This window comes from Aulonocara stuartgranti, assembly GCF_965226115.1.
Source record: "Aulonocara stuartgranti genome assembly, chromosome: 19".
In the NCBI taxonomy this organism is placed as follows: domain Eukaryota; kingdom Metazoa; phylum Chordata; class Actinopteri; order Cichliformes; family Cichlidae; genus Aulonocara; species Aulonocara stuartgranti.
Window position 1 is genome coordinate 27,338,837 of NC_138955.1, and position 60,948 is coordinate 27,399,784.

General features: G+C 39.0%; 1 protein-coding gene across 1 annotated transcript; it reads right to left on the minus strand.

Moving 5' to 3' along the window:
* Positions 1 to 16,331: 16,331 nt before the first annotated feature.
* Positions 16,332 to 58,398, minus strand: foxg1a (forkhead box G1a). Its single transcript, XM_082517394.1, has 2 exons — positions 56,512 to 58,398; positions 16,332 to 16,364 (listed from the first exon to the last, which is right to left on the minus strand). The coding sequence occupies exon 1, from the start codon at positions 58,111 to 58,113 to the stop codon at positions 56,788 to 56,790; it is 1,326 nt and encodes a 441-aa protein (XP_082373520.1). The 5' UTR covers positions 58,114 to 58,398; the 3' UTR covers positions 16,332 to 16,364; positions 56,512 to 56,787.
* Positions 58,399 to 60,948: the final 2,550 nt, after the last annotated feature.

A 60,948-nucleotide genomic window follows, 5' to 3' on the forward strand; every position in this document is an offset into this window, starting at 1 on the left:
TCACTCAGCTTTTTCCTCTTCATCCCACCACAGCTGTTACTGTTTCTGTGTCCCTTCAACAGACATCTAAGTGTACAAGGTGCACTCAGTTGAAGTTAAGTTAATGTATTTTTTAACTGATTATAAAGCAACAGCTCTAATAATTGTCTAATTTCAAATTTGTGTGCCTTTAAGTTGCTAATAAAGCCCACTTCACTCTGTCAGACACGTTCTAATTAAGTGATTTCTTGATTCAATAGGTCTGGCGGTAATCAGGTCTGGGTGTGGCTTGAGAAATTTAACTCAGCTTTCCAACAAATATGTTTAATCACATCATACATAAAGAGCACAAGGGCGCACACACACACACACACACACACAAACTCTCTGACATGCAGTGGCCTTGTTTTCCAAGGGAGGCATTGTGTTAATATTTTCTAGTTTATATTCAGGACATTTGTGGTCAATTGTATTCCTTTCTTTGTGACTCAATTAACTAAGAGGCTCATGGCCTGAGACTGAGAGGCAAAGTATCTGAACACACCTTTGTTGTTAGCTGTAACAGTTCATCATCCTCCTAATTGTTGAGTTTGTACACTGTGACACAGCTCCTTTTGCAAATATTGTGCAAATTTGACCCGAGACAGTTTTGTGTGAAATGTAAATTAGTGTTTCTACAAATGAATGCAATGTGAATATTCCCAAGGGAACTTGAAAAACTATGTCAAGTGTTGAAGTTATGTCATGATTGTGAATTTGTTTTGATTTTTGCCTTCATAGTAGCTCAAAGCTGTGAGACCTCTGTTTATTTGAGAATTTCTACACATGATCTTCTTACTATTTGGATTTCCTATGAAACAGGGAAGAAATCTGAGCGCAGGCATTTCTAGCCACACAGTGACAGTTCGTTGTAACTCTGCAAGTCACTGAGTAGGTCAACTGCTCAACAGCTTTGGCCCACATGGAAAACGTAAAAAAAAAAAAATTACGTTACACACGTTACACTGTTCTGAGCCGAGTAAGAAGTTGCAAGGAACAAGTGCCCATTCTGGGTGGCGGGACAAGTTGCTGCCCCGAGTGGAGGGTTTTAAGTAGCTCAAGTCTTTCTACAAGGGGAGATTGACATTTGGATTGTGGGCGTGTCTGCATTAGTACGTAGTGGTGAAGAGAGAGCTGAGTGTAAAAACAAAGCTGTCAATTTGCGAGTCATCAGCTAAAAGAATGAAATTTCAGATACAAGCAGCAGAAATCAGGTTTCTCTGAAGGGTGGCTGGCCTCTCTTTTATTTATTTTTTTAATTTATTTTTTTTTTTAACCCTTTATTTCATTTTTAATGAAAATCACAGAAAACATATTTATAAACCACACCGTGATAATGTCACATAGGGATGCAAACACAAAAAGCTAGGTTTATATGTTACCGTTTGTTCCCATCATTACTAAAAAATAAAGAGTTTTATTTTTTATTTTTTTCACAAACAAACAAAAAAAAACAAAAAACTCAATCCCCCCCCCCCCCCCCCCCCCGAAAAAAAAAACAATCCAAAACTAACAAAGATACTACGCTCTAACAGTAACATAATGGCACAGTGAACCACACAGATCTACTCGGCCTGGGGGAGCTCCCCTCCACCTCTTTACAGGTCCCATGCCGTTAGGTTTTTACTACTGTCCAGTCAGCACTTTACAGTCCATCCCTGATCATATATGGAGGGGTAAACTACCTTTAAAAAAAAGAAAAAGAAAAAGAAATAAAGAACATGTCTTTAACGGACCTTCCTTCTTACAGTAGTTGCGTGAATAGCCTCATGTAAATGTTGAACTGGAACACAAAGCTTTGTTGTTGGTAATATTTTTGTTGTTCATTTTTTTCCAGTTCTTTTTCATGCTCTTTGTGTCTTTTGTTTTTCATGTCCTTCATGTTGTTGTTTTTCTAGCACTTATTCGTGTATTTTCTCCTATTTTTCTAAGAAACACTGTTTTGTCAGTGATATGACAGCGTATTATTAAACTTTAACACGTTACACCAAGCTGGTACACAATCTGCGAGAAAGGAAAAATATGGTTTTAGTCTGGACAAAGGAACAAACAGTAAGGAGAAAAAAATGTTGTTTTACAATGATCCTATCCTGCTTCTTCTGATTCTGTCTTCAGCAGATCTTTGGACTCATTAGCGCTCAACTGAACAATCGTGACTTTCACTTCAGATCAGACAGAACCTTTTTTTCTGTCACTGTAAGCACTCATACATATATCTCCTTCAAAACATAGCCACTTAACTCACCCTGACAGTCGGCCCCTCCCATCCCCGATGCTGTTGCTATTGTCCTAATACTCACAAGCCAATTTCAGCAAACCCAGTTAACAGCCTGCAGAACTTAGCCAAGCTGATAGACTGACAGTTCTCCGACAAAAGCCACACAGGAGAAATTCCCCTGCTGCTAATATCTGCTGTCAGCCCGGACGCATCTAAAATGCAGCTAATGCATCGCCCCTCTGCCGCTGCGCCTCCCCCAAGCACCGCCACCTCCCCACCTCACTACAGCTGACAGAGAGAGAAAAAGGGAGAGTGATATGAATACTTTGAGAATAACAATGCTAAAAAAGAAAAAAGAAGAAGAAGCTGCTCTCTAATGGTGCCGGCAAATAGCGAAGCATATTCAGCCTGACAAAAGGGGCTTCTGTGTGAAGGATGTTCAATCTTCCCAGGTGTCAGTGCCTTCACACAGGAGGGGAAATGGGTGCCAGACAGAGAAACATCCAAATCCCCACAAGTGCATCCTAAGTAGGCATCATGTTGCAGAGAGCTGAGTGATAGTGATAGCAGCATGATGATGATGATGGCGATGATGATGATGATGATGCTGATGATGATAGTGCAGCTATTTGGACTTGATGGGACGCCGATTTTGCCTCCACACAAACAGTTTGTGTCGCTGCTTTCACTGTTTGAGAGCAAAGCTGGGAAAACAAAAAGGGAGCTTCATAATGGCGGGATTGTGTCAGAGTAGGAAAGGCCTGGAGCTTATTTTTGCTGTTTAATGTCAGTTTTACTGGCAGAAGGGTATGATCGCGCGCAGTTTCTCCAGAATGTTCAGCTGACAGCCTCAGAGTGCTAATCTGGAAGGTCAAAATGCCCCAGAGATGGTTACGCTGTCACGATAAAGTAAGATTTTTATCTGTTTGAGAAAGTTCATTTCACCTTGACTTCACAACACGATATGAAGAAATAGACACAATAACATGTTTGTAAGAATACAAGGATTTACCAGCAGTACCAGTGACCATTTCTAATTGTGTCAATCTTGAGACACAGAATGACCTCAAAGGCACATAGAATCGCTATAATGACAGATGCAGTGACGATATGTAGTAGAAAAAGTACCCACAAAGGTTTAAAATCTGCCCACAAGAGCGTGGTCCTCAAACTGCACACACAGAAATGCAGCCCTGAATTTAGCCCTCATTAGAACCAGTCTTGTGTCAGACTCTCAGCACATTCACTGGCTTTTTAACTTGGTTTAATTTCCCCTTAATTCCTGCAATATTCTTTTTAGATTTATTTCATAGTCATTACACCCACTTGGGGTCATAAATATCCATCAGCAAATTACCCATGTCCAAATACAGATACAATTTCAATTCAATTCAATTCAGTTTTATTTATACACCGCCAAGTCACAGCAACAGTCGCCTCAAGGCGCTTTATATTGCAAGGTAGACCCTACAATAATACATTCAGAGAAAAAACAACAACAATCATATGACCCCCTATAAGCAAGCACTTTGACGACAGTGGGAAGGAAAAACTCTTTTAACAGGAAGAAACCTCCGCAGAACCAGGCTCAGGGAGGGGTGGGGTGAGAGAAGGAAGACAGGATAGAAGACATGCTGTGCAAGAGACAGAGATTAGCCAAACATCTAACTTGGAGGAAAAACACCTGTTGATTTCATTTATTAGTTATATTAGTTACTAAGTAATTATATTATTATATTAGTTTTACAGATCTGCCACCATCATCTTTTGGCAGGATTATTGTTTTTACTTGGAAAGAGACGAAAAAAACGGTGTTATTACTGGAGCAGCACTAGTTTGAAAGTGTGCGGCAGTTATTAATTGAAGTTCCCTGCCTGTCCTGCATCTGTACTGCATTAGCATTACCGCAGCATAGCAGTAACCATGGTAACCAGCCTCCATCAGGCATCCTGCGTCTTTACCTACATATCTACCTGAACAAAACACACGAGCAAATGCATACACACTGCTCACAGCACATCCATCAGCTGGTTTCCTCTCCACCAAGTCTTAACAGTGTGTGAGCACACACATGTGTGTATCTGTGTGTGTGTGTGTGTGTGTGTGTGTGTGTGTGTGTGTGTGTGTGTGTGTGTGCGTGTGCGTGCGTGTGCGTGCGTGTGTGTGTGTGTGTGTGTGTGTGTGTCAGAGCTGACAGCCTTTTCTTTGTTTAGTTGAAGTGACAGAAACAGCTTTTCCCTGTCTACTAGAGTAAGACATCAAACACAGACACACAAACACAAATACACAGAAAGATATACACACTAATAACCAGGCAGTGAGTGTGGAGAGACAGTGTGTGTCAGAGTGTGTTTGTGTATATTGTAGGGGAGGTGTGTGCGTGAGAAAGAGAGAGTTTATTTTCAAGACCCAGTTCACATATTTGTTTATTTTTTCATGTGTGTGTCATAGTGTCTAATTGCAAGTGCTGGTTTAAAGTACTGTAAATGTACATAAATTTAGGTAATTTAAAGGATGAGTTGCATGCTAACATATACATCTCTTTCCATTTATGCCGGTATGTCATTGGTCATCATACTGTTTGCTGTTTTACTGTGTGTTTGTTCACACATGTTCATCCATTTGTACTCGTGTATGAGAGACAGAGAGAGAGAGAGAAAAACCTGCATCCCTTAGCTGTCGTAGGCCTGGAGATGGTTACCTTGGAAACCAAGGGCAGTAAAGATGGAGGGGGAAGAGACATGAGTTGATTGGCATTCCCCCCCTCCCCTGCTGTTTAATAATCTCCATTTACTGCTGAGACGGATTGATCTGGCAGATAAAAACAGAGAAGTTCCGTCTCCCTTACCTTCCCTGGAGCATCTATCTATCTATCTATCTATCTATCTATCTATCTATCTATCTATCTATCTATCTATCTATCTATCTATCTATCTATCTATCTATCTATCTATCTATCTATCTATCTATCTATCTATCTATACACACACATAGATAGATGGATAGATTTAGATAAATAGATATATAGATATATAAATATATAGATTTAATAATATATGATAACAAAACAATTGTTTTGTTGATATAAATATATACGTACTTTATAGAAAATATACAATATTAAATTAAAATTCAATATTTCAAAGTTAAAACACCATGTAGAGTATACGCAAGATATTGAAAATAGTCCGGGTGTCAAAAGGAGGATTTATAAAGTCTGATCACCTGAGGTAGGAATGATTTCCCGTGGCGTTCCATGGTGCATCGTGGTTGAATGAGTCTTGCTGAAGACTGGCTCCTGTGGCCATCTGGCACAATATGGAGAGGGCGTGAATGATTGTCCAGTACTGCCCCTAACTTGAACAGCATCTTTCTTTCTAAACCCACTGTCAGAGAGTCAAGCTCCACACCCACAATTTTACTTGTGGATCAGCTTATTGAAACTGTTACCCACTGTGCTGCCCCAGTACAGTGAGTATAGTGAGGACACAGAAGACAAAAACTAGCCACTACAGACTCATTAAGCATCCGGAGTATCATCCAGCAGATGTTAAAGACCTTAAATGTCTCAGAAATGAAGTTTCTAATGAATTCAAATTTAATGCATAGTGTTGTATAATGCTGTTTCAACTCTCTGTCCAGTGTTGTCTAATTTCTTCAGCCTAATTTGGTTTAGTGTTCTCTGGTGCTTTCATGTGTTTAAGCCCTCCTTTGGACCATTATTCATTGTGGTTTTACCACAGGCTTGGCCTGTTATTCTCTGGTATCTCTTTAATTCTGGTTCATTCTCTGTTGGTAAATATTTTTTTTGTTGCTCCAGCTTTAAGTTAAACCATCATTCACATTTCCTAAGTCCTGATTTGGTCAATGGCTATCTAGTACTTTAGTCTGGATCATACAGAGTGTTTCCAGTACTTTAAACCCTGGTTTAGTACATTGGTGTAGTGTAACTGAGCTGTAAAGAATTAAAAAACCTGCATGTTACAAAGCCATAAATTGGACAGGCTTTTCATGCATTTCTTTGTCTTTCTGTCTCTTTTCCCATTGTTCTAGTTGCTCCTGATGGGTTGTCAATCAGTGGCCAAACGCACACAAAATGCCCACAAACATACACATATATGATCTCTCCCACTGCATTAAAACTGTCTTGTCCGAGTCTTTGTGTGAAAATCTCTCTGTATAACAATAGCTTGTTGTCTAAACATACACACAGCCATGGTGTGTGTTTGTATCTGTTGTTGTTGTCGACGATATTTCCCAAGGCATCATGAGAAAACAACACAGACAAAAAGGAGGAACGGAGGATGAGTGATGGACGATGAGAGAGCAAGAAAAAAAATGAGCTCATGGGGGGAAATGGCAGTCTGTGAAAATTCGCACACATACGAATGACACAAACACACTCACAAATACACAAACACAAACAACAGTGGCAAGATTTAATACGGAGTTGAGGGTATTGAGGGTTTGGAGGTGTGATTTGGGAGGAGTGGGAAACGCCGCGCCTGCCTCCTCTGGTGAATTGGATCATCAACCACATCCCAGGATGCTCACACACACACAGGCGCACACACACACACAGGCGCACACGACACTTATTAGGTGGAGCAGGTACAGCTGGGGCTTGGATTTAAAGACAACACCACCTGGCCTGATGGTAGTCTGACAGTGATTAACACACACGCTCATCACACAAAGACACAGATGCATTTATACACTGCTACTTCACATGCACTAGATGATACACTGAATGCAGATATCACACGTAAAACATACAACATGTTATTTTTCTCCTGTGATGGCACAGATGGTGTTTTATTCTTTGTTTTGACATGTTTTTATGTCCATTTGTGAGTCATAAATGTGACGGACACTAGGATCAGTTCAAAATTGTGTCAGAGCCTCTTGTTCACTGTCACTGTGAAAGCATAGGACATAAAATAGCATGAATTTAAAGAAGCAACAAGCGTGCATACACAAGTAGAAGTATATAGGAATATATATATCCAATTATTGCAGGCCAACACACCAACATCAGGCTTTATGAAAATATAAGTTGTCTCCTAATATTCAGCAGTACTTTTAAACATGATTTGTATGCATGAAATAAAAATTTTCATGTCCAATTTGGTTTACGTATAAATAGCGGCGCTATCCTCAAATGCTGTAAAAAGTTTTTACATTTTCTGTAACATCTCTGATACATAAATGTTGCCCAGAGCCCAAACTGAGCTCATCACATTATTCTCTTTATTTCACCAACAATACAAAACAGACACCGTTTCAGGGGGTGTTGGGTAGTGTTTAGCAGCTCAGTTTAGTATTTTCACATGTTTTTAACCTGGTTTTGTCCATTTCTTTTATTCATGACGCTCACTGTTTCTTTGAATACTGTCACATGGTTTAATATGCTCTGCTGATTCAGCTCCAGTTTGGTCCAGTGTTCACCATTTGAAGGTAGGGGCAGTGGAGTATTTGATTGAAGTGTTTTTGCTAGAAACGCAAGAGCCAACAGAGCTTACAGAACTGATCCATGTCAGTTAAGTAAATGTAAACGTTAAGTTCCCACATGAGTGAAACCTTGCTTGGTTTTGTTGCATTTATACGGAATCACTCATCGCCTTTTACTCAACAGCAAAACTGGAACTCAAACACAGAGTAACGTAATATTACAGCTACAGTCTGCATACTGATGTCTTTGTTCACTAGAGTAACTGGTTAGTGAGGAAGTCATGTCTGTCTTTGGGCCATTCAAAAGCTCTTGTTAAACAGCTTTTCACACTGTTCCGGTAGTTTTACATGGGGGATTGTTTTGACACTTAGACATTCATATTGTTTAACAGTGTAACAAAAGATTTTCAACCAGGTTCATCTTAAGCATGTAACCTCAAAAACCACTCCATTAGTTTGAGCACATTGAGTACATTTTACTAAGACGCACTCCAGGTCTCTGTACTAAAGCTAATGAAAGTTTGTGTTGGGAAAAGTAAATATACACATACACAAAAATGCCAAGTCAATGCTATTTCCTGGGAAAATGCAGAGTCTGGAGCATTAGATACAGGAAAACATGTTGGGTTTGAGCTTGATAAATTGTTATACACCAGAGCATAAATGGCTTATTAATAAGATGCTTAATAAGAAAAAAAAACAGCAGCATCCTTGTTTTATTAATTTTGCTAAATATGTTACCTGTACATGCAGATATATGAAGTTTTTTCTCTGTAGCAGAAACAGCTAAAGTAGGAACCATAAGTAGGAATAAGTACATTTAGCAGACGTATTCTTTAAGCTGAGGGGAACATTATTATTGGATATTTTAAAGGGAAAGATAGGTGTCAAAGAAAATGATAAAAACGAATGGAGGAAGTCAACAAAGAGACATAGACATAAACAGTGACAGACTGTTGGAGAGTTGCTGAATTCCCCTGATTACCGTCACACAAACACAAAGTTGACACACAAAGAAACAGTGATATGCTGTCTAATGTGAGTAACACACACACACACACACATACACACACACACAGAGAGATAAACCCCAGAGACAAGAGAAGCTGAGGGGATTTGTTGCAAAAGTCTTTGTGTCTGTAAACTCAGTGAGGCTGTTGGGAAAACAGAAAGCCCAGAGCTCAGGCTGGCAAACACATACACAGAGTGAGAAAGAGTGTAAAAAAAAAGACTTGGAAAGACAAAATAGAAATACATATGACGAGAATCATAAACCATGCCTTCCAGAACTTTTTTGCTGTTTGTGCTATTTTTTGCCATTATTAGCCTAATTAGCCTATTAGCCAAATTAGCCATTAGCCTAATGCTACATTGCGTTATATTGCAATGGAATGATACAGCATACTGTATTCATACTGCATACAATTAGATCACATGGTACGGTGTCTCAAGTTACTGTACATTTTGTATATTTTGTTTGGTCACATTGTTTTTGTTTGTGTTACATCTTACTAAAAGCAAGTTGCATCACATGATGGAAATATAATGACACACAGTCCATCAAGAAATCAGGCCACTTGACATTCCTTTTGATAATACTTCTGGGCAGTTATTTGGGGCTGATGAGACTAAGCTCCTTTAAATGAATGACAACAAAGCCACAACCTTAATTTTGGTGGTAATAAAAATATCATTTGTCATCAATCAAATCTGATCATCCATGCATTTTCCGAACACTTTATTGATCCTGTGGTCACAGGGGAACTGGAGCAGTTCCCAACTGACACAGCGGAAAAGGAAAGGATTGCTCTGGACAGGTCATCAGGGCCAATACCTGGAAGAAACCCAGGGTGAAAGTTTCCTGCTAACCAGGATGTTCCAACCTAGAACCTTCTTTCTATGCGGCAGCATTCTAAACACTGTGCCTACATATTCTTCCCAGAAATGCACATTAAAAGTTGAGTGAGTTTGTACTAACATAAGGTTTAGAAAGTTGCAAGTTTCAGAACATTTTTCTCCCAACATTTGCCAACAGTTTTTACTACTGCTTTTAAAGCAGGTGATTGGCTCTTTAAAAAGAGAGAGGGGTAGAATAACTCCAAACTGGATTACTGTTTTCCCATAGAGTTTTATTGTCATTGCTTCATATCACAGCGTATTATATTTAAAGTTCCTGCGACCATTTGCTTCGCACTGTGTCACACCACTAGTTGCAATGTTTTTAATGATGAACAGTATTATGTCACTTAATCAAGCCGCAAAATGTTATCAAAGTAGCATGAATTTAACATAATGTCATGCTTTTCTTAACCCATGAAGCATTTTTCTCCCAAACCAAAACCCATAAGAATTTCTCAGTCACAGTGAAAACTTTCTCAATTGACTTTATGATCCATTGGAAGCTCCTTAGCATAAGGCTGGTTCTACGGGCAGTCTCCAAACTAAGCCCAACCTTTATTGGATAAACAAAGGCGGATGAATGAAAACAATAATATTGATTTGAGGAAAGATGTCAGCTCTGAGCGTGATGCTGACAGTGATGCTGCTCTGTTTGTTTCAGCGGAACAAAGCAGAGAGCAGCAGCATCAGCTGGCTGATTAGCATGGAAAACAAAAGCACACACGCTCCAGTCATTCTCTTTATTAACGCACTGTTGTCTTGTTGTAATGACACCTAGATGCAAACAGGAGGACGCTTTCTCACACTGTGACAATGACAGACAGCTACACATACACACACACAGGATTCCACTGATATATGGGGCCAATAACAGGTTTTTGGTTCAGTGAAAGATATCTCAAGAACCTGGCTCACATGAAAGTTAATACCTGAATTCATTTGCTCCAGAGGATGTTTCTTAATGATCTGAACATTTCCATAGTGAGAGAGTGTTGATGCAGGACTTCTTTTGTTTAGTTTTGGTGTGTTTTGGATTTCTAGAACCAACTCTTCAGTCTGGCTTATCCAATGAATCGGAATTTACTCACCCAGGAAGTGACATTTAATGATGTTGTTGTCAGATGCCTCTTACCTAGATAACAGAGAGTCAACATTAGGAGGTTGGTGGGGTGGTAGCGGCAAAAAAAGTTTGTCAGTAAGCTGATGCCTTGATGCACTGGGTTATTGCAAGTGATCTCTAAGTGCACTAAAGGACATGCTGTGGTATAAACGAGCTACTCAAGTTCAAATCTGGAACTTTATGTCATATCTTTTTGTAAAACTCTTTGTTCAGACCAACATGTTAAATTGCATGAAGTACAGCAGGGGCTTTAGATTAAGCTGATGAAGGTTTCTGGTCTTTAAAAAAATTGAGTATATAAAGACAGTTAAAAATGCTTAATGTTCTAGACAGTGAACAAGTGTTTTCTTCTAGTCATCACTTTTCAGAGACTCCCGCTGAGGGCGTGTGTGTGTTTGTGAATGTAGATGACATAGCACCTCCACAACATAAAGACACAACACTTGCACAGACTTTGATTACTGTAGTAAATACACAGCATGGGTGAGGCAATTCACCGCAGTGTGTGTGTGTGTGTGTGTGTGTGTGTGTGTGTGTGTGTGTGTGTGTGTGTGTGTGTGTGTGTGTGTGTGTGTGTGCTTTAACTGAAGGAATGAACAAAGACAAATCTAGCTAAGGGTCTATCAGAGGGATTGTTTGAGTGGATCAGGGCTTTGTGGGTAAACACACTGCTGCTGTTGGAAGTTAAACATATTGTTAAACTCACCATCAGAGCCACTGCTGCAGTCTTCAGTAGCAGACCAGCATAGTCTGTGGTTTTTTTACCCTGCCAACAGCAATTTCATATTACAACCGTGCTGCATTCACTTGCCTTGAAAAGATTGTGCATTTTCCTTTCCGTTCCTTTTCCAGCAAACAATTTCATTGTATTGTCTTTTTAGTGTCTTCTCAGGGCAGCTTCTGTCATTTCCTTTTTTTTTTCTTTTTTTTTTTTTTTGCGAATTCCGTCTGTCATTTCCATTCAGGAACACAAAGTAAGGTTGTAGCAATTTGGAGGTACACAAACTGTTGGATCTATACAACAGATGCTAAAACAATTTAGACATACTGTAATATAGTACAGAGACATTTCAGGGAGTTTTTAAACTGGGGTTTGGGAGTGGAGGTGGGGTTTAAAGGTGAGCTAAAGAAGTTCAAGAAGTTCTTGTTCTTGAAGAACAAACCAGGGAAGAGGCGGGGGTGTGGTTGGGGGAGTGGCTCTAATACGATAATGATAATGATAAAGTAGTGGAAGTTATGTTTTAAATCTGTAAAATAGTAACAGAAGATTACTGGTGACATATGGCTGCAAAGGTTCACTGGTGTAGGTGGGTGCTTCACCATGCAGAGCCCTATGTGAGAAACTTTAACAGAAAAACTGAGATTGTATTTAAATTTAACATTGTCGATAGAAAAAAACGTCACTTATTATGGTTTTGTTTAGCTCTAAGTGTTGTGGGTATATCTGCTCTCTGTCGGCGGGGTCGTGTCGAGGTGTTAATGAATGCAGTTGTAAGAGATAATGTTTCTCTGTTTTTTTTTTCTTTTGTGTATTTATGGTTTTATAGGAGCACAGATGTGAAAATGCCATCACATCATAATAATGACTTTATGTTAATATGGTCCTCTGCTGAGATGTGATACATGTAACTAAAACCAGCAGCAGAAGCTGCAGCATGTATTCTTCCTGACATCTTCTCACACCGTTCAAGGACTTCTCTCTCCATTTGATCACAGATGTGAAGAATCTGACGGGACATATTCATCTATATTTCATACATCTGTTTGTTTTTAAGGATATTAAATTGATAATTTCAAAATAATGAAAGCTATTCCTTTCACAGAAGTAAATAAAGATAAATAAAAATATGAAAACATAAGAAATGCTTTACTGATAGCAGGAATGCATTTTTAAGTATTTTTATTTAACAAAAATAAATAAAATGAAAATAGAAGATATAAAACAGTACAAGGTGAATAGCAAAAATGTGATTTTAATAATTTACTAAACATTTGCCTCTCATCAACAATCATGTACTCTTTTGTTAAAATAACCCAATAAAGAGATAGTTTAAATATTTATCAAATATTCTTGTTATTTAAAGGGGGAAAAAATCATGAAAAACAACAATAAAATTAAAACCTGATTTTACCAGAAATATTATAATTAGTGTGCATTTAATAAATTACATCACTTATGCAAAATTACATATTTACATATTAAATTATATGACTTCCTATGTCTTTCTAGTAGCAAGCCTTGCCAGCTGCTTTTGAGCATTTATTTCGGCAGTTATTTGGGGGTACACATTAAAGCTGTATCTATGGAATCGAACGAAATAGAAGGTCCTCTGTACAACTTACAGTATACTACTGCAATTTAAAATGTTTGAGGGCATCTTACAGGACCTACCTTGAAAATCTTTCCTAAATATTTCATCAGAGAAAATGTTTTACAAGTAAAAATACAAATTTTTTCAAGGAATTTGCATTCAAAAGAAAGATGTTTTTGTGTTTTCCGAGTGCTTCTCTGTCCTGTATTTCTTCCTCCCACATGCCCCCCTCCCCGCCTCCTTTCTGTGCTTCTCACCCAGATGAAAAGCTGGAGACAACAACAGCGATGGCAGTACGACACGTTCCCTTGCTGAGCAATAAATCTCTCAGCTGTGTAACACAATTCCTGCAGCGTGATACCTGCTCTGACTAAAATACCTGTTGTTGAGATGAAGACGAAAACAGGAATAATTGGTCCGGACAGCGAAGGGTCATAAGACGGCAAACTGCTGTCGGTGTTTGTGTGAAATTGTTGGCCTGACAAAGCGTTGCTTTAAACGAGGGAGAAAAGTAAGACAAATTATCCGCCACACATTTCACATGAATCAGAGGATAGTTGCAGATTCAGATAATGAAGTCAGTGTTCACTATATCAGGTAGACAAGAACAAGACACAGACAGGAAGCAGATCTGTATTTGGATGCATTGTGTATTTATGGCGGTTTTGTTCCTCTTTGTAGTCATTTTTGTTGCTGTATTGTTTTATTTATATAGTCTTGCCTTTCTTTGAGATACTTTTGAAATCATTGTAGCTGTTTTGGATTTCTTTGTGGATGTTTTGCATCTCATTGTAATCTTTTGCTTCTCTTTCTTTTCCCAATTTCTGCCTCTCTGGTCATTTCAATTTTTTGTAACCAATTTCTATCTCTTTCAAGATCTTTGTGAGGCTGTTTTTCTGTTTGTTGTGTTGTGGGTTTGTCTCTTTGTATTGAATTTGTGTCCCTTTGTACATGTTTTGCATCTCCTTATAGTCTTACAATTCTCCTTGTACTGATTTTGTTAGTTTGTCTTTCATTCTTTGTGCCTTTGTAGTTTTTTGTATCACTTTATTGGTCATTTTGTGTGTCTTTGTATCAGGTTCAGTTCTCTATTTTTCCTTTTTTTTTTAGTTTATACGTCTTTTTAGTTATTTTATCGCGCCAGTAATTTTGCAGTATTTGTCCCCTTTACTGACTGTGATTCTCAGCGGTTGTTTACTTATTAAAAAAACCTATTTAAATCACATCCAACAGCGTCTTTCTAATCTGTTGGGTTGTATGCTTTGAAGAATGCGACAGAATAGCAGAACAAGTTGTCATAAAATATTTATAATACATTCATAACTGGTTAATAAGACCCTTAAACTGACCTGTTGCCCAATTTTGCATTCTTGATTCTCTGTTTAATGCTTAGTAACTACTCATGTTAATCTCACAGAATAAGAATGTACTGACAAGGTCAGTAATGCCACAGAGGACAACTAAAGCGGATGAATCCTTTCATTGGTTAAGAAATTCAAAGCATACCACATTATCTGTTAAATATGGTGGAGACAATGGTATGGCATGTGTGGTTGCCAATGGAACTGGAGGACTAGTCCCATGGATGATGTGACTGCTGCTAGAATTGGCGGGATGAAATCTGAAGTGTACGGGACTATACTGTGCCATGACTGAAAGGATTGTGCAAAATCAACAAGTTTGTCAAGCTAAAGACAAAGTAGGTGAAGCTAGCAAAGCATGCTTTTAACAGAAACAAAACTAAGAGAGAAGACAAAGGCTCACAAAAAGCATTAACTGAAGACAGCCGCAGTAAAGGCCTGGCAGAGCATCCCATAGGAAGAATCACAGCATTTAGTTTTGGATTGCAAAACTCCAAATATTAAACACAATCTCTTGAGTCTCTGTGGCAGTGTCCACATGCCAAAGCATGCACTGGAGATGTTCACATTAAAAACATCGGTGCATTTGCGTTCTCGGCGATCTGTCAGATAGGGAACAGGACTTGAACTAGTCAAAGAGACATCTTCTTAATCGTGATCTCTTTAGCAGAAAGAGCAGCTAGCTGCTAATGCTAATGCCAGGTGAGTAGGACGGATTTTTAAAAAAGTCTTTCGGAGAACAGAAATGAGAAAAGTAAGAAATGGATTATTTCATTCTTTTCTGTTAACTTCACCACACATAAAACCTGTAACCATGACAACCAAACAAAAACGCATATACTCAACCTCAAAATGTTTATAAGATGTAACAAAAATAAAGCAATCTTTTTTTAAAGGAGAAAACTCGATTAAAGTAACCTACAGGTACCACAGAAATAACAATACTAGTAAAAGGTTAAAGGTACTTGCTAATATTTATGCGTGTGTGTGTGTGTGTGTGTGTGTGTGTGTGTGTGTGTGTGTGTGTGTGTGTGTGTGTGTGTGTGTGTGTGAGAGATAATATGTGTGTGGTGTTTGCAGGCTACAGTCATCCAGCAGGGCTAGTTGAAACTAATCTTGATATGTTGAACAAGCAAAGCTGCAACAGCAGCAGCAATCCTCTCTCCACCTCCCTCTCCTTCCTCCTCACCCCTCCCTCACCTACTCTGATAAATAATAAACGACCGTTGAGTGGCTCCAATTTATGAGCCGGTGAGAGCGGGGGCCCGATAATGGACTAATTAGTTGTATCTCACATTAACTGATATCGGACACTCGGCTCCTCAATGCTAACTTTTATGTCTGGGATCTGCCCCAGGGGCCCTGATTTGGGACACCCAAAATGGTGGGGGAGGAGGAGGTGGGAGAAGGGTAAATGGGGTAATTTTCTGTTCCGGTGAGACCAGGGGGTAGGGCGAGGAAGTAAGAGGAGGTATTTGGGAAAAGGATCGCCAACTACTAACAGGTATTTCTGTGTATCAAAGCCTCCACAATCCCCAACGGAAACAAAACCAGAGAGGAAAACGCACAAACTGACAAAGTGGAGGTTTTCAGACTCTGGTCATGCAGCCGCGGCGGTGGAGGTGGTGGTGGTGGAGGAGGAACAAGGTAGGGTGGTGAAAACAGGTGAGGCTTTGTTTGGCTGAGATTCTGAGGTAGATCCATATCAGGAATCCTCTCCCACCTTGCCTTGCACTCTCTCTGAGGTGGATCAGTTTACGGTGTGGAGACTTGCTGTCGCCTCTCTGTCGGTTGACAGACAAGCAGGACGGAAAGGAGGAAGGCATAAAAGAGAAGAGGAAAATAAGGAGAAGAAGATTCTCAGTCATGAAACAACTCCCAAAAAGAAGAAGAATTCAGATGAGATTAGAACAAAGTTTTATGATCCCTCGGGGAAAACTGGGATCACCCAACAGCAGCACCAGAGAACTGGATACTGATAAGACCTAAGAAAAGAGCAAACAGACAGTGGTGAAGATAATACAGTGTGCACAAACAATAATAAACATTATGAAAATAGAGCACGAGCAACAAAAGACCTGCATAAGAATACAAACATGAAACCGGAGATAATGTGGCCCAGAGATTATAAATAAAGCTGCTTCATGACAGAGGAAGATTAATGAATGTCATCAAGGTTTCTGTTCTGCTTTCTGTAATCTGACAACAGTTTAAAGTTCCCATAAGGTCCTGCAAGATTTCCATGAAAAGTTTGCATGAGTTTACTCACACTGGGAATATTTAAAAGCATTTCTTTTTTCCCTTTATTTCAAATAAATGAGGACATAAGAAACCAAACACACTAATCTGAGTTTTTAAGTACACATGAGATCAAAGATGAACAAAAGCAAAAATGTGACCAACGGGGAGCTTTTTAAAATATTTCATTGTTTTCTGCCCTACCAGTCAGAATTCTAGGTCTCACAGTTTGACTGTGAGCCACACTGTAATCAGTCAATTGATCATTCTCTCACCCCAACCGGTTGCAGCAGACGGCCGCCACTTCCTGAGCCTGGTTCTGCCGGAGGTTTCTTCCTGTTAAAAGAGAGTTTTTCCTTCCCACTGTCGTCAAAGTGCTTGCTCATGGGGGTCGTGTGATTGTTGGGTGTTTCTCTCTATGTATTATTGTAGGGTCTACCGGACAATATAAAGCGCTTTGAGGCAACTGTTGTGGTGATTTGGCGCTATATAAATATATATAAATAAACAGAATCATTCAATTACAGATACTCCTGATTACAACTCATGTGTATAAAGCACACCTGTCCACAGAATCAGATCGTCCACCACAGTCAAGATCAAAGAGCTGTCAAAGGGCATCAGGACCAAGATTTTAGAGCTGCACACGATTGGAGTGAGCTACAAGACCATCAGCAGGAAGCTTGGTAAGAAGGTGACAATTGTTAGTAAAATTATTTAAGTATTATTTACCGCTGTGTTCTGTTTCACCACAGTACTAAGACATGTTTTCCTCAGTGATATTCAAATCATCATCAAAACTTTTATGTAATGTGAGTTTTTTTGTCTCTCTCTATTAAAATTACTACCATAAAAATTAGAGACTGCTCATTTCTTTAGAAGAGAGCAACCAGTCCTATACAAATCAAAGAACTTTAAATGTGACCATCTCTCGTTCCAGCTCATCTCCATCTCAGCAATGTTATGATGACTTTGAACATGACCCAAAATTCATTTAAAGAATCATGCAAGTGATAAGAGCTGGGTCTAAAGCTAGGACTGTGCAATTTTCAGTCAAAGAATCCATGGTTTCCATTCCCAAAGGCAGTGTGTCAGGTAACAAGATTGGGAGCACGCTTGGTCATTCTTACTTTTTAACATTCAAGGGTTCAGCACTATGGATTTTTCCCACAGGGTGAGACTGTAAATGGGTTTTAGGTGTCTGGTGAAAGCACTAAGTTGACTCAGTCTAAACTGTCTGTGTATGTTCAAAACACTGACTCCTAGGTGAGGTGTTTCAGGCATGTCCAACTGGGAGGAGACCCCAGAACGCATCCAGGACACGCTGGCGAGATTGTATCTCTGCTGGCTTGGGAAGGCCAGTGTCCTCCCCAATAGAGGTAGTGTCTTTTCTGCTGCCCTGTACCTGGATAAGCAGTAGAAAATGGGTGAATGGATGGACTTTTTTTTAAACTATTTTAATCACATCATTGTGTTCTCTTGTCTACAGACTGGAGAACGGGCAATGAAGTTAATATTGACTTAACCAGGCTTTAATTTGCATTTTCTTTGAAGAACATCTGCAGAACATTGAATAAAAACACAGGACACACAGAAAAAAGCTGGTATTTGATGTGCAGTTGAACCCCAACATGTTACCTGATTTCTGCCCTGACAGTGAAAGCATGCCACTGCACCATACAAAGAGAGGAGAGAAAAACCGAACAGCAAGTGAGAGGTAAAACAGGTTTGGATAATTAGTCACCTCATTTCCAATTAATTAACACAGAACCACACAGCTCTGTAACCTGGGCTGCAGGTGTGTGTTTTATGTGGCACGTTTTCTCAATTGTTCAGCAAATGACATTTCTGTTCAGACATGTCTCAGCCTCCTCCCCACTGATGGGGAACCCAGCTTCTTCATGAGAATCAATCACATCATTTTACGACACCACACTTAAAAATCACATAACAGTAAAAGCTTAAGGCTTTGACATTTCGAAAATGACATTTACTCTTGTTCATCTTGCTAAGAGTTAAAAAATTCTAATTGAGTCCTCCCGTATATCTGTACATACAACCCTAAAAAACTCTTAGGAAAGACTCTTGATAAAAATGTCATAATATTTGTTATTTTTCCTGTAACTCTAGACCTACAGATTGTCACATGTTACTAAAATATGATGCAAATTGTATTAGATTAGTTTTTTTTAATGGAGCATCACTAAAAAAATGATTTGCACAATGTTTTGCATTTTCATTTGATATTTTCTATTTAAAATGTTTTGTTTAACCTAAAAGGTACAACACATGCAGCTATATAACAGACACACAACAAGAGAGCTCTCTACACAATACTTTAAGTACTCTGAGCAAATTTGCTTTAATATTCAGTTGAACAAGTATCAACAGCCAACCCATACCTCATATAACTTTGGCTGCTAACTCCTTCAAGGTTGCCTCCTTCTGAAGTGCTGCACAACTCCTGCTCCTTGAAAGGTCAGTTTGGACACTTTCTTTGGTAATACTGGACAAACATTGACCTACATTCCAAATGAAATTATTATCGGTTTGCTCCAATTTATCAAACTTCTTCATTTATGGACAAGGTGACAAGTCTTGCATGTCCTAAATCACATCAATGACAAAGAGACCAGTCACAACCAATCACTAAAAAAAAGACACCAGTAAATGTGGAAAATAACTAGAAATACTGTCTTGTTCATGATTGTTTTGCATGTTCCTGTTGTTGTTTTTTCAACAGCGTTTTAAGGAAATTTTGTTCTTTTTATGGCAGTTTTTGTGATCTGTTCCAGTTTGCCATTATTTTGTCAATCGGTGGTTACATTGCACCTGTTGTCATTTGATTTTCCAACAGTAAATGTCAGCAGTCACTTAAAACTCAATTGCTGGCCTTATCAATGCTAGTTAGGACTGTTTTGTTCTGTACTGCATGTGAAACGTTTTGTCACAATCAATGAAAATGTAAAAGAAAAAGACAAAAAAACAATTGTTCCTACATGATATATTCTAAAATTGCAGCTACTGATGCAGCAAATTAGAGATTTGATCTTAATCGTCATCTTAAAGCTGAGGAAATTATAGGCAGACTGTTAATCAGCAAATGGCCATTCCTCATGTTTGTTTCATAATCAGCTTTTCTGCTGTTTGAGGACACGTTGGCAGACTACAACTGCACTGATTATCTTTAAAATGACTGATTGAGCTGAAGTGATCTCTTACCTTCCACTGCCAACATCTGAAGTGTCAATAGAAAAGACAACCATGAATCATTCCTTCTCTGTTACTGTACAATAGCACTGCTGTGGAAAGAGACTATCTGAGCTGAGTTTGTCGGTCTTTTCATTTACAACCACATAGAACCATCATTATTCAATATTGTACTAAAATAGATTAGCACTGTCATGAAAGTTAGTCACATTAACCTTATTTTAAATAATTCTGAAGTGAGGTCTATAAACTCTGTTTGTTCCCTCAACTAAAGTCTCACCAACTGTTAGGAAGTAACCTTGTCAGTTTTGGCAAAGGCAGGTGTGCATGCTGAAATCTTCCACCTACTAAAATAAAGCCTATCCTCCGGCGCTGGCTGGCACCCATCCCAGTATGTCAAAGCACAGGGTCCAGACATCAGTCCATTTACCATCAGCTACTTAAGTTCAGTAGTCCAGTTTTATTAGTTTCTGCTATTTTAAATACTCTAGATATGCTCGACCTCTTTGATCCCTTGTAGCTAAGCTTTTGATCATGAACTTTATCCACAATATAAATTCCAGAGGTTCAAGGACAAGAAAAAGAAACAGAAATACACTAATTTTCCCTCAATCTGTGTTTTTCATAAATATCCCCCCTTAAATTTCCAAAATATGCAGCAAAACTCGACGTATTTGGGTACATGTTTAAAAAGTTTATCCAAAGCAAAACAAACAAACAGACAAACAAAAAAACACATTAGATCTTTGTTTATTGACTTTTGTTGTGAGATTTACTTACAGATGCACTGACCCATCCACAGTGTTTCGGACAGGATCTTTGTCTTCTAATGGTTATATTTAATGGACAGAGAAACAGAGAGTGAGAGAGAGAGAGGGATCCCATGATCCCATCTTCTGTGTTAAGTGGAGGTCAAGCAAGGTTCATTTCCAGCTGATCATCTTACAGAGAGAGGGAGGCCCTGGCTGCCCTCAGACTTACCAGTGTGTAAAAGAGCCTTTTGAAGTCAGCACAACAAGCATTTTTAAATTAGTGTGTTATTATTGTTGTCACTGTGACAACACTGTGACAATACTGTAACTGCATCAAGTGAGAAAACAAAGAACAATCTCAAAGAGTGCTGCTTTAAATATAAAGTTAAGATTTTCAGTTCATACTATAACCATTTGCTTATTTTCTGTTTGACTTTGTTAAAACCATAGTTGCTGTTAGGAGCTGTTTTCATAACCAGCAACCAAGTTAGAGCTGATTGATTTTAGAATGAAAATTATAAATTAAATCACGTCAAGGCAAGTGTGATTTTAAAATAGCAGATTCTTTTTTTCCCTTTTAAATCACTCAGCATTCGTGCGAACATGTTGGTGTATTTTATCCGCAGGTTGTGAAACCCAAATCCACCTTCAATAGCACCTGTATGAATTAATGAACGGCGTACATGGCTTTCTTTTCTGCACACGGACGATAGTTAAGTCAATTTTGACAGGCAATTAGGTAAAAGGCCCACAGAAATATTTTTCAAACAAAGGTTTTTGATCGCTTAATGGTTGGTAAATCCAGGCCTCCTGCAGGATTGAGCTGGGTGGGCGGTTCAAGGAGGCAAAACACGGTCATTTGCGGTCATAAACAGACCTCAAGGAGAAGTCAGGACTGGAGATGTAAGCCATACCTGAGCAAACCAAACCAAATGGCTTCACACAGAGAAGGCTTAGGCACAGAACTAATGTCTTAAAATTCTGTTATGGAAAAAAATATTCCTATGCATGTTCAAAAATCACTAACACAAACAGCTGCATTGATAAAAGCTATAACAGGGTATGTATACATAAAGAATGCAAAGAAATAGATTTATTTATTGTGACTATTGTTCCTTTTGCTAGTAGGCTTGACATTCTGTAGATCACACACCTCTCATCAAAACTCTTCATATTTGAACAATTTAGGTATATATTTTAAACTCTTAACATCTACCTGAAGATTACTAACCCATGTAAGGTATAGGGAATAAGGACGAGGCTTGGAGGAGGGATAGCTACCCTTTTTTTATATCATTTTTCCCCGTTTGGAATAGAAACAATTAAAATCTTTTACAGAAAACTATAATGCAAAAATATGAGACTGACATATATGACATATAATATCTTTTAATTTCTGGAAAGTAGGCAAAAATTGCAAAAAATAGGTCATAAGCCTCTCTATTAACAGGTCACCTCATAGTGATGAATTTTATAAATAAGTTTAGTTGTGGAATCGAATGATTCAGAGCTTTATCGATATAAAAGAATCTTTTTAAACTTACCCAGTTGGTGGAAATCCTGGTGCCGCTGTATTCTGAAAGGGATCGTCTCACAAGATAGCAACACAACAGCAGCATTCTTTACTTAGTTTAAAATGCTTTCTCTGTCCACTGTCAGGGTATACACCTGTAGAGGTTAAACTTTCCGTTTGTGTCTTGATCTAAGTTAGAACAGTGCATCTGCAATTCAGTGTATGAAGTTGTTCATGTCCTAAAATCCGTTAAATTGAACTACATCATCTCAATATTTGTCCATCTACTGATATTTTTGTACGCTAACATCCTTTAAAAGTTCCGAACATATCAGTTATTTGCTAATACTGCCCAGAAAGCATTTCCCCAACATTTTGTGCACAGTCCTACAGAAAGGCATTTGTCAGACCACAGATTGCCAGAACAATTTTGGATCATAACTACATGTCCTTAGTGTTCGGCGATGAACCCCAGACATCTCCAAACGACCTTTGGAGAATCTCTCTGCTCCATTCTTTGTATTTTTTGGCTTTTCATCTCGGTTTGACATTTCTGTGTTTGAAATAATTCAAGACAACAAAGAAATACACTGGGAAAAAAAAGCCTTTACACTTGTGTGTTTTTTCTTCTTCTTTTCATGTAACATTCTTGTTGATCCCTGAAAATACATTCTCACCTGAAGCCTCCAGAAGCTTTCCAGCAATTGGGAAGGAACATTAAACTGTGACACAACAACCATCATCACTGCAGGGCTGAAATGTGTGCTGTTCGAGTTCAAAAATAGAGTGATGGCAAGTGCATTCAGCCTCAGAAAACTGAAAAAATATGACGCCTCAGACAGCAAGCACCAGCATCAGCTGTTTACGCAAGAAAGAACAGCGAGTCTGTCCTCGGATTTTATCTTTACAATGGAGAGCAAACATCATACAAAAGTCACCAAAGACTTGTTTGGAACCTCTCTGCAAATGCATAGAGAGTCTATGCACAAAAGGCTTCACAGACAGTTAGTTTGATGATAGAAAATGGTTTGTAAAATCTATAATTAAAGGGTAATAATAAAAGACAAACCATGAGCAAAACAACACTACACCAGCCTGTGGTTGGAGCCTGTGTCTTTCCTCAATGTCATTCTTAATCATGTAGGAAAAAACTGCTTTGTTTTGACATCAATATTTTTGAGACTATTTCATGGGGGTTTCAGGCCCAAATAAAGTGAATTGTAGTCCCTATATCTCAATTAGAGAAAAATGGAAGCTCTGTTAAGATGACATGCTTAAAGACACTGCTTTCCTGTTGATATACACCTTTTTGTCGAAGGGGTCCCCTGCACCAGAGAAGCGAAAACATGAAGGAAAGAGACAATGCCACGGGCATCTTAACAAAGTGTCATCCTCTTCCTCCTCACCTCAGATCTCATCTCCTGAATGGTCAGGGCTCTAACACACGAAAAACATCACAAACATGCTTATTTATCCCGATATTGTCACAGCTACTTATTATCACAGATCGTCATGCAACTCTCCCGTCTCTGTACATCTGAAGAGAACACAAGAGCTGGTTATAAGCTAACATTATGCCAGCTATTGTTAGATCGGAGTTTCCTAAAAAGCACACTTTTCCTCTGATAAACAGCTTGATTACATTCTCTCATTTTATCAGAGTTCATTCACTAACTGTCAAAGTCCACCCTTAGATTCACTGCAAAGACTGTTTCACTAACGCTGGCTAACAGCAGCTAGCAGAAGTTTACAGCCTCTGCTAGCTGCCTGTAAACCTTTAGCAAAGGTTTGCAGGCTCTCCTAGAGTAAATTTAGGCAGTGCTTCTCACCTGGGAATGACAGCTAAGATAAAAAGCAGACTGACAGCTGGATTTGGTCTAGAGTCACTTTTCTGTCTGACTACACTCACTACAGATGAGCGGTAGCCAGAGTTTGTGAGGTGACTCTGGAGTAAAAATGTAAAATATTGCAAAAGTTTAAATTGAATTTTAATTGATCATATCAGTTTTTGTTTTCCTGATTTAATGCTGATTAATGTTATTCAAATATCCTAATATGTACTGTGTACAAAAATGTTTTGTTTTATACAGTAGTAGAAACACACCAGCCGGCCATGGCTGTTATGAGGTACAGTCTAATTTTAAAGTTTTTAGCTAATGTTCCAATTTAAATGGATCTGTGGTGTAGTAGTTGACACAATAGTTTTTCTTATTCATCACATATTCATTCACTGTAGTAACCCCTTAGAAAATAGGGGAGCAGCTGAAATTTCTAATCTCAACAAGTTAAGGTTAGGGGTGCAAAGCTTCAGCACTTGCTTTGTTATGCTTATACTGGAGTTTAAATGTTTGCTTAACTTTGGGAAGTTAAAGTTGGTTTAAAAATGAGTTCTGTCTATAAAGTCAAAATTACCATTTCAACTTTAGCTGTAAATGTGGAAAGTTAAAGTTAGAATTTTGAATTTGGCTATGATTGTGCAGTTAATACAAGCACTTAACATTTAGCTTTCACTTTATTATACTTGTGTTAGCATTTAAGAACTTGCTGTAACGTCGGGAAGTTAGAAATTAACCTGTATCTTTGTAGAGTTAGTGGTGCATTTTAACTTTGGCTTTGAAACTTTATAAAGTATTCTGGGGGGAATGACAAGTCTGGACAAGCTACTACTAATCCTGTTTTAAGAAGATTCCCTTTTATTCATATCTGTGCATTAAACTGGTGTGTGCCACAGTGAAGAAACAAACTCCTAGTTTTGTTTTTCAAGTTTTCCTTTCAAAAACAAACAAAATAATCTTGGTTTGAGTCAAATTACAGTGATTTGCACCATTTAAAACACTTTGCAAAGGTAATTATTCCAATAGATGTGTGCAGTGCATTGCTCCTTATCAAGAGAAACTAGTTCACATGGAGAGGAGGCTTTTCTATACATTCAGGGAAAATAAAACTCACATAAAACATAGTATGCCAATACAATATGCTAGTTAGGAAGTGAAGGTCCCGCGAAACTGTAATTATGAGCTCTCATAATTCTTATTAAATAGCCAGAATGATATCCCACTTTTTCTTGTTATTTTGCTCTTTGCATGCCTCAGATTTTCTCATCATCCCAAAAAGCATCGTCTCATCACTCAGTTTACAGCAACATGATTCTCTCGTGCACACCTTTGTTTCCACCCTGTTAAACTAAATCGGGCACACAAGTTGGAAGAGATTAGCTTTACCCCCTCCAGCAGAGTAAAACGGTTCTTGCAGATACAAAACACATTCTGCCCCAAACAATTCATGTTTAAATCTTATCTAACAACCTTTCCATTATACTTATTTTCCTGGAAATATCCTGGAAACACTTCTGCTTCCACACATGCAATCATTCTGGTCTGTGTATTAACTAGCTAAAAAAAATTATAAAATAAAATTTAAAATTTGTTTTTGCAAGACTTAATACATATAGTAGGTCTATACTAAGTTGGTCAGGGAGTCGATGAGCTCAAATAAAACAAAAGAACTAATCATTTAAACCAATAGTAAGGGTAATAATAAGCAAGCATTGGTCAAAGACAGCTTCATTTAATTGTACCCTTGCTGTGTTGCTGAAATGTTATGTGTAACATTTGGGGGGGGAAACAGTCAACCTTTCAACAGGGTCATGAGTATTTTACTGTTCATTTTGAAACCCACTCTGCTTCCCATCACTTCTGTTGTTTTCATAAATGGAGACTCCTCATCATGTTCTGTCACTTCCATACACTCTGCAGCTTTTCTGGTTCACACTGAGCAGAGAAAGATAAAAATCTGCCCACGACGAACAGAAAGGAGCAGACTTGGGTGTGCTGTCAGCTGCAGTGCGAACAGAGCCCGACTCTGTGGATCCACCGGCAGCCTGATCAGCACTCTAAGCTGTGGAGACGCCTGATGCCAAACAGATCAATGATGGTTCCTGTCTGGCCAGGCGGACACTCCTTCTGGATAACCAAGTCTTCCATCACAACATATTGAGGGCAACAAACCACCACCCATCACCCCTCCTCCTCTCCCACAGAGAGGCAGAAAGACTGCAGACAAAGACTGGCAGAAAAAACATTGCTGCTCATCAGAAAAGACCGGGTTTCAGTTGTGCACAGAGAAGTTAACTGTAACTGGAAAATCCAACCACAAGCAGTTTATCAAGAAAATGACTCAAGTTTCACACAACTAATGCTCAATATAACATTACAGAAGAAGATCCAAAACTAGTTTTATGCTCATGGTACTGAACACCTATACTTTTCATTTGTCAAATCTAGACATTTTAAGGTTCTTTATATTTTATCAGTGAAATGAAAAAAAAATGTCACATTGTTTTTTCATTCATTCTTGAAACCTTAAATGGTAAACAACTGGGAATTAAATTAAATAAAAAATAGGAAAAGGTAGACTTATACATTCTAAAATTATGTTTTTTTCTGTAATTGGATGAAGTGATACAAACTTCTAGCCCCAATAAAGCAGAACAGTCCACATATGTCACCAATCTATTCTATATGGAAGATTTACAAAATATATATATATGCAAAAATATTTTGGAGATATATAAGGGCTATAATGTTGAGATATAGGTGATGTTTATGTTCTGTTTCACTTGAGAGAAGCTTGTTTTATATACGTATTATAAGTGCACCATATGTCAGATTTTGTATGGTATTTTTAAGAAGATCAGAGATGAGTTATTATACATCTCTTTTGCTTTATTTAACTTGTATATCTAAAGTGTTTTTATGTGACGGAAACTGATTTCATTTTGTCTTGATGTCAAAAACTTCATTATATGCAAAGGGCAATAGTTTACACAGAAAACACTCAAAGGGGATTCCAAACTAATATTACACTGTAGGCTACCTACACCCCACTCTGATCTCCAGTGGGCTGAACCAGTGAAATGCAATTTCAACAATACATCTCAGTTTTTCTACATGAGAAAGTAATGCTGCTTGGTGCCTAAATTGTAAGAAACAAATGTGTCAAATTAAAGAAAAGTTAATATTAGGTGATTGTGCAGACCATCCTGCAATTATAAAACTGAAAATCCATTAACAAAAAAATAGTTTTTGTTAACTGACAGAATATCCTCTTTTTGTTTTGTTTTTTAAAGTGAACTCTCGGTTAAAGAAAACGTTTCTATCATTGATAGAAAATAACAGAAATGTCTGTATTTTTTTATCAGTAGGAAAAGCTAAAAACAGAAACACACATACACACACGCACACACACATACATACATATGCAATTATAGTTCAGCTAACCACTCCAACATCTGACTTTCCTCAATCATGACATTCTGTGTTTGTGTCTGGAAAAAAATGTTTTGGGGTTTTTTTTGTTTTTTTTGTTTTTAAACAAGTGTCATTTTTAGCTTTCTCTGCGGTTGTTTTTGTCATTATGCACAGCAGCTGCGACTCACATAGTTTATACTCACTCCATCACTGCTGACACAATATTATTATCTGGTCAGTGTGATGATTTTTCAGCTTCACCACAGAGGAAAAAATTGACTTTTAATTAATTGTTGCTTGACTTTTCATTACAGATTTGGGTTGCATATTAAACAAAAGGATTCTGCAGGAATCAGACCTCAAACTCTGAGATTTTTCAACCACAAAGCAGATTTATTTTCACTCTTCATACCAATATCAGCCACAAATTAAGGTTTAGACTTCAAGTGATGGAGTCTAACTACATTTGTTAATAATTTAGGGCACTACAGTATTTTCTTTATACTTTACATTTAGTTATACAGTTAGTTTTTACATTAGCTAAACATTAACAACTTCAAAATAATCGCTGCTTTACAGATGTATGAATTATTTTTAAAAGTATATATACAGATATAGAGGAAAACATTGACAGATTGTTTTAGAGATTAAAAACATAAATACATTTTCATTATTTGTTTTAAATCCATCTCTCAGTACATTACTACAGTCTCTTAGAAAACACCAAAATATATGTTTTACATTACATTTGACTGGTTATAGTTAATAGTTGGTTTAGTAATTTGTTTACCAAACACAAATCAACTCACTTGCAAATCTCAGGATTGGTTTGATTTTCTGCATTCTTGGTGGTGTATCCGCAACATTGTTATCAATGCTACCATGCCATAACTGACTGAAGATGACTGAGGCCAGGCTATTAGCATGCTGCATGCTGCCACATATGCCCACACTGTTGCTGCAGCCTTGTCCATGAGAGCAGTTTCTGATCTGATTGTTCCAGGAAAGCTAAACTAGACAGAGGTGCTGAGATGAAGTGTTGCAACCTGTTCTTGCAGGAACGCTCTGGCCTCCCCAACACTGCCAGAGTAGCAGCCTTTGGTTATCAGGACCATGTCCAGACACTTCCTTGGCCACCATTTAGTCCCAAATGTCTCGTACTAAATGGGCCTGAAGACATGCTGCACAACATGTTCATAAGAGGCAGCCACAACCACTGACCACTGCACAGCTGGAAGATCTTCTCATCCAGGAAGAAAGTAATTCTTCAACAACAGATCCAGAAAGTTGTGCAGTCCACACAGAGAGGCTGACTGTTTGCATCATGTCCACAGAACACTATACCTAGTATGAAACATATAGACTGGTATATATTAATGGAAACTCATTTTTGGAAATCTGAATGAAAAAAAAAGTTTTTTATTTGTTGTTTTCAGTTGTTTTTTGTTTTCCTAATACAATCCATTTTTCTGTATTAAGTCCCGTTTTGTCTTGGTGGGTCTGCGTCATGACATAAATAGTCAGTTTGCCCAAGTCAGTAAAATGTTCATGTGAAATGCCCTTCCTCAAAATCTCTGACTGTACAGACTATACACTGTGAGCACAGTAACTGTAAGGGCTTGAGGAAGATATGATGAATCCTTGGTTCAAGGAGAAGATATGACAGGAATTACACCTTTTTAGTTCTGCTGGCCTTTGTAGCTACTTTGATTAGCAAATGCTTCCCATAACCCAAATAAAGATGTAAGTTCAAAATTCTCTAACAAAAATCTATATTAGCTCGGGTATTGGAAATGGGCACAAACAAACTCCACTTGCACGCTATTTTATAGCATCAGGCACATCTCAGGAATAATGGCTGAAGTGGTACTACAGCTCAGTCTGTAACTAGCTGCCTTACCTCCCTGCAAGAACTTGAATTTTTGAGGACCAGTGGGATACATCTGTGGAGCAGAACAATGTCTTCTTTAAAACTTGTAATAAAAATGTGTAGTATGATCCAAAATTAACCTGAATTCTTCCCTCACCAATAGCTACAGTATAGGTCTAACTGTTGATCTGAAAATGACCAAATAACCCAGATGATGCTGACCAAAACATGAAGTCGGTAAAAAAATAATGTGTGCAGCATCCTGATGATTCCCACGTGAATATTGTTCAGTTATAATATTAGTTAAGTACATCTGAAACTGGAATTTATGCTTTTGTAATATGTGAAAATTATACATGCTTATATCACATTAATTCATCACATCCCACAAAATGTTTTACACAGGAAGCTGTTTTATGCATATTAAATTTGAAAAAATATACAAATCCCTGCTGTTTGTTTAAATGCATCAAATCTAACTAATATATTTTATTAATATTATATTAATATAATGCCACAAATTGTGGGGGTTTTTTGTTTGTTTGTTTGTTTTTTGTAGTATACAGTGCTATATCACAGTTGCTTCAAGGCACTTTATATTGTAAGGTAAAGACCCTGCAATAATACAGAGAAAACAGAGAAAATCCCAACAATCAGATGCCCCCTGTGAGCAACCACTTTAGTGACAGTGAGAAGGAAAAACTCCCTTTTAACAGGATCAAACTGGTTTTTGTTGTTATAATTGGCAAAAAAAAAAAAAAAAAAAAAAGGGAAACCTGCATTTACAAAAAAAAATAGGTACATAGTGTGAAAGCACAGGTTCAGGCTAGCTTAAGGTCATCATGATTGAGGACTTTCTTAGCCTGTAAAGAAAAACTTGACCTTTCCATTTGAGCAAAAAACAATAATATCTAAAGTTGAAGATAATTTTCACAAGGGAGCAAAATACATGTGCAGGAACATTTTGGTTTTAAGACAGGGCCATGCATAAATAACAGCTCAAACATTCTGGAAACTCCTCAAATAAATGCAGTGTGTTGGTATTTGTGTATGTATTTTCTGTACTGCAGTGTGTACTCCCAACATATTGGTCATAGGATACACACTAAGGCCTGTTTAGCTAAAAATACACAGCAGGCCTTGTTTAGCCATACAGTCGGCAAACACAACGTCAACACAGAGACACGGATACAGACCAAACATGCAGTGAGCCAGTATAAAGCAGGCAGAGGCTGCTGGTGTGTGCTGACAGATTTATATTGCACCTCATTATATTTGTGGTTCCTTTCTGTGTCACATTGACCGCCCATTTGCTGCTGATCCTTAGTCTGACTTTTCTGTTTGAAAACTCTCAGCAAGCTTTTGACACTAATCTAATGAGCCTTTTTTACCAGAGGGGTTTTGATTATTTAACCAACAAAGCTAAACCAGCTTTTCACCTGTTTACCTCCATATGCCTGTCTTCTTTGATCCTTTAATATTGTATTTGCTAATCCTACCATAATTGTGATATTGTCTCTGTTAAGGTGGAGGTTTAGCTGTTTCAGGCAGAATGATTGAATACAAAAGTATTCATTCTGTATTAGCTGCAGTCAATTCTTCTCTTTTTATGTGGCCTAGTAAATCAGTGTGTAACTCTTGTGTCTTGTCTATCAATAATTATATGTACAAATTATGTATGCAGCACACGGTGTTATTCATATCTTTACAGATAGCATGGAGTATAATGAAGGTGCCCCTAAATTATGTCTTGACTCGTTCCTCTATCAGATTGGCATCTAGTGACTAAGAGAGTTGCAAAAGTCGCAACAGAGGATTCAAATCAAATCCTTTTTCTACAGCTGTCTTCTATACAGTGTGCCGTGTGCCATGCAGAAACTATGGCTAAAATGTATTTCATGGTTTTCTGCTACCTTTATTATATTATGGCATTATGGGAATTTAAAAAGATGTTAATTAGATCACTTAAGATAAAAGTAGCCAAATGAAATTTAATTGAAGAAAGTCAAATTTCAGTGTAACCTGACTGAAAGACAAATAAAAGCATTGCATTAAGTTTTTGTAAAAGCATCACCAGACAGTTGTTTTTTCCAGGAGCTTTCAGACAAATCTTACCATCTGGGAGTCAGTATGATTTGTTTATGCATACAGGTTGCACACACACCCACAAATGGAGCTGTGCATTAACCAGTTCTGACTGTTGAAAGTACTGTAGAAATCTATAGTGGACCTCTAACTTTTTATACTAAAAGTGTACTCTTAATTCCAAATTGGTAAATCTATTCTAAGATTATAACAGCCTCAAAATATTTAGAAACTCATTCAGCACATTATAGGTCACAAAAATGGACCTGACCCAAAAACTTTGCTTCCACAAACCACATTTCGCTATACACTGTAAAACTATAACACGTGCAGAGATAAAGATAGCTGTGAGCTGCTGAAAAGAAGAAACGGTGCGGTGAGCAGATAAAAAGGAAGTGCTCGCTGCTGAGCCATCCCTGTTGATGCTTCATTGACAAAGAGCAGCGGAGCGCACCAAGATCAGCGGGCTTTTTAAAACAACAAAACCAAAGATCACACCGGGTTTAAGAAAATATTATTATGTCTTGTAATTGGCATGACTGAACCAGGCAAGGGTGGGGAGGTGGGGGGAGTGGGTCGGCCAAAGGAAGCCAGAAGGAAACGGGGGGGTGAAACGACACCACTTTTCATTTTGACAATCGGATTTAGAGAGTTTGTTTAACCCGACAGGCCCTCACTGAGCCGCCTGCTTTTACACACTCATTAAAACGATTATTCACGACCCGTCGAGTGTTTTCTTGCGCGCTCACATGAACTACCACCACCGACCACCACCACCCCTCCCAAAACACACCAAAGCACACAGTATTACATTTCAGCTTAGTTAATTCAAACCTGGACAGCTTTTACTGTTATCTTTATTTAAACTGAGGTATATTGTGTGCATACTGTATCACATATGCTTCACTTCTCCTATAACATCAATTTATAATAATGTGAGCTGAAACAATTGGGCGACAAAAGCGTAAAAAGTATATTTGATGATGTTTGGATTGAATGGTGATTTTTTTGTGTTGTTTTGTTTTTTTACCTGTTTTCCAATCAGTTAATTTATCATGATCATTAACTATATTATCATTAACAGCAAGTAATGACAACATCACTGAACACAACTTGGGCATGGGTACACAGCAGAACTGATTAAGAGATGACTTTAACAAGGTGGGAGAGCTGGAAAAAGAAAACATTTGTCACATTTGATTTTTACCTTTAAAGGACTTTTCAGTGCTTGTGTTCTTTACTTTTTAGTTTAATGCTGTTTTACTCTTACAGAAAAGATTTGATTACAATAGTATCTAAAATTGTCATGCTATTTGCCAAAAACACAGACATCAAAATGATCAAGTTTCTGCTGTAATTCCTTATGATTCTTATTCTTTATCATTTCAAAGAAAGTCAGCTGTTTGTTTTTGAGTGTCATACAGCAATGATGCCTAAGCAGGAAACCTGGAAGCCACGTTTTAACTAATAAAGTCTCATAAACGTAATCAGAAGTCTTATAACACTTGAAAAAATATAACATCAATGCCATATGACTGTTGTTGCAATTGGGAAACGCTTTCCCTCAGACGTTTGATTAACATTGTGGAAAAACTATATTTTAGCCCAGCTTATGGTACTTTCTTCAATCTTTTTCCAAACTAAATAGCAAAAATAAATAAATAAATAAAAATGAAACAGTAAAATAAAAGTCTAGCAATAGTCATCAAAGATGGGGTACAAACTGTTCTGTTTGAATACATCCTGATATTATTACTATTATATTACTATTATACAATATTATATTATTAATATTATACTTTATTGACGTAAAGTATATACTTTACGTCAATAAAGTATATTGACGTAAAGTATACTTGGTATAAATGGAGATTTACTGAGAAATCTCCATTTTTCAGTAAATGGTTGCATAATGCACCAATCCACTATAATATTATGACCACCTGCCTAACACAGTGTTGGCCCCCCTTTTGCTGGCTAAACAGCACACAAATCCAGTCATTAAGTGATGACATGATGAACCCTGCTTCAGGGCCCAAACTACCCTGCATTTAATAAGGCTTTTGTGTTTTTAACATGTTTTAATGCTTCATGTCTTGTTCTAATTAATCTCAAAAAGCATCTAAAAAACAGTCAGCGATCACTGTTGGCCTCTCTCGGTTTTTATTACCATTATTCGTTTTAAAGCTCAGTTTTTAAAACCTTACTATGCAACTACAGCCCAGCCTCATATTGTGGATGGATTACCTGTTGTTTTCCTCGTTGAAGTTTGGTCTGTTTACAGCATTCCGGAATACAGTTACGTTTGTCCCTGACCATCGGAAACTTTTATCGAGTGGAAAAAAGTTAGCGTTCTTCCTCCAGCGTCACCATTTGTGTTATGCTAACATAGCTGTGTCGCTAGCGATCACGCAGCACATGGTTTTATACCAGCCTTTGTCTGGCAGTAACCCTACAAAACGTCACTGCTGTTTACTTCCCTGTGTTCATTTATGTCGGAAGTGATAGCAGAGCTGTACGTCTTAATTTGATTCAGAAATCTCTCAGTCAGAACATGATATATTGTATTTAGATGGAAATTAGTGAGCTAACTCCTTGCTAACTTCTAACTCTGTTAGTGATCGTTTGACTTAGCAACCTGCAGCGGAGCTTGGGCCCAGACACAGCTAATGACGTCAGACCGGATATGATGCACAGTGTGTTCTGACACCTTTCTATCAGAACCAACGTTAACTTTTTCAGAAATCTGAGTAGCTCGTCTGTTGGATCAGACCACACAGGCCAGCCTTTGCTCATCACACACATTTCAATTCAGTTCAGTTTTTACAATTTCAATTTATACAGCGCCAAATCACAACAACAGTCACCTCAAGGCACTTTATATTGTAAGGTAAAAACTCAACAATCATATGACCCCCTATGAGCAAGCACTTTGGCGACAGTGGGAAGGAAAAAAAACCCTTTAACAGGAAGAAACCTCCGGCAGAACCAGGCTCAGGGAGGGGCGGGGCCATCTGCCACAACCGGTTGGGGTGAGAGAAGGAAGACAGAATAAAAAAAAACATGCTGTGGAAGAGAGACAGAGATTAATAACAAGTATGATTCAATGCAGAGAGGTTTATTAACACATAGTGAGTGAGAAAGTGGACTGAAGAAGAAATGCTCAATGCATCATGGGAATCCCCCAGCAGCCTATGCCTATTGCAGAATAACTAAGCGAGGATTCAGGGTCACCAGATCCAGCCCTAACTATATGCTTTAGCAAAAATGAGTTTTAAATCTACTCTTAAAAGTAAAGATAGTGTTTGTCTCCTGAATCCAAACTGGAAGCTGGTTCCACAGAAGAGGGGCCTGAAAACTGAAGGCTCTGCCTCCCATTCTACTTTTAAATACTCTAGGAACAACAAGTAGGCCTGCAGTGTGAGAGCGAAGTGCTCTAATGGGGTGATATGGTACTACAAGGTCATTAAGATAGAATGGGGTCTGATTATTAAAGACCCCAATCACACATCAGTGAGCTTTGAGTGCCCATGACTCTGTCGCTGGTTCACCACTTTCTACCTTGGAGAACTTTTGACAAATATCATTCACAGCAGATCAGAAACACTCTACAAAAGCTGCCTTTATGGAGCTGTTCTGATCATCACTATTTGGCCTTTGTCAAACTTGCTCAAATCCTTTTTTAACTTTACACTTACATGTTTTTCCCAATTCTAGCACATCAACGTTGAGGCGAAAATGTTCGCTTGCTAACCATATAAGGTCATAAGCAGTGTGGAGAAACCAAAGTATTTTTACAAAAATGTTTTTTTTTCTTGAAACAATAAAGACAGTATTTTGGTTTGTTATTTGTTTGTGGATTTGCTCAGATGAACTACTTACACCTACACATTGTCCTCATTTAAAAATGAAATTGTGTTGTTATCTGTTTATAGCGTCACCCTGACTCAATAGTGAATATTGATAAACAATCCTAGATGTATGGTATCTGAAGTCAGAGACATACTGTAGGTGATGTAAGTCTGTCCTGGATTATTGACTGTCTGCTGAGCTTATGCCAGAAAAAAAAACACCAGGCACTTGTTTTGATCTCCATATATATTTCATGATGTCTCTGCTATGCTTTCTGTTGAACGGTTGCTCACTGTTTACTCTTTTTGAGTTGTCTAATAAAATGCAAACAAAATAGCTCTTGTTCTTCCTTTTAGAAGAGTATAATTGGTTTGTGTGGGGAACACAAACCAGAGACAAATATGGTCGAATTGTCAAGTGCATGAGACATTTAAGCCCTTTACACACACGTTTGAAAGTCCACATCTCTGTAAGCACTGCATAAAGGAATAGGTCATAGCACTAAGGTTAAACACAGTGTTCACTGACTACATTTATATAAAAAAGGGAAAAGGGAATCGAGTTCACAAGTGCCTTTAAACCTAATGGTCTACAGGGGGCGATATCACTGGTTACAAAATAATTTGAATTATATAGAGGGCTATGGGAAAATGAGCTCCCTATAATCCCAGTAAACACTTTCCTGCTGAGGATATGGTCTCAATCACTAGTTTATGATTGAGAAGCCCTGACCTCCTGAACAGAAAGTGTCTCTCAGTATCCGCCCCTCATTCAGCTCAAGCCTTAAAAAGTACACAGACCCCTTATATCCATCCATCCTTCTTCTTCGGCTTACCCAGTTCAAGGTCATGGGGGGCGCTGTAGACTACCCCAGCTGTAATAGTATGAGAGGCAGGGTATGCCCTGGACTGGTTGCCAATTTGTTCCAGTACTAACACATATAGACAGACCCACATTCACAGCTAAAGTCAATTGACAGTCTCCAACTAATCTAAGAGAGAGAATCTATACAGGCAACGTTGGCTGTAACAGGTTATTGTATAATCACATTGCATTTTTCAGTTATGCTGTAATTTAACGCATAACTGTACTAAAGTCAGTGGAGTGATCTACAGCCTTTGCGGAATAGAGAAAAGGGTTGGTGAAATTCAACAACAACATAACGCTGCTAATACTGCTAACACAAGCAAGCATCTGCTAACACAAAGCTAGCCAAGAATGCAGAATAATGTTAAGACTGACCGCATACAGACCCCAGCCCAGCAGCAAGACCATGAACTTCAACAAATAACAAAGGCAGTGATTAGCAGTCGACTTACAGCATTGGTGCAGCCTCCATTTCCACCTGCGCATGTTTCAACAGTAGGATCACTGTGCTAATCAATTTAAAGTCTCTATAGGCGTCTTTGTTTTATGTTATGGCTTTTGTGTACATACACAAAAACTCAAATATGTTACAGTGAGTTTCAGGTCATTTTATGGAGTAACATGAAAGTAATGTAGTGAGTAATGTAACAAATTACTTGCTCTGGTGAGTAATGAAACAATACACCGCATTAGTTTTAAGAAAAGTCATTTGAAATATATTACTTTGAGTAACGACGCCAACACTGGATGCGGGAAGAACATGCAAATTCCACACAGAAAGCCCAGGGCTGGATTTAAACCCAGTAACTTCTTATTGTGAGGCTTTTTTTTTTTTTTTACAGTTTTGAAGCTACTTTTAGAGGCTCTGATTCTCAGACAGTAGAGTTGGAGTGTTGTCTTAGGTTGTGATAATAACAGCTAGTAAGATAGGTTGCCTAAACATGCAAATAGGTCATTCTTTAGAGTGCTTTACAACAAACAAATCACTTGACTCCAGCCTACTATGTGGCGTTGCTGTATTCATATAAGTCTGGACTTTTGTTTTACGAGACTCAAAAAAATGTGTAGTATTTGCAGTGATTTAAGCAACAAGAATGTTAACTGAACATTCTGAGCGCCTGTTGTGTGTGTGTCTGTGTGTGTCTGTGTGTGTGTGTCTGTGTGTCTGTGTGTCCAGGCCTCATCTGTACCAATCAAATCCAGATTAACCATTTAACGCAGAAAGAAAAACAGCGCATTGACATTCCCAAATCTTAATCGTCGTTGATTGGCAGCCGGCCATATGTGGCTGAAAGAAATAATGGAGTGGGTTCTGAGACACACGCAAACACACACACACACACACATATTTCCACTGTATCCACACAAAACCATACTTGGTCTCACTACATGATAATTCTAATTATCGTTTGGTATTTATATCTCTCTTGCCCTCAGATCATCTTTTTTTCTACCCTGAGGTCACATGGCACCTGCAGGCTAACCTGATCACTAAAACCAATAAAAAACCAGTAAGCATGAAAGAGCTAACTGTGACCATGGTTACAGAGACAGAAAAGGTGCCATGTAACCTCCTTGCAAAAGAAAAACTAGCAATAGCAAAAGGAAACAGGAATCGGGAAAAACAAACAATCATTAATGTGTCGTCGATTATGTTTTGGTTTTTTATTCTTTCATGTGCACAGTTTATAGGTCTTTTATTCATCACTTATGTCTGTTTATTGATCCTTTCTCCGTGTTTATGCATCTGTTACCTTGATTATTAAGTTTAAGATTATTATTTTTTCATTTCCCTTCATTCAGTGGTGGTTTTTCTTCAGTTTGTTGTTACAAAGCAGGAAACTATCCATAGAGGCTACAGCTGTTTTGTACCAGGCTCTAAACATGCTTTTAGTGTTGTAGAATTGGACATTTGATCACAGGAGTCTATGGGAACGGACTCCTTTTTGAAGCCAGTCTCAAAGGGCCTCTGCAGTTTTTTGGCACATTTGCCTTGGCTTCATTTTTCAGGTACAATGACTAAAGCTTGATATGTTTATGCAATTACTTTTTTCTTTTTTTTTTTCTAGTGCATGACGCCTTGGTGTCTCTATAGTCACTGGTGTAAACAAAGTGCAAAGTGTAATCTCTAGAAGACAGTTTTGGCTCAATTGGGCCCGTCTATCACAGAAAATTTTCCTTGCAGTGTTTCCTGTTTGTTCAAATTCAAAACAAGAAGAAGAATTTGAGCATAACCTGCTAAACATACAGAAGCATAGACTGCATCTGAACTCGAGGGTACCCTCACAGTTTGACAGATAAATGCTCTCTGGGGAGATTGATCAGTCACACGGTCCGTTCCAAGAAAAAGCTGCAGAACATCTGGAACAAAACACTGCATATCAAAATGTATACATTTGCAGGTTTAAAGTTTTTACAATCACAGCAATATTAATAAACTACTTGTGGTACATAAATATTTCATAGAACAGTATTTTGTATCTAAGCAACATTGCTGTTTCCTTAAAGTGCCAGTAACTTTTTAACTAAAGTTACACTGTGCTGCTTCTAAGTCTACGTACATCTTTAAATAAAATACAACATGCTTTAAGTATTTCATTTGAATCTATGAAAAGGATATTTAACATTAAGCATTTCACTGCAGCTCCTTTTGGAGCTAGAACAGGTGTAAAGACAATTTACACTCACACACAAAAAAAGATTCTTTACACTGAAACAATAATTTTGAGTAAAATAAAACTGAAATATATAAAATTAAGGGTTTATTTAGTCAAATAAATCCTCATTAAGGAAAATGTGATTGATACAAAGTGAATGTACAGCAGTCAAGTACATTTAATTTGTCCAGATTCTGGTACATTTGTGTTTATGCAACAAAATTACATTGAATTAAATGGGTAGATTTTTTTATTTAAACTGAACTGTGGCCAAGAATTTTTTATATATTTTATTTTTGGCTTTTTACTGCCTTTATTAGACAGTGCAGTGAAGACAGACAGGAAAGTTGGGAGGAGAAAGAGGGGAACCGGTCGCTCCCCACCATGGTCGCCCGCTCGTCCCAGTGATCCAAACTGTGGCCCTTTTGTCTTTTTAACAAAGGCAAAAAATCAAAAAATCAGCTTGGAAAGAAGGAATGAAAGAAACGAGCCAACAAATAAACAAACAGAAAGCATAAATCCAGACAACAGCTCAGACCATTTCTATGTAATTATTATAAAAAGAATTAGCCATGAATGAAAGACATTAGCTAAGTTTTGGTTTTATCTGGACATGATGAACCCAGATTGCTTGTATGTTCATATGTCACATGTGAACCTATACCTTTTTTTAGAGTCAAACTGGGATGTAGTAGTTTAAACTTTTTTACTGCAGTGCTGTCAATCCTATGAAACTGCTGCTTCACTGAGTGAGTGGGTTAAATGCAGAGAGGAATTTCCCCATGGGGATCAATAAAGTATACTTCATTTATTTATTTATTTATTTATTTAAACAGCTTCAGTTTACAGTAAAAATGTGCAGGTATGTACAGAGCCTGAAAACACTTCTGAATTTAGCCTGCTGTCCCAAATATCTGTAAATTAGATCAAAACAGCTGGAGGAAAGAAGGAAACGCTGAACATTTGATTCCTACAGTTATGGGATGTGGGGGCTCTGTTGTGCTGTGAGATACATTTTCTGCAATGTTTTGTGTCCACTTGTCCCCTTAGAGGAAAGGGTGACTGCAGCTCAACCAAATTCTGATCTGAGTGACCGCCTTTATCATGCGTTGATCATATACAGATGCCACATCCAAGAGGCATGAGTACACTGCCCAGTTGATCACTTATGGAAGGTTTTGGACCAGTGTGCTAAACAACACTCTCTATAATCATCCAATAATCATCCTTAATCATCCTTAGGTTTTTTGTCATTGTTTCCCTTTTAAACCCAGAATTGAATTTAGATCTCACATACAAACTCCAGCTTGATCCTGGCCTCATCGTGTCTCATAGTATCATATACCATATAGACAAACGTACACCTACAGGACCTGCTTTGAACCCATGCCATGAAGCTCATAGTTCTTGTGCTGCTGTTAACACCAGATGAGGCTTGGAAATCCAGCCTTAGCTGACTGGAGTTTAAGCATTAAGCATCCTACCACTTCACTACCTTACCACTTGACTCATTTGCTGTGATTCCTAAACACTTCCACTTTGCAATAATACCTCCTACAGTATTGTAGCGTGTATGTGGAATATATGACCAATGAAATTTCACAAACTGACTTACTTACTTACTTACTTACTTACTTACTTACTTACTTACTTACTTACTTACTTACTTACTTACTTACTTACTATGACAGTACCATTCTATGACCTACTGTAGTTGCAGCTCATGACCCTGAGCCAACTCCTATCCTTCATCATATAATGAAACATACAAACTTGAGTTTTTAAGGTTTTGGGCAGGCAATTTAACATCAAAAAGCCTGTTGTTGTTTTGTGCCTAATGTGTGTTTCATAGCAGTCTCTAGGAGTCTTCATTTATTCAGAAGAAGAGGGGGAGATGTTGTCCAAATGAGTGCATAATTGGCAGGGTTATATGGCTCAAACCTATAAGTGAAGTGCCAAAACTTTCACTCAGTCATATCCCTCTTTACTCAGGTCTCGCTCATAGTGTTTAGAGCTGAGCTGCACTCATTCCTGCTCAGGGAAAATCCTTGGATTTATTGAAACAGAGCTGAACTCAACTTAACAAAGCTTGGAAGTAAGGAAGCGTTTTCCTTTTAACAGTATTCCAGTGTGTTGTGCTTTAAGCCACTTTTCTACTCTGAGATCACTACAACAATTTCAACATCTCTTCCTGCCTATTCTCAGCAGCGCACACACAGAGCAACCTTCATGTTTCTTTGTTTCTTTTACTTCTCTAAAAGGGTACTGTTACAAATGTCAGTCAAAGTGTAGCTATCAGTGAGACTGTTAGTGTTTCAGCTTAATGTCAGAGTGTTCCAATATATTAGGATTAGCATTAATTAAATTAATATTCGCAATATTCCCAGTCTCAGTCTTTTCTCTTCAGATACTTGCAATCAAATGCAGCAGCACAAACATCTGCCAGAATTAAATCCCTTGTCAACTTCCAACTATTTGACCAGCTGTTCAAGTTAAGTTTAATATTTAATATGAAAAGAATGCCAACATTCTTGTTTTATAGCACCATGGACAGCAAGTTCTAACTAAAATTGGCACAGTGAATAATGGTCAGGTTAGTGTTGATTTTTTCACTCAGGAGTGGGGCTGCTTCTCTTTATCAGCACAGCACTGCGCTGCACCATCAGTTGCAAAGCCAACAAACTGCCCATAACATTTCTTCAGAGACGCCCTCATAGCAAATTCTAACTGCAGGCTGTGTGACAGCAACTCTGTTAAATAACTTCAATTCAGGTTCACACAGCACTAAAAAACACAGAGATTGGTGTATTTATGCACGCGGCACAAGACAGCATCGTCATTAAAACAGGGAAGGCAGTAAATAATGGTTTCTGTTCACTTACACATCATACATATTAGCTGGTATATACAATTTTGGGGTTTATATGGAGGAATCTTTGTAATAAAGCAAAACGCTATAAACCCTGTACTAAATCTCTGTTCTAATTCAGTCTGCAGTCTACATCAATAAATCTAAGACAGAGGTCTCAAACTTCCAGCCCATGTCACCCCTACTTTGCAGCCGTATATTGACATGAAGAGATATAGCGCAATTTGGCCTTTGAAGTTACTTTTTTGTTAGGGAGGATTTCTATGTTGTTGAGTGCAATGTTAAAATAAGTTATTTTAAAAGCAAAAAATGATTTAGTATCAAGGCAATGTGAGCAGAGAGCACAAACATGTGGAGGGATTGGCTGTGTTAGTTCAGTGAGAAAGTCAAAGCCTAATGTGTACACTTAGGTCTGCATTTTTATTTTGTTAAATGCAAACAAAATGATTGCAGAAGTGCTGCCACGTGTCTGGCCAGAAAGAGAGGATCAATTTGTTTATTTGGTAGTTCAATGAAAGGCTTCAGTTAAGAGTTCTGTTTTGTCTTGTTATAAAATATTTGGAATTTTTAAAAAAAAAAACAGTACATTTTCAGACATATTTATGGGTGTTTTCTTGTTTGTTTGTTTCTTTGGGGGTGGGGGGGGGGTGTACTACTTGAACACTAAAGTGGCCCTCCAATGAGATGATAGTGTCAGCAGTGGCCCACAGCTCATTTAAGTTTGAGACCCCTGATTTAAGAGAAGAGCTCTATTATAAAGATATTGATTCTTCTTCGTCGCCTCTCATTTGTCTGGACGAAAAATTACCATAAATGTATGAAACTACATGCAACAGATTTACAACACAGTGCAATATATTTGAGAACAAGATTGCACAATTGATTGCGATATTACAAACCAACTCCATGTGAGTGCTGGCTTGACCCAGTTTAATTGAAAACTGAGAGCAGACTGCTTCAGTCTTATAGCAGTTTTATCTGCGTTTTATCACCACCTTGATGCACCTGATCGTCAGTGGTCTCAGACCTGGTTCCAGCCTTTAAAGTAACCACGTCAAGTTGATTGTACGGTTGTAATGTTTGGTTGCGTAGCTTCTCCGTCCACTGCACAGCTAAAGCCTTGCTTACTTACTGCCGTACTGCCATAGGTTTAGGCTGCTGGGAGACTTCCTGTGATGGACAGAGCATTTCTTCTCTTCCCTCTTTTCACTCCCCAGTGCGTTTTACTGCTACATGCCATAAATATTTGTCATCTCTGTCCCATAGTTTGTGTTTGTTCTTGCCTCTCTGCGCTCGCTTTTTTTCTCTTCTCTTTCCAATCACTCCCAGAGCAGATTCCTGTCCCCTCCCGCGTGGGTTCTGCTGCATTAAAAGGGAGCTCTTCCCTCCCGCTGTCGCCAAGTGCTGCTCATATAGCCCCTGATTTATTTATTTATTTTGTTTGTTTGTTGGTTTTGGTTTTTTCTTTTCCTTTTATTTGTTTTTCTTTGCTTGCTTTTGTCTCATATTGTACGACGGTTACTTTACAACACAAAACACCTCTTCTTAAAAGTTTTAGTGAAAATAAAAAGAATTGAATAACTGCAGAAAATTAACTCGTATGTATTTGCATAGCGCTTTACTTAGTCCCTAAGGACCCCAACGCGCTTTACACTACATTCAGTCATTCACACACTGGTGACAGCAAGCTACATTGTAGCCACAGCTGCCCTGGGGCGCACTGACAGAGGCGTAAGTAAATGGAAGTACTCATCGTCTGGTGGTCCTCCTCAGGGAACTTTTCAGGATCAGATATTTTACGCCCGGCATTCACGTGACTTTTATGTTTAATACATATGGGGGTTTTTTTGTTGGTTTTTTGTCTTTATTTGTTAATGTAAACATTGACCGAAAATGTTTCCTCCCCCTAAGTCGTAAGTGTCGTACATCTGATTAATAACTCATAAATTATGAAAAGACTATACAAGAAAATGACAAATGAGCTCGTCCTCTAGCTATGAGTTATGAAGATTACGGGAACCTTTATTGGAAGACAGAAGGCTGTTGAGTAAGTGTGAGACAGAGAATCTTAAAATATGTTTTAAAAAAATACATCAGCGAACGAGAGAACAGTACAGAAAGCGCTATGGCAAGTTTTATTATGAGCTAGTTGGCTCCATGCAAAGAAAATATTTTATTTTTTATTTGTGTAATCGCTTCATCACCTCCTCGGTAAACATGACTGCAAACACACACAGTGGACTGATTCACGGAGTTTCGGTGGTGCGTATAAAATCGCTCTGAGGATTTGAAAAAAAATGCTGTGAATTTATCTGACGCTCACGTCACACGCCTCCTCTCTGCGTTCAGGTGCAACCGATGAACATATGGTCACGTGGTGGTCGAGTCACCAAAGCAGAATATATATTTGGGTAGAAAATGAGAGAAAGACGAAAACAAGAAAGCAAAGCGTGTAAACAGCTTCACAAATTAGGAAAAAGAAGAAGAGGCTTCATTTTAAACACACACACACGGGGAGAGAGAGAGAGAGAGAGAGAGAGAGAGAGAGAGAGAGAGACCATCGCGTCACCTTCTGAAGCACACACACTCATTAACCTGTTATTTATTTGCCTAAGTGTTTTGGAACACTTTTTGTATTCATTATTGTTTCTGTTTCTGCTCATATGCCATACATTTGATTAAAAAATGCCAATTAGCAAACTATTATTAAAAACGCATATGTTCTGTAAAATGTTGTCAAATGTTACTGGTTTTAAAAACTAAATAGCTGTTACTGAAAATAGTAAAATTCTAATGATTATGTGCGCTGTGGTTTTTATATTTTTCCAAAAAATGTGGAAACAGCAGAAATCAGCCTGGAATATTGGGTGTGTTTTAATAAAAGTCATAATGTCAATAAAACAAGCAACAACAACAAAAACTTTGTTGTTTCATTTATATCAGGTTTTAATACACAGTGTGCTGCTGATGCCATGTTTGGAATATTCGCTAAACTATAGGCTCCAAAGAAATTGAGAATTCCTCTGTTTTCTATATTTACTTTGAATTGACCTTTTTCGTGACTGGTTTCTGTCTACAATTATAAAGTACAGAAATATAATTTATCATCTCCATTAAGCGTCTTGATTAACATCTGCGTGGTACCTCTTAGCTGTTTAAAATGTAGTTGTTTATATTCAAACTACCACAACGAATATCATACCACAGCTGCTGTGTGACCGCGTGTTTTATACACTGTAAAATAAAAAGGGGGGGGGGGGGGGGGGGTGCAGGACGCACTACGATCTGTTTTATTAAGTTAATGCAACTTCAAAATGCCTCGGTGTCTTCACGTATTCCACAGAGGATATGAGAAAGGCTTCTTGTTTTTCTTTATTATTAGATTGTCAAAAGTGTTGGCCATTGATTTCCTTCGTGGATTTGCCTAAACAAAGTCAGTTCTAACACTTCTCCAGTTGGGTCAACTATTTATCTCAGCTCTATATCGGGGTAAAGGCACCATATCCGGCTCTTGGTTTGTTGGGGAGTCAAAAGGAGACATGACACTTGACGCTAATGGTAAGGACAAAGCTGCTCCAGGAAGGAGCTTCTCCCCTGACATACAGAGATGGTGAATGGGCACAGCAGCGTGGGCGTCATGGGCGGGCCTCGGGGGTCCAGGCCATCCTACTGGTATATTTCAACTACAACATACATTAATTCATGTAGTTTGTTCATTAAACAACAACAACAACAACAACAACAACAATAATAATAATAATAATAATAATAATAATAATAATAATAATAAATTCCCCCAAAAACGCACAGATCTCCGATTCCAGTTCACAGTCGAGCTTCTGCAGTAATCGCTCAGATTTTGGGAAGCAGCCCTCATGTCACTATGAAGCTAAAAAAGGGGTCATTCATCAGCCAGTGCAGTTCTGAAGCATGATCCTATCGAAAATGGGAAAACAAATGGAAATGTGTTGACTGCACTCACAGGAAACTGTCCCGGTGTGTGCTGAGTTCATTGATCTCCTTCCGCATGCGCCCAGAGAAAAGGTCTCTCCTGTTCGTTTCCTGCCTGCGCAATCTAAGACACGTGATTCTGCACTTCTCTGACTGTAACCACTTTTATCAGTGAGCCTACTACGCGTAAAGAGTTATTATGTATACCTGTTCATGATTTGTGGTTTCCCTGTGAAGGTGGCCCGATGACTCCCGTAGTATTCTGTAAAATGTATATTAACGGGTATTGCTGCATTTTGGTTTGTAACCTCTGGGCACAGAGTGTGTGAGCGAAAGCACATTTATTTTATTTTATTTTATTGTAAATGGCAAAGTGACGTAAGCCAAATGCCTTCTGTCAAAGGTGGCTGGCCATGCACTTCATATGCTCTGGTGCCGACCCTGGGGCACAGTCAGCTGACCTTTTCGCCCTGAGAATTTAATCCTGTGCGCCCTCCAAGAGCCAATCCCTGCAGTCTGAACCATTCAGATCCATGGAGAGGAGGATCACACACACCAGTAAAGTCAGGCTATTTCTAAAATTAAGCTCCTCGTCTTTAGGATCTATTTCAGGATAACTAGAGAAGAATAAACCTAACATTGTTTGCTTATCTATAACAGGTGGTGAGTGTCGGTGAATTTATAGCAGTCGCAGAAACTGGTTTGAACTAATGGGAACTTTTTGGGCGGATACAAAATAAATAAACAGATAGATAAAACATCTCTGCATTTCCACAAAAGCGGTCTACTGAACACGAGTAAAAACTGCTGTCATATGGTCTACTGACATACAATCCGTTTTATTTCATTTTATTGTATCCGTTTTACCTTATTATTTGAATTTTCTGTTTGTCGCCAATATTTGCCAGTTATCTGTGGTATCTTTACAAACTGCAGTCAAACGTGTCCCGCTGTGTCTTTACTGTTTTCGTCTGTGATGCCAAATGTTACGTCAGTGTTTTGGGTTTAGTTTCGTTTGTGTATTTCTTTTAAGTTCTTTTAGAGACACCGATAAAAAAATAAGATTAAGCCTAATCTAAAGCAGGGAGGAAAGACTGGAGAGGAAGACAAAAAATACAAGAAGGAAAATGGCAAAATAGGGAGGAAAGGGAAGGAAGGAAGGAAGTCGAGTGAAAGGGTGGAAGTAAGGGAAGAGATAAAAAGAGGAAAGAGGATAGGTAGGAAAGACGGGGGAAAGAACAAGGGGAGGAATGAAGAAAATCAAGAGGGGGGTGGAAGGAGAGATAAAAGGGAAAGAGGGTAACCTAGAAAGGAAGGCCGAATGGTGTGAGAAGGAAATAAGGAATAAAATCAAGGAAGGAAAAAAGGAAAATAGGAGAAGATAGAAAGGAAAAGAAGGAAGAGAACGGAATGGAATGGAAGAAAGAGGGAAAGTTTATCTTCACTTCCTCCCCCTCCTCCCCTGTGTCCTTCTGTTGCTTCTTTTGTCTTTTGACTGCTGGTCACCCCATTTAACATGGGACAGATAGCATCAGCCTGACAGATATTGGGTTCCCTGGCAGCTCCATTGTTGGGGGGTGAGGAGGGGTGAGGGGGGACGGGTTAGTTCTTGCGTTACAGTGGGACTCGTTTAACTCGCAGCCCTCTTTTAGGAAACGAACAAATTGCCGCTGAAAGTCCGCCTTTGTTGTTATGGTGGGCTGATCTGAGAGCAGCCGAGGCTCAAACACCAAACAGCCTGCAGAGAACAGCAGCGCTTGGATCAGACCACGACACACCGAGACACCGACCGTCTGCTGCTGCTGCTCCACAAACGTTCACTTTTTTAAAAAATTATTATTTTTTTAGATCGTTTGATCAGACATCGGGTTTTTTCAAGGCCAGTGTCTTTCATGTGTCTTTTCGGTTTTCCTATTTGTGATGTTTTGAAGGCCCATGCTGATATTCTGAGGCATGTATTTACCAATAACCTGCTGTTCTTTTTAACATTTTCCAGCAAGTTTACAAGATTTTTTTAATGATTTGGAGGATTATGGGCCATTAAAAATCTCCGCTGACATATTTATTTGGACAATTTTGTTTTTCAATCATAAACTCCGGTGCCAGGAAGATGCTCACGAAATAAGATTTGGAGTGTTATTTTACACTAAAAAGCCTGCTACTGCATCCCAAACATATTTTTGAATAACACTCACCGATAACGTGCAGTTAAATGTTCAAAGATTTCTGGCTTTGAAGAAGCTGTGAATCAAGCTTTCGAGTGTTATGGGACTAAAAAACTCAAACCTTGATTTGAGTTAAAGAGGTTCACACTGGTTTCTTTAAGGTAGTACGGTGCACTTGGTGTGTGTTCTAATCTGCTTCCAAACATCCAGGGTGTTGGTCACATATACACTCAGTCTCTAAATCACCCCCCTCCCATTGGATTTATTTATTTATTTTATTGTATTTTTCAGAAATGTCATAACTTGGTACAAAAGAGCTCCTGAAATGGATTTTAGAGCACAAAAAACTTTTATTCTGTAGTCACCAAGAACACCCAGTTACTTTATTAGTATATCAAACTTGGTGCCTAATATACAAGCTTTTGAGGGGGTAAAAAAAACTGAATCCAGTTTTGAAGTGATTTGAGTTTCAGATACTGATGTTTGGACCTTAACTATTTCCTAATGTAAGATATCTGCTATGTTTCTATATAATTAACATGGAGCAGAACATTTGAAACCTTGATTTGAGATTTAATGACCCACATTTTACAGAGAACTCCTTAGTATTTAGTTGTTTGAGCAGACCTGTGGTGTGGGTTTTAAAAGTCCTGATCTGTGATAACTCGAGTTATTTCTTTCACAAAGTAGCAAACTCACTTTTTACAATCTAAGCTCTTAAGATTTCTATAAATCAGCCTTTAGAGAGAACAGTGGGAAAATAAAAATCTCAAATAAAACAATCATGTGGGTGCTTTTTTATTTTTTCTAAAAAATAAATATCCTTGGAGATCAGAATTATAGTGTTTCAGTGATTCTGTTTTCTATTTGCTAATTTGGTTCCAGACCATGTCTGTGAGTGTGGATTTACAACATTGTTCTGCATTGTGTTGTTCTGCACCACCATAAAATAGTAATGAAATGTTGGTCCAGGATCGACATTGCAACTAACCAATCATACTGTTGTGATGTCATAGCTTATTTGTGTGGAAATTAATGTGTCGAGTTAGGTTTGCTGGCAGCCAAATTTAGATCATTCATGTTGGTTTACTAATGATCTTTTTAAGCATTAGCTAGCTTCTTGGCTATTGATTCACTGACCAGCTGCAATGGTGATCAGCATTATTATGATGATGCAGGAATAACATCAATACAGCTAAGGGAAAAGGATGGGGGAAAAGGCACGGTCAGGATCCTGTTTCTTGACTTTTCCAGTGCCTTTAATACCATCCGGCCCTGTATGCTTCAAGAAAAACTGAACAGGATGGAGGTGGACCCCTGCCTGGTGGCTTGGATCTCCGACTACCTCACCGACAGACCACAGTACGTCAGGCTGAAGGACATCACGTCTGACACAGTGGTCAGCAGCACAGGAGCACCACAGGGAACTGTGCTGTCCCCTCTTCTCTTCACCCTGTACACCTCTGACTTCTGCTACAACTCTGAATTATGCCACATTCAGAAGTTTGCAGACGACACGGCCATCATGGGGTGTATCTGGGATGATCAGGAAGAGGAGTACAGAAGTCTGGTGAGGAACTTTGTCGCATGGAGTCACACAAACCACCTGCAACTCAACACCTCAAAGACTAAGGAACTGGTTGTGGACTTCGGGAGGTCTAGAGCAGGTCCACTGCCGGTTCAGATAGAGGGGGAGGAGGTGGAGGTGGTCAACAAGTACAAGTACCTCGGGCTGTGGGTGGACAATAAACTGGACTGGTCATGCAACACAGAGCACCTGTATAAAAAAGCCCAAAGCCGACTGTACTTCCTCAGGAGGCTGAGGTCTTTTAACATCTGCAGGAAGCTCCTGAGGATGTTTTACCAGTCGGTGGTTGCTGGAGTACTTTTCTATGCTGTGGTGTGCTGGGGGAGCAGCACAGCAAAGAGGGACTCATCCAGGCTGGAGAAACTGATCAGGAAGGCTAGCTCTGTGGTCGGCATGAAGCTGGACACTCTGGTGACAGTGGCAGAGAAAAGGACATTAAAGAAACTGATGGACATTATGGACAATGCCAGACATCCTCTGCACACGGCCATTAACAACCAGAAGAGTCTGTTCAGTGACAGGTTGCTTCTCCCAAAGACAAGAACTAACAGACTTAAAAACTCCTTTGTCCCACACGCCATCAGACTGTTTAACTCCTCTCTGGAGGGGAGAGGGAGGGGAGACAGGAGGACAAAGGAGGGGGGAACAACTAAGCTGTAGTGCCTCTTCACCTCACTGTACAATACCTTTTGTGCAATACTTTTGTAAATAGTCAACGGTGCAATAGACTCAATACTTGAAATGTGCAATTCACTTGTATTTTTATTTTTATTCCTATTTATTCTATTTATCCCCTTCGTATATTTTATTTATATTGTCTCTGTATTTATATATATGTGTGTGTGTGTGTGTATTATATATATATATATATAATATTCTGTAACTCTGTAACTTCTGTCGGTGCTGTGCTTTTTTGGAAATCGAATTTCCCAGAGGAACCCACCCGAGGGATTAATAAAGTTCTATCTCTAATCTAATATCAGATTATGCAAGAAATCTGGGATTTTAAAGCCTGATGGGGGTTTTTTGGGGGGGGGGGGGGGGGGGGGGGGTTTGGGGGGGGGGGGGTTGCCAAGCTTTGTGTTTTTCTATTTAATGCCAAACTACCAAGATACTCTGAATTTTATTCCTACTTTTCAGACTGTAAAAATCTCCTAACCACCAGATCTAGTTTCTCAAAATATTTCCCATTTTCGTTCATGATAAAGCTAAATCTTACAATTAAATCCTGGATTATGAGATCACATGTTTAATCCTTACAAATTAATGTTGTTATTTTTGCTATTTTGAAGACACCTACTGGGAATGTTCATTTATCCTTTATCTCTAATATAAAATAATAAAATATTTCGTTGTCCTCATGGACTTTACTGCCCCTCAGAGTCCACACTGAAATGACTCTTTCTGTTTTTTAATCAGATGTTTTGATGGCAACAGGCCGACACTGTTCAGCGCCTTAACTGCGTTTCATTTCAGTGCCAAAGGAATTAGAGTTTTAAAAACCTACATTTCAAAGTGTTTGATTTTGTTGCGTTTTATCACTGACAATGAGATTCTCGTGAAATGGTCCAATCTGTTTAGTCAAATTCAAACATTTAGGGCTTTCTTCATATGTTATCCTCTTGTTGGTGATGGAAAACTCTGATTTGATGCCCAGATGTAATGTAAATCGTTGTCACAAATTAAACCAAATTCAGAGTAGTGTGTGTGACAGGAATTATTTTTTACTGCAATTTTCTTTCAGAAGCTTTATTCTTCTCATAAAAACATGTAAGCTCTATACCTGTTGACTAAATGTGCTCAGAACTTCACATAATTGAGATTTTTCTGATTAGAAGAAGAGCTACTGTGTAACAAACTTTCTCCATTAAAGGACTGATTTGCGGTTTAGAGGCCAGACTGACTGATTGTCCAATAATCACATTTTTTTTTTTTAAATTTCCATTCATTCTATTTTCTTTTCCTCTTCTTCTCAAGGCAAAAAATCCCTCAAAAGTCATTATTGTGCCTTTAAAATGCCATGCTGAACACTTTAAAGTGAGTCTTTTCTGATCTGAAGAAATAAGTAAATGAATGTCTCCTATAACTTAAATCATAATCATTATCAAGACATAAAAAAATAAGTTGATAAATAAATAGAAAACCCAGGAGCCCTTCTGGATGAAATGTGTTCACCAGGCAGCCGAAACAAGCATGCATAAGGCCTCTGACAGAGTAGCAAAACACCGGCTATCGATCCGCAAAATAAACCCTGAAGCTGTAGAATGAAAGATCACACTTGATCCACTGAGCACTAAAGCCGCAGCAGCAAACAGCACAAACAGCCGAAGGTTTTCAGCGACTCCAAACGACAGATCTGTGCGCGATAAAAAGGCGGAGGAGATCCTGAGCCATCTGCACTCAGACTGAAGCTAGCAGCCGCTGCGGTGATGCACAGAAAAAATAAATGATTATCAAATAAAAGCAGAAAGACACAACTATTAGCGTCATTGCATCTTCATTCTTTTGTTCCACTTTCTGCTACTTTGATTGCAGGTTCAACACAAGCACTACACGTCTGCTACACATGGGTCGCACTTGCGTCCTGTGGAAGCTGCAGGCAGTCTGAAGGTTTGACCTTTGACCTCCTGCTTTAGTTACTGCAGGTGCAGCAGTGAAATATTTCATGATCCAAAATCTCTTAATAGGACACGAATTTTGTTTAAAAAGCAAAAACATTCAATAATAATAATGAACTCTGTTTTGTTTCTTTTGGGATTTTTGTTTTTGTTTTTTGGAATAATTTCCACTGAAAGAAATGAAGAGATTTTAAGATGGTTGCTATTTTAACACATATTAAGAAAAGTACAAAAAAAGGATGGAGGTTTAACCTTTGACCTGTGGGCAGCAGACAGGCATGAGGGCAATAATCCTTATTCTGTCATTGTCATTATTTGAAATAATTGCACTACCTGTTGTTGTTGTTGTTGTTGTTGTTGTTGTTGTTGTTGTTGTTGTTGTTGTTGTTGTGAGGTTTCTTTATGAGTTTGTTTTAACTAAATAAGATAAATATCACATTTTTCTCACACTGACTCTATTAGAAACTCAGTGTTTGCTTTGCAGGCTTATTGTATGAGCAGAATACTCTCACATCTGCATGGATTATGAATTATCTTTCCACCAAACGACAGGGAAGACGGGAAACAACATTCTGCAACAACACCAAGACCTGTTGTTTCTGAGACAGAAAATTGGAGCTTTAAGATGGATGGAGGGGACCTATAGACCTACTATACTCCACTATAGGACAAATCACGTGATAGCGTTTATCCAAAACCGAACAGAGACTCATTCAGGTTAGAACGTGTTGTCAGGTGAGGAAGGACGATCCTCACATCGAAACAGCTTTTTTTGTTTTGTTTTTTGTTTTGTTTTTTTTTCCTTCAATTGAGCAAACATTATTCGAATTTAGCAACAACACTGCAAGAAAACGGGCTTCAGAAAGCATGAGGCACCAACTAAAGTGGACTCTAGAGAATTTAAACTCCTGAAAGTGGAGAAAGAAAAAATGTATATGGGTGTGCAGCCTGTGCTGAAATGTTAAAACACGAAGAATAAGCTGGAAGGCCTGCAGCGCCTCAGACAGAGAGGCTCAGTTTACGGCTTTACGCCACAAACCTGCAGAAAAAAAATGTGAGGTGGCGATTGTGCACCAGCATAGAGAGAGAGCGAGAGAGAGAGGAAGAAAAGCTGCAGGCCGCGGATCAAAATCACACCAGCTGCAACAACAAACATCCACGCGATCACAGCGACATCTGAACACACTGTGAGTCTTTAGGCGTTGCTCATAAGCGCTGAGGAGGAGGACGCAAACACATCTCTACATCCAGATCTCACTTTTCTTTTTCAGGGCTGAAAGTAGAATTCTGATTTCAGGTTGAGTTCGGAATCACGACAACTGCACAAAAAGCGATCAGAGCACCTCAAAGAAGACACTGAAGCTGATCCCGGCAGCAGCAGAAAGCACAACACAAACGCACACGCTCAGCTTTGAATCAGACTTCCTGAATGAAACACACAAACACCCCCAAAAAAGCGAAAGAACAAAACAGAAAGTGGCACATAAGCTGCAGCCACACAGAATTAAACGCAGAGCATCAGGTAACAAAGAGAGAAAATCTCCAAATGTGAGACTTCACGACCAGCACGTGCATCCCTGCTGGATTTAATTCATGTTTCTTCTCCACAGAAGCGCAAAAATACTGAAAACCGATATGTGAACCTGTTTACTGAAGAACCGAATTAACACAATCTGAAATGTAAGGTGTGTGTGTGTGTGTGTGTGTGTGTGTGTGTGTGTGTGTGTGTGTGTGTGTGTGTGTGTGTGTGTGTGTGTGTGTGTGTGTGTGTGTGTGTGTTTATTTGGAGAGATTTAAAAACCAAACCAAGCATCTGCGACCTATACATGAAGCATACATGTGGATCTCAGACCGATCGTTGCATAGTACAAATATGACACCACAAAAATAAATAATTAACTTCACACAACATTAAATAGTTCCAAACTTAAGAAGTAAATTTTCAACCTTGTTTAAGTTTCAGCTGTAAAATAGCTTCAAGAAGGCGCAAACCCGGCCACCAGCATCTGAAATACTCAAAATCTAAACCACAGTAGCGCCAAGGGGAAGAAGAAAGAAAGTCTCCTGACGGTGGAAATATCAGAAATTGTAGTGGAAAAAACGCGCCATCACCATTTGGCCCCTGACCAAGAAAAAAATGCACAAATCTCTAAATTTAAGGGGGAAAAAATCATCTTTTTCTGATTCTTAAAAAGAAAAAAAATCAGATGAGGCAGAATGATTAAAAAACAGAGAAGAAGAGTCATCTCACCATCAAAGTCATCACCTGTTAACACATAAAAAGCCACAGACAGACGAAAACACTGCACAGCGCCAAAGAAAGAACACCAGTGACCACAATTAGCCTGCAAAAGCTGACTCTTGTTTAGGAAAGATGTCAAATCTGAAAATGTAAAGGGGAAAATATCCAGAAAGTTTCTGCTCTGGGGCTTAAAAAAACAAACAGAACTGAGCAAAGTGAGCAAGAAAAGCCGCATTTAAAACACTAAAACGCATCAGTGACACAGCGCTCAAATCTGCTCTCACATCCTGACTTTTCTTTGGAAAAAAAGACTGAAAAAACTGGAGCTCCTTACAACTAGTGTACGGTGGTTTGAGCTGTGAGCAGTTTAAACCAAACAGACATATGATGATAAAACAGTGCAAAGATGACATTATTAGGGAGGGGGGGTGGAGGGGGCTGCACACAAACCCAGAGGCCACAGCCTCCAGCGCCTCAGATTTCACTGCTCAGAAGGAGAAAATGTCACAACCTGAAACACCAAAAGACCCTCACACAGTCAGTCAGGCTTCAGCAGCCTTAACGCGACCTCCGGTTGCATCATTTGACAGTTTTTTCACCGAGACGCGCATAAATCTGCACGTGTAAAAGCTGTAACGCACAGGTTGAATTTTTTTTTAATCCCAGATGTGTGCGTAAACAAGAACAACTAAAACTCCAGGAAAACATAAACGGAAACACTCGTGTGGATGAGGTGGGATATCGACCTTAGCCCACAAATGAATCAAATGATGTTTGCTCTCCATAAAACCATAATTCAGAATCTGATTAAGAAAATCCAAAATTTAAGTTAAAATCTAGAAGAAGAAAAAAGGTGGTTTTGCTGTTAAAAAAAAAAAAGAACAATAATAATCCTAAATTGATTTTTGTGCTTTTCAGTGAAATCAGTGAAAACACGGACGGCAGGAATAAAAAAAGACAAAAGGATTTTCATTAGTTATGAATGTAACCTATTCTTTTATTTTTATTTTTTATGATTATTTTTTTCTTTTTTTGTTCTTTTTTTAAACTTTTGTAAGCGACAAACACGGGAATAAGAATAAGACCACAATAGTATCACAACCATGAAAATTTTTTTAGAGACGACAATTAAAGGACAATCATTCCAAGTAGTATTAGATAATGAGGCATTTTTTTTCTTGTCAAACAAACGGGTTTTTACATCGTTCCTCCTTTTATAGAAAAACAGAAAAGCAAAAGCCCACATTCAACTTACAAATAGACATTTCTCTCTCGCTCGCTTTTTTTTTTTTACTAATAATACAAAAAGTAAATAAAAGGAAAAGAAGCGTGAACGTCCGTTTTTATCGGCGATCACGTTTACAGTCAAAGAAAGCACATCACAGGTTGCACTGCGGAAAATATCCATCAGCAAAACGAGAAATTTGTGCTCAATATTCAGCCTTGAAATCTGAATTTTCTATAGCACGAGCAGTTAAATTCAAAAGGTTTAAAAAAAAACAGGCAACAGGAGGCAAAAAAAATCTCTCCAGCAGCACTAACAATCCTTCGCTGATGACGCTGAAAAAAATCGGCGCCACCAAACTCCATTTACGTTTCAGCTAATTTAAAAAGACTGCAAAAAAGCAATATAAATCTCGTTTAAATGGATATTTTCTGCAGTGAGGGAGGCATCATTCACTCCGTCATCCACACCTTCTCCCATCCATTCATTCAGTCCTTAATTCTTTCCACATTAGGCCTGTAGTGTTATGCAGCTGAATACTGACTCTAAAAATCCTAAAAAACCGATTCTTTGGTCTATAGAAAGTACATTAGCAGTTTTCAACTGGGAAATTAAACGAGTGGAGAAACAGTCTCGGGACTTTAAACTGCGGGAGGCAGAGTCGCTAGAAACAAAAAAATAAAAAAAATATATAAAAAATGTGTTTCAATTTTGTAAAATAAAATCACTCTCCGCCGCTTTTCTTCAACCCCGCATGATACTTATAATACTGCAAAAATGCGGGCAAAACAGGCTATCAGAGATATTATTATTATTTTACCTTTTTAAATCTTAAAATTAGACGAAACTATTTTAAATACATATTCTATAAAAGTAATACCTCCTCCAATAATAATAACAGAAAAAATCAGCCTGCAGCTCTCCTCACGCTCTCTGTTTTTTGTGTTTTTGTTTGTTTTGTTTTGTTTTTTTATCTCAGATCACATTGCACGTCGCTGACTGACAGTACTATACAGAGACAAACCCCGGACACTTATAGGAACAGACATTATGTACACAAAAATTAAAACTGCTGGAGAAGATGGAGCAGAAGAAGAAGCAATAATAATAATAATAACAATAATAATAATAATAATAACAATTAAGATAATAATAATAATAATAATAATAATAAAAAATACCTGGAAACTTCAGGGCTGCTTTCTGTTAGTTTCTCAGTGCTGCTCTTTTTTGTTTTGCAGTTTTAAGCCTCTTCTCTTTTTTCTATAGTAGGTAGTTTATAATAATTTTGTCATTTTTTGTACAATGTAAATGTTCAGTGTAAAATGTTCAACTTACAGTTCCAGTCACTTAAAGATTCTCACTCCTTCAGGGCAGAATGAGGGGATGGATGCATGGATGGAGAGGTGAGGTGGGATAAAGTGGAGGGGTGAGGCTGGGGGTGAGGGTTTGGGGTGTTAGTGTATAAGCGGGTTGGAGGTTGAACTCTGGTTCTGATGCGTAAAATAGTCAGACAACCCCCCGGAAAGTCCTGAGGAGAAGGCCGGCAGAGAGCCGGACAGAGCGGGCCTAAGAGAGTCACAGGGCAGCGAGGAGGAGGACGGAGCCTGCGGGGAATTGGAGGCCGAAGCCCGGGCGGCCTGCAAGGTGCCGCCGCTGCCGCCGGACTGCGTGGTCATGGACGGGTGTGGGACATGAGGGAAAAAGTAACTGGTCTGTCCGGCCAGTAGATTCACCGAGCAGGGGTTCAGGGAGTAAGTGGCCCCGGAGCAAGGCACGGAGAGGCCGCAGGGTACCGCCGAGGCCGCCAGGGCCGCCGCTGTCAGGTGGTGCGTCGCGTAGGGGAGATCCCCCCCGACCAGCCGGTCCATGCTGAGCCCGTTGGAGGATGGGAATGACGAGTGGTTGTTGCTCATGTTCTGGGTGAGCATGGTGCTGTAGGACATGGGATGACCCGGGTATCCCGATGAGGTCCCGTTGTAGCCGAGGGCGCCGCCTGCCCGCGGGTGGTGTAGAGAGAGGAAGGGGGACATGGGCCAGTACAAGGAGCCGGCTCGGTCCATGAAGGTCAGCCCAGAGGTCAGCCGAGCACCCCGCTTGAAGGCCAGCTTGGCTCGGGACGTGGTGGACCTCCGTCGGAGTTTCCCGGTAGTGCCGCCGATGAAAACGTCGTCGCTGCTAGGGTCCAGCATCCAGTAGTTCCCCTTGCCCGGGTCGTCGTAGTGCCGCGGCACCTTGACGAAGCATTTATTGAGGCTGAGATTGTGTCGGATGGAATTCTGCCAGCCCTGTTTGTTCTCCCGGTAGTACGGGAAGTTTTTCATGATGAATTCATAAATGCCGTTCAGAGTGAGCCGCTTCTCCGGACTCTGTCTGATGGCCATCATTATCAAAGCGTTATAACTAAAAGGAGGTTTTTCATACTTGCCGCTTTTCTTCTCTCCGTCCTTCCCTCCAGCGCCGCCGTCTCCGTCCTTTGCGTCCTTTTTCTCTTCCTGCTTCTCCTTCTCGTCCGGGCAGCTCTCCTGTCTCGAGGAGTCACTTTTAGAGTCCGCCTTAACGTCCGGCTGCGCGACGGGAAGAGGAGCTTTCTGCTCGGCTTCGTCCGCGGCGCCGGGCCGGTGGTGGTGGTTCTGGTGGTGGTGGTGAAGGTGGTTTTGGTGGTGATGCTGGTTCTGGTGATTGTTGTTGTCGCTTTGAACGGCCTCGGGCACCAAACTGTTTATACTAAACGACGATTTAGGAATCATTTTCACCTCTTTGCGCTCTCCCATATCCAACATCACCGGGCAATAAGGGGGGAAAATGGCAACGACCAAAAGCGACGATCACAGCTGGGTTTCAATCTGTCCTGTCTCTGCCTGCGAACCAGGACGGGAAGGAAGGAAGGGGGGATAGATAGGAAGAAAGAAAGTATAGCCCAACAAACTATTTCATGTTCGGTTTGGGGAGAAAAAAGGAAACACACACACAACACACATGTACACACACATCGATAGGAGACAGATAGCTGCAATTAATTAGGGAGCCACAGCCACTAAAGCAAGTAAAAAAACATTGGTTGGACCTTTCCAGTCCTCAGCCAACCAGGGGAACATTAGTATTAAATATTAAGGCGTCCTCTGCGCTTTCAGCCAATCATGACGCACAGGGAAACACACACATCCACCAATGCCTTGCACGCTGCAAAAAATGCCCACCTTCCCGATACATTTCATGGTTTCTGTCCTAACGAATCGAAATTTGATCAAAATGAACATCGAACTGCGACAGGAACTAGTCTGTTTTTATGGTTTCCAAAGCGAATCGTTTGCTTCGAAATTTTCGTTGGATGTTAGACTATTCTTCTTCAAACTCGTGCTCCCTGTCCTCGTATTAATCTCATCTGCGAAATCATACCCTTGAACTGTAAACGGATTAAACTCGAATAAAAAAATTGAGATTTTTTAAAACCCACTCGTTTATTCACCTGACATTTTTTTATAGAGAAAATGAAACTTTAGAGCCTTTTTACGCCGCCAAATCGGACACTTTTTACAGCGTAGAAAACACACTCACCCTTATCAACATTCGTGTGCCTTCCCCTCATCCCTCCCCTCTCACACTCTCTCCCCCACCTAAACCAAAAAACCATAGCTGGAAAACACACACCGTGCATGCGTAAACCCAAATCCCCGCCGCTCCTCATATTTACACTCCTCCGATTCAAATATTTGCCCCTTCGGCGTCTCCAAAACTGTTTACATCCCGGGAAAATAAACAGAGGAGAGGGGATCCGGAGGGCACGCGGACACGGTCAGGACAGGCTGAGGTGATTTATGTGTCAGATCGCAGCAGACTGCGCTGCGCAGAAAGGCTGCGGGGCTGCTTCTCCAAAAGCCGCTTCTCCGTGCGTAAAATGTGTGCCGGGCATAAACACGGTGTCATTTCAATCTGCCACTTTAAGGAAGGTTTCAGTAGTCACTTACTTTCCTCCCAGCGGAGGAGAATTTAACAACAGCACGAAGTGAACCGGAGGCAGGAAGAGACTCGGAGTGTGGGAAAGGGTGGAGAGCCGAGGGCCGCCGAGAGCTAGAACCAAGCCGCATTCACAGATTTATTTTTTATTTTTATTTTAAACCGCCATCGACAGAAAAATGTGAAATAATTTAACACAACATTTCAAATAGGGATTTATGTAATTTTTTTTCCTTCGAAGAAATGAAACAAAATAAAATAAGATACGTTGCAATTATACGCATATACTGTGACTGGTACGGCACCCCTGCTCCTTCATTTACTGCTGCTCTAACGGCACTGAGGGATGTAGGCAATGAAGTCCACAATATCTGCCTTATCTGCCTCCGCTTTAACGTTCATAAAATTAAAGACGGGGACGCTGTTTATGGGTTGATGTGTTTACATTTATAACAGAATTTGGTTGCCAGCCCGCGAAGAAATGATTGCGAAAAGGAAATGAAAAAAGTTCAAAGTGTCACAGTGGAGAGGAAATTAGTGAATAGATACCGCTGTTGTTCTTACATTGTTAAATGTTTACATTATTATCGTATGTTAATAGTAAACCGCTAAGAACACATATGGCTTTACAGATACTACACGAATTGGACTGTGCAGTAATATTTACGCACTTTGTTGTTGTTGCTGTTGTTTGAGTCAGATATTGTTTCTGGTCTCACTGGAGTTCATTTAATTCATGCATAAACTGCAACTACTGCTAAGTGTTCCCACAACAACTACACGACTATCCACTCAAATACGCCTGTAGTACTTCCAGCCGTATGCAGCTGCTTCAGCCCCTGAAACTACACAACTACCTCTTGTTAGTAGCACTGCTGGGGGTTTTTTATTGATTCACTGTCATTATTGACGAAATGAGTACAGCTACACCGCTGTTATTAGCACAGTAATAGTAATATTTCCATGCAGATATCACAAGTATTGTTGCTACTACAATGAAGTTTTTCTCTCCATATGAGCGCAAAAAATAAATATATTATGTTCCCCCTCAACAACACCCTCACGTGTTGTCTGGAACAGATAATTACAAAAGGAAAAAAAACTGTTAAGTCTACAAAATAAAAGCCTTTCAGAATGTAATTCCACCTTAAATAGTTTAATGGGAGACACACTCAGCCAAATCTGTCAGTCTGTAAAGTGCACAACAGTTGATTTAACACGTTTAAGGTGGTATGAGGATCTTGATGTCAGTGTGTGCGAGGGGAAGACAACCGAAATTGTAAGCCTCCCCACACACACACACATTTTTTTGACATCATTGGAGCATCGAGGTGTCCAAAACGAAACCACATAAAGCTAATTGAACATTTTTCCATATTTTTTATTTTACTTTGAATTTCTTAACTTTACGTGAATCATGTGGAAATCTGCCAACAACTCACAGTTTTCATCCAAAGTGGAGACTTTTCGGCAGAAATGTGACTCAGCTTGCTGACACACAGAAAACCTACAATTTAAGAGGAGAAAGCTCATTTATTAACAAAGAGCGACTTTTAAGAGAGTCGCGCTGGATTAAATACACCTGACGTAATTCTTTGTGTAGTTCTAATAAAAAATGAACCAGCTGCTCGGACACGCTCCGCTGTTTTTACGCATGAAAC

Coding starts and splice junctions, on each gene's coding strand:
- foxg1a (XM_082517394.1), bottom strand. CDS start 58,113: ATGTTGGATATGGGAGAGCGCAAAGAGGTGAAAATGATTCCTAAATCG.